The sequence below is a fragment of the Bombina bombina genome, chromosome 3 (assembly GCF_027579735.1).
Source record: "Bombina bombina isolate aBomBom1 chromosome 3, aBomBom1.pri, whole genome shotgun sequence".
Lineage (NCBI taxonomy): Eukaryota > Metazoa > Chordata > Amphibia > Anura > Bombinatoridae > Bombina > Bombina bombina.
In genome coordinates, this window is record NC_069501.1 from 173,040,681 (window position 1) to 173,112,769 (window position 72,089).

At 35.0% G+C, this 72,089-nt stretch overlaps 1 protein-coding gene across 1 annotated transcript; it reads right to left on the reverse strand.

The window, feature by feature from the left end:
- Positions 1 to 527: 527 nt before the first annotated feature.
- Positions 528 to 30,359, reverse strand: VGLL3 (vestigial like family member 3). The gene is made up of 4 exons (XM_053704561.1): positions 30,051 to 30,359; positions 19,624 to 19,879; positions 11,060 to 11,569; positions 528 to 1,430 (listed from the first exon to the last, which is right to left on the reverse strand). Exons 1-4 carry the CDS (start codon positions 30,159 to 30,161, stop codon positions 1,390 to 1,392), a joined length of 918 nt encoding a protein of 305 aa, XP_053560536.1. The 5' UTR covers positions 30,162 to 30,359; the 3' UTR covers positions 528 to 1,389.
- Between the last annotated feature and the right edge of the window lie 41,730 nt (positions 30,360 to 72,089).

Sequence of the window (72,089 nt, forward strand, 5' to 3'; positions counted from 1 at the left end):
ATATATATCCTAAAGACTCAAATTGAACTACCAAGTTCTTTATTTTATATTTTTTATTTTATTTTTCATATATATATATATTTTATGGTTTATTTTTATTTTTTACCCACTTTGCTGTACATACTCTATGCTTTAGTGGATATATAGGCGCTGTTATAACCCTTGTACCCACATTTACTCCTACTGCCTGGGGTACACACCTCATCCAGTATCTGCCTTATATAGCTGCATGTATACCCTACACCACCTGACTAGCGCCTACTATAGAGTAACGCTTGTATCCACTCAGCTTACTGAGTGGACACATTCTACTTGCACCTTCATATATATATATATATATATATATATATATATATATATATATATATATATATTATTATTTTTTCATTTGCAGTTTCAGTTCAGCTTGATTAAAATACTGTATCCATAAATACAGTAAAAATACATGAAGAATAATTCTAAAATGCAAACCCCAAATTGTTTTTTTTTATCAACCAACAATTTTAGCCTAAATAAAACTGAAACCATTATCAAAAGAACATTAATAGAAATATCTTTATTTTATCTAACAAAAAAAAATCAGAAAACATCTACGAAGTAAAACAAATAGTTAAAAGAACTTACAGTGTGTTGTTTGGTCTTTTGTTTAAATAGTATGTAATATTCATGTTAACATTTGGTCCATTTTGTACATTAAAGTTTGTTGCAAAACTAGTAACAAAATATTTTGTAAACATAATGACAATTGCATTTAGTATGAAAATATTTATTGTTTTTTTATATAGCTGAAGGAAATACTGGGGTAAACAATACTATGACTTAAAGCTTTGATAAAATTTATATTTCAGGCAATATTTTTTCTAGCAAGAAAATATTGTTTGGGCACATTTATCAATGCTGAGGTATCAATGAAACAATAATATTCAAAAGGGCACAATCACTTCACAAACATTTAAAAATATATTTTTTTTTATACAAAAAGTTGTGTTTGCCAGTGCTTCTCCGAGACACAGTTCTTGAAACAGAACTTTACAATTTAACAAACTTTTTTTAAAAAAAATAAGTCCATCGAAAATAGCGCTTTGCTGCTACACAAAAGCTTTCTGTAGTTTTAAAAAAATAGATACACAAGATAAACAGGTGTAAAACCAGTCTTAAAAGATGATGAGAAATATAATTGCTTCAGGACAAATGACGATAATAAAAAAAATACTGGTGAATAATTGCAGAAGGCTCAGAGGAGCAATCACATTGTTTAACAACTGTATAAAATGTCTTCCTTCAATAAGAAGAATTGCTTGGCATCATTTCATATTTATTTTATTTTATTTCAAAAACTCGTAACCACAGTAGAATCCATCTTCAGAGCACAGCTTTAGTAAATATTCTTCAGAACCAAGGAGACTCCTTTCCTTTATCTTGCTGCAAACCTGTTAAAAAAAAATAAACATGTTAATAAAATATATTAACATATCCTCAAAAATCAAGTATAGCAAGTTTTCTATCCATTAATCAGACTTGTGGTAAACTTGTCATAGTCCAAAATACAGTAAAGTGATAAACAGATTAAAACTAAACTTTTATTTCAACAATTTAACCAGTTATGCATGAAGGAACACCTCAACAATCTGATGCTTTTCATGCTGATAGAGCATTTACTCATAGATATTATATCAGTTTGAGTGTTATTTAAAGGCCATAGAAGCCAATCACAATACATGCTTAATCATAGGCACACATGGTTTTTAATGTGTACAACTTTAATCACAGTATTCAAAACAATTGCCCATATTTTACTATGACAACAAATATAAATAAGAAAAAGCGGAGGCAGAGGAAAAGCTAGCAAATGCGAAATCTGTTCCATTTAAACTTGCCATATTACTATAGTTAGGACTTAACAAACTAACTATAGAAATTCAACATTAATTAAGAAATGTTCCATGGAAGGAGAAAATTAAAATGCAAACATACACTAAGCATATATAGTTACAGTTTAAATTTAGTTAAAAAAGGTTAAAAAATAAATAAATAAAAAAGACAATCATATTGAAGTTATAGAAATCTTTTATTGAGAGTTTGTTGTTCCAAGTTGGACAAAGCTGGCTATTTTCTTAAACAAGTTGGTTTGCTGACAATAATCTGACTTGAAACCAGCTTGAAGCAGTAACAAACTTCGGGCAAATGTTTTTTTTATTCAATCTTTCCTCCTCTGATTTCTGAAAACGCAGCCAGTCACAAATCTACCCCAACTTGTTAATGCTCTATTTAAATGATCTATTTAAACTATATAAAAACTTGGTAATAATCATAAGATGTTCAGTCCAGTGTAGGTAACATAAAATGCAAATAGAAATGAAGACACTAGATAGCTGGATGGAAAATATTGTTAAATACAACCTTCTTTTATATAAGTGTTAACAGCTCTTAGATGAGTAGTATTACATAATAAATAGCATTAATTACTATGAGCTGTACATTTTTTAATTATCACAGGAGGCAATTTTAATTCATAAAGAACATATGAGATAGAAGACACATTACAATACTATTATATTTGATAATTAAAGAGACATACAACTGGTCAGTACAAGTGCAGTTGCCTCGTTATTGCTCATTGGGCTATTATTTTTCCTCCTGTACTTGCAGCTCTCTTTAAAACCATTCTCATATTTTAAATCATTACAGAAATCAGTTGGTAAAGTTCTGCATATTAATACTGGTCACTGCCATCTTGGTATTCACGTATTGTCGCATCCTGTGACAAAAGCATTGCCCTTTCACAGATCAGTTACTGGCTTTTTTACAGTTTCACCTTTCACTTTGGATTAGCTTGCACAATAGAAAGCAGAGGAGTTTTATACAAAATGTAAAAGTTACATAACAAATATATAAAATCCCTCAAAAATAATATTGAGAAGTGCAAAAACTGTAAAGTTCCCACTCTGTATTATGCACAATTAACTAAAGTGCATGATACAGTTTGTCAGAAAGATAATGTCTCTGATCTGTGAGCGTGCACCATTTCTGCCCCAGGATACAAGAACCAGTGTGAAAATGCAGAACTTCACTAACCAGAAATTTTGAACAGAGTTTGGAGAGAGCTGTAGGTCAAGGAGAAAAAAATATATCATAGAGTAATAACCATATTGTAGTTGTTGTACACAACAGTTTAATGTCCCACTAAATGAATATGTACTACCAAATACATTGTATCTGTCACTATATTGACTAGTAACTTGTTTATCCTTAAATTTAAGGGACACTGCAAGATTAAAATTCCTATTACAGGACACTTTTATTTAAAGGGACACTGAACCCAAAAATTTTGTTTTGTAATTCAGAAAGAGCATGCAATTTTAAGCAACTTTCTAATTTACTCCAATTATCAATTTTTCTTTGTTCTCTTGCTGTCATTATTTGAAAAAGAAGGCATCTAAACTTTTTTTTGGTTTCAGTACTCTGGACAGCACTTTTTTATTGGTGGATGAATTTATCCACCAATCAGCAAGGACAACCCAGGTTGTTCACAAAAAATGGGCCGGCATCTAAACTTACATTCTTGCATTTCAAATAAAGATACCAAGAGAATTAAGAAAATTTGATAATAGGAGTAAATTAGAAAGTTGCTTAAAATGTCATGCTCAATCTGAATCACGAAAGAAAATTTTTGGGTACAGTGTCCCTTTAAATGCTGCAATGAGACTATACTGTAGCTGTAATCATATTTTAGTTGGTGAATACCTTATGTCTCTGGGGCTCAATAGCATGTGCTAATTAGCTTAATCTTCTAAAGACATAGCACAGCAGACAATTATATTGCAAATCTGGGTATTCATGGTGCAAGCAGAGTATTACAATGAGATATATATATGTAAGATCCTGTGCAGGGAAAGTAGTAATTGCTGAGCATAATAATAATTAGACGCATGCACAGACAAAAAAAATGTTCCTATTGGGTACAACTTTAGGACAGCAGAAAATAGATTCAGAAGGTCTTGTAGCATATTGGAATGCACTGATCCCCATACAAACTAATGGAGGAGATTATATGGTGCAAAGGCTCAGAAAAAAAATCATAATAACCAGGGATAAATAAAAAAATACAAAAAGAAAAGTTTTGGAGGAATTGTTTAGTTTTGTTTAATATTTACTCATATGGATGTTCAGAATTCTGCTCACTTGCTATCTCCTATGGGAAACATCAGAGGGGCAGCTGGAAAGCAGCTTAAAGTTAAAGTTACAACGTTTACAAACCAGCAGCAGCATAAAATATATACTTTAATTGGGTCATGACTTGTCAAGAACAAGTGAAGATCACATGCTTACTGACTGACACAGGAATCAACCCATTGCATAGGACATTTCTAAAACATTACTGAATAATGTAAATTGGAACTTTTTAAGCCTTGCCCAACCTTTCCTGCTGACAGAAAATGCCATTCCACCTTTAGAGCAATGCTTTAACTGCTCCAACAAATCAATTACATTTTTTATATTTTTTTTTTTTTTGCAAAATGTATTCGTTAATTTTTTTATTTTATTTTTTTAAACGGGATGCTGGTCTATCATTTTCAAACAAATACAATGGATATGGAACAACTTGTCATTTTTTTTACATTAATTAATTAATAATGTATTTATTTATTTTCCAGCCTGGGGGAGCGAAACACTACAATTTGCAGATTTGAATAACAGGAAAAGCAAGCAAAAAATAATAATAAAGTGGTTTGCAAAGTTTTATAGGAACTGTTTAACTAAAAATGACAGCATTAGAATAAATATAGGAAAAGAAAATAACTACCAAAGTAAATTAATTCTGATTTTAGGGGTAGAAAAGAAAATAACTAGCAAAGTAAATTAATTCTGATTCCAGGGATATGTATGTTAATTCACTCCAAAAGTTGCAGACACACATATTTATAGTCGTGGTTTGATTAAACCATCTGCTCATTACTATAATGTTCAATAAATTGTGCTAAATATTTTGCTGTACTTTTTCCTGTTGAGAGACATCTTGCAGACTGTAATTATTACAGAATGTGAATTTCATGAGGTGCTAAAAAATAAATGCAATGCTCAGCAAATCTTTGCTGTAAGCGGATAACTTGATTATACCACAATACTGCTGAGATTTCTATATTTTAATATTGCTTATTTTGGAATCTTTCTTTTTGTGTGTGTTTTTTTTTTTAAACATTATGCAATAATTACTTCATTCTCAGAGTTATAAATACACAGAGGTTCCCTTAGTCTTAAAGAAAGACAAATAAATCTGAATTTAAATCAAGTGTCAAATTCTACGGAAAGGATTGAAAAAATAAAGGTAGTTGATGCTTGTATCAAAATTGTGTGATGTTCTGGCACTTTCTAATTTTTATATTAAAGCTATGAATGTTTTAATTGCATGTATTCGACATACTGTAGTAAATGACTGTCTGACTATTAAAATAAAAATATGGAATGCTTAGAGGGATATGAAACAGTTTTCCTTTAGTGAAAAAAACTTTAACTTAAATCAAAGTAAACATAAAAAAGATGTGTGTTAAAACAGCAAACAACTTACTTGTTTTCTTCCAAAATGAGCACTTAGAAATTGTCAGTGTTGCCTATGCCTTTAGTGCACTGGTTTTCAAACCTGTCCACAGGCCTCCCCAACAGGCTAGGTTTTCAGGATTACCTTGGATATGAGCAGGTAAAATAACCATGTTTACTAATCAGCTGATTATTTCACCTATGCTCCAGTTCAGATATCCTCAAAATGTGGCCTGTTAGGGAGGCCTAAGCACAGGTTTGAAAATCAGTGCTTTAGTGTAATTAGGGATCTACTATTATAAAACCTAAGTGCTACAAAGTACTACATTATTTTTTCAGTTAAAGTTCTAAACTGAGCATGGGCAAGAAACTGACTGGAGTTAGTGCAGTTGTCTCCTAGCAACCAATTCAAATGTTAAGTTTCTCCTTTGCCCCCTTGTGGGGCTGTGAAAGGAATATATTAGCCCTGCACAAATGAAGTTAAAAAAAACATACAAAGTAAAATCATTTTAATATAATGAATAATACATTTTGCAATGATTTCTATTCCATATAACCCACTGTTAAATGTTTTTTTTTATTACAATGAGGAAGCTGTTTTATATATCTTTAATATACTGAACAAACTACTTCATTAGTCTCCTAAGTTACAATGAATGACAATCAGATATATTAAGAGATTTTTTAGCATCTGTATGTTTTTTGCTATATGCTTTTTTAGAATTAAGATGATATTATCATACATTTCCATTGTAATGTTTTCCCTCATTTAAATGAGTACTAATCTACTTTTGACATTTTATGGACTTTGTTCTATAGTTCACTGTTATTAACATTGGAAAATGTTAAAATACTTTAATCTAAATGCTGCAATAAAACAACTCACTACAGCTATAGTAATATTATTTAGTTAGTGAGTTCCCTCTGCCTCCCGGGCTCAGTTGCCTGAGCTAATTAGATTCCTCTTCCAAGCACATGAATAACCCAGCAGACGATAATATTGCAAACTTGGGTATTCATGTGAAAGGTGGCAGCAGGTTATTGCAATGATGTACATATGTAAGATCCCATGGAGGGGAAGCATTAATTGCTGAGCAAAATAACAATAAAAATTAGACACATGCACAGACAAAAAAATGGGTTTGGACGAATCATTCGTCAAAATAAATAAATCAATAAATAAAGTGTAGCAGAGTGAGTTATTTACTGTTCTGTCCATATAAAGTAATACAGACTTGCTCAGTATACTCTGCTATTGTTATATTTACTACTACTATTATTATTACTATTATTTTTATTATTATTATATTTTTATTTTAATAATATTTGTAAAGTGCTAAGTCTGACACACAAGTTAAAGTAAAACAGTAAGGTTGTTGTCATCTTTGAAACTGAAGTTAAGAGCATAGATCTGAGCTGATAGTTCAAGCGCAAGAGTAAAATGAAGAATAAAACTTTCCTGCTTTAATGTGACTAAAGGTACATTAAACTCCTGGTTACAACTTCAGTAACTTGGTAACCACTCCCCATGCTAGTGTTTTTCTTCCTGTACCCTCCGCTCTCTTTAAAGCTTTTCCCTTATTTTTGAGCCATTACAAAAGCCTGTTGGAAAGCTTTGCATCTTTACACTGGATGCCGCCATTTTGTAAAAATGTGCAGCTCCTGGTCTATATTGTGTATCATAAGCCGAAGAGAACAATAAGGCTTGTCAAGAAGACCACTTATGTTACAGTGTGTGAGTACACTTAAATTCCAAGATGGCAGCACCCAGTGTGAAGATGCAGAACATATATATATATAACAGAATGGCTTTAAAGAGAGCTGCAGGCACAAGATGAAAAATAATAGCATGATAACTGTACTAATGTAGTTATACCAAGCAGTTTAATGTCCCTTTAAGCTCTGGGAACTATAATCCAATGGCTCATCTTCAGCAAACCTGGTCAACAAGATCAAATCAGCTCTTTTAATTCAGAAATTTGCAATAATGTTCTTTTTTATTTGCATTTTGGATAAAGACTTTTTAAAGCGTGAAGATATAATAAAGGCATATGTTTGATTAAGGAGATGTTTAGCCTGAAAGAATATATTTCAGTAATTACCTAACCTTTCTTTTGGTTTAAATTCAATTTACTTTAAATTAGACTTGTGCAGCAGCGAACAATTCGGTTTGTCTAAAAAATTTTAAACAAATATTTTAAAATGTTTTTCAGAATATTTGTGTGCTTCACTTTTCGTTAAACATTCCTTTGCTATAGGTGAAAAAGTTCACGTTGAGTCTTATATTTACCACTAGCATTCTGGAGAGCCACGCTATTGCCGTTTCTTCTTCACAGAGCCCCGGGCTGTGCTAACAGCAGGATTAGCGTTAGTTTCCTGGGCCTGCGTTAAATTATCCTCCTTTAATGCAGGCTCTAGGATCCGCCGTGCTGTCTCTGTGTTGGGATTAGAGGAGCTTTCTAGTGTACTAGAGGTAAGTATTTAACCCCTAAAGGTAATTTAAAGGAAACAAATGAATAGTGATGAATTCTGTCAGTATTTCTTTGTTTTCTTTAAATTTAGATGGAACATTCTTTTGTATATTCATTTTGTAAAAATGAATTGAATATCCATGTTTTCGGTACAAATTCCCATTAATTCAAATGCACAAGCCTACTTTAAGCCTAAACATGGGTTATGATTTGTAAAAATATAATTATACCCTAGGTTAAAGAGAGAATAGATGTTACACATATGGACTATGGAATGTATTATCCATCAGTTTTAATATAATTATAAAGAAGTTGAGCTATTCCACAAAGAATAATGTATAATGCCTAAAAATATGTTAGATCAAATAATGCTATATGACCTTGTTAAATAAGTATTACAGATGACAACTTCAAAACAGTATATTTTTAAACATCTGGTAACTTAAATACATTCCTAGTAAAGTTCATAGTTTGGCTACTTTTGTTTCAGTAAATATGTATGAAATGTCATTATCTTGGAAACATTCATTTGTGCAAGCCTGAATGAACTGTATACCTACTTAAAGGGACATTATACTCCAAATTTCTCTCTTTCTCTGTTATATTAAAAAGAAAATGTTTCAACGTTTTTTTTTTAATTATAGTTTCAGTGCTAAACAAACCTACTTTTTTCTATGGGACTTGACCCTATCAGCCATTGAGTAATAAAGCTCCAGGATACACTCATTAAATTCTTGTTAGTTTCACTTTAAATGTAAAGAGTTTTAACATGTTAAATTATTGATTTTTCATGCATGTTATAGAAAACGTTTGAGTACCATGCTCTAGGCTAAGGTGTTTTGGTGGCAAAGTTGTCTTTTACACCTGGCTTTCACAGCACAACTTGTTCCAAGTTGATTCAAGTTGACTTTGTCAGAATATCAGCTGACTTTCCAGTAGTCAAAGGATTAATTTGTAATCAACTTTAGACCCGTTTTGTGAAATTCAGACAAACTTATGACTAAATTTGGTGAAATCAAGTCATAAGGTCTTTACTTATCAGCTTGTTCTAATTATGACATACTTAGATATAATAAGCTTCATATATGCTGATATTGATCAAATACACTTCACTTGGTATTAGAGTAATTTAACAAGTTACAGTTAATTTAATCCAATTAACAAAACTTTAACACGCTGTTAATGTAATTGTTGTATATCTGTTCAGTATTAAATAAAATACAATAAAAACAATAACAAAAACAAAAGCAATAAGTTAAATATTTAATATTAAATCAAAATGTCAACGTAATGACATTTTAGTTAAAAAAAAATAAAAAAAACATAACATTAAAATAAGGTTAAAGCTGTTTTATTTGCATTTCATTTATGCGCTGGCTACTAAGTCAGCTTTGCAAAGTTGAAAAGTTGTTTGAAACAAAGCAAATAATTTAATTATATAGTTAATGAAAGGTAAGACATTTCAAATTTGATTTAGGTCATTTTTTTAATGCTATATCTTGTAGAATAAATTAAAGGGACACTGTACCCAAAAATTTTCTTTCGTGATTCAGATTGAGCATGAAATTTTAAGCGACTTTCTAATTTACTCCTATTATCAAATTGTCTTCATTCTCTTGGTATCTTTATTTGAAATGCAAGAATGTAAGTTTAAATGCCGGCCCATTTTTGGTGAACAACCTGGGTTGTCCTTGCTGATTGGTGGATAAATTCATCTACCAATAAAAAGTGCTGTCCAGAGTACTGAAACCAAAAAAAAAGCTTAGATGCCTTCTTTTTCAAATAATGATAGCAAGAGAACAAAGAAAAAATGATAATAGGAGTAAATTAGAAAGTTGCTTAAAATTTCATGCTCAATCTGAATCACAAAATAAATATTTTGGGTACAGTGTCCCTTTAACTTTGGCCCAAATTTACCTGACTGAATTTAGCCAACCTCATCCTACTGTTATTTAGCATGGTGATATTATATACAACTGTTACAGTAGATTGAAACATATGCTGAACATCATACATTGCACATATGGAATTTATTAGATTTTAATTTTAGTTGAAAGTATCCACTAAAGAAAATAAAAAGTTTCCCCTGTTGATGGTCTCCTGTTAAAAATGAAACATATTTTATAGGAAGTCAATTAATTTTCTGGAAGAAAAAAAAAAAAACACAAAGAAAAGAGTGAACCCTTCATAATATTCAAACAAAAGCCCTGAAACCTGTCAAGGAAAGTGAACTTGTTCCGCTGATCCTCGAAATCAATAAAGGTTGAATGTATTTACACCATTATTTTCTTTTCTGGTGTACAGACTGCATTATAGAAAATAAGTAAGCATATGCATTTCATAAAACCTATGCTTTTGATAGTCAGGAGTAATATGTATAAATTAAGATAGTGTATTTCACAAAACTCTATATGGCTTTTGCACAGAGGTCTAAGGACCTGTTATTACACAACATTGCATATTTTACTAGCTATTCCTATATCAATCTTTCTATGCCAACCATGGTAGCCATGTGATCATATCAGTTTACAATATATTAAAAATATTTTTTGAATTGTCTTAGGGTCCCTAAATGTTTGTTATGTTTTACATTTTTTGACTGAATGAATAAACATACCTTATAGTATTTGACACATATTAATTTGCTATCTTGGATGTATTTCCTTGCACTGAAAGATACAAATAGCTACTTCAGTTGTTTTTATCTTCAGTCCGTTCATTGAAAGGCCATGTTACATTGTCAGTGTGAATACTTACTTCCATACACTAATCTTTGATTTTGCTTTAAATGTACCATTCAAATGTTGATTCTCCCAAACCTTCTATAAACCCAGAATAGCAAAATGAACCTATCCTGCTTTTCAATAAAGATCTGAAACATTTCTTTAAACAAAGAACGTTAAGTCAATTTGAACAAACAAATGTGGTATACAATTCAGTTTTACACACATGTTCTGGAACATTACGTCATTCTTACTTTATATCTGTTGCCTGTAAACACAGAAATGGTAAAATGTTTGACATACGGGGCATATAGTAAAATAATAGCTTACCTGCTTCAAATCCAAAGCTAGGAATAATATCAACAGTGCCGTGAAAAGTTCCAGCCAATGCTGTGGTACCAGTAATGGCAGTGGCGGGATCACTTTTTGTACCATCACATTGTGGTGCAGATATTCTTGTTGCACGCACAGAAGGCATTAGCAGTGGTCCATATCGTGGACCTAGATGTGTACTTGGGTGACGATGATGGTGGTGATGATGGTGCATATGTGGATGAGCATGATGATGATACATATAAACATCATGCATGTGGGCATAAGGTGAGCTTGTTTGTGCTGCCAGTGGGTAATGCCAAGACTCCGCAGAATGAGGAGGTGGTACAGTCTGATGCACACTATCCCCAGGCCAGCTGTTATGCTCTGTACTTGAGAATGTTCCAGTGGCTGTTGTAGGAAAGTCTGGATGGACTCCACTCAGACATGTTGGGGCAGGTGGCTGGTATGAGTTTGTCCAAAGTGATGGAGGAAAACCAGTCATTTGGCATGATATTGAAGAACTGTCTGAAAAGAGAAACATATTTTTAAAAATGTTTCTTTTATTACAACATAAAAAAATGATTTGATAGGACCTTCCTGACATTTGTTGCAGGGACATACAGTGGAAAGTTCTGCAAAACTCATTTTTGTTAAGAGGTTCTAAGAGGCCAAAGCCCCTACTGTGTACAGATAAAGCCCCAAATCTGGTTTATAATATATAACCACAAATCTCTTTGGTGCTGAATAAGACATGGGCCCATAAAATAAAAAATCAAACTCATTACTGGAGCAGGGTAGTAATACATACACTGAGTAAAGGAGAAAGATAAAGGATTGGTTCTCTATGTATTAATAAAATACAATTAGTGTAGGAGGAATATGGAATTGTGTGTGTACTTGCATGTGTAAATATAAGTGCATATACAGATGTGTAAATCTATGTCTAGGTATATGAAAGCAATGTGTAAGGACATATCTTTGTGTGTTCATCTATCCCTGTGAATATATATAAATATTTATACATCTGTTACATGTAAAAAATTATATATATAAGCTGTTTAGAACATACAATAAGTATGTGTATATATATATATATATATATATATATATATATATATATATATATATATATATATATATACAATGATGGGTAGAGATATTACAAAATATTGTAATGAAAACCCCATTTTAAAAGATGTTATTTTTTTGCATTACTCAAAGCTAGTAACAAGCTATAATGTAATGTTTGTCCCTTTTGTGCCTTTATTATTAAAATGCCTATTCAGTTAACCTCCTAGTAAGAGTAGGCAGGATTTGTAAAGGGTATTGATAGGATAAAATATTTTATGGAGCGATACAATAAGTTATTATATTAGTTATGATTGGTTATTAATAAAGAATCCCCTTAAGCCAAACCAACGTAGATATACGTCATGTGGTGCAAAGACCAGCATACCGCACAATGTAGATCTACTTTAGAGCTTTAGGAAGCCCAAGCAGTCTCAGTTGTCAAGTGACGCCAGATTGCCAGATCATTACAGACAGTGACACTGTCTGTATAACTGTCTGTAATGATCATCTGTTGGTGCCGGTGTGAGGTGTGCTAGGGAAGGGGGGAGGTGGGTGGGCTGCCCAGTGTGGGGAGGGAGGGTTGGGACTCTATACACTACAGGAAAAGAGGAAATTAGAGGAGAGGATAGCCCAACATAATGATCATATGGAGGGGGACGGTGGGGAAGGGGGTTCCCTATACAACAGAAAAAAATATTAATAAATAAAATAAACTTAAAAATATCTATATACTGGGTACTGGCAGACAGCTACCAGTACCTAAGATGGCTGCTACTAGTTGGAGAGGAAAGGGTCAGAGAGCTGTTTGGTAGGGATCAGAGAGATGGAAGGGTTGAGGATGGATCATCAACACTGCAGAATTTTTTTTTTAAAAAGAAGAAGCTGTAAACTGTATACTGGCAGACTGTCTTATAGGGCCTAAGATTGTGGTGGAGAAAGTGGGGGTAAGAAAAAAAAAAACAGTTTGGGAGGGAACAGGTAGGGATCAGGGAGGTGGAATAAGTCAGGTAGGATGGTAATTCATACACTAAAATAATATGGGTCTCCCTAAGAGTAAAAGGGGAAAACAGACGTGGACTCCTTGCACACATGCCCTTAGAGAGATGCAACTGCACCTCACTGACGAGGCCCACAGAAGGCCGAAACAATCGTCTGGGGTTGTTGTTTCTCTTGTTCAGAGAGGAATTGCCTGGTATTTCGGTGCTGGACTGTCATTGGGCAGGGTCAGACTGATATGCTACAGGATATTTTTTCTCTGTGAAGGGGCATAGTGTTCTAAAAGAGTAGGCACCCTGAGTGGCACCCTAAAATGAACAAGCATGGAAGTTTTTCTAGCTTTTGTTCTGTCTCAGCTGAGTGCATCTCTCTCTCTCTTTTTATATTTATGTAAATTGCTCTTGGGTCTCCCTAAGAGTAAAAGGGGAAACCAGACGTGGACTCCTTGCACATATGCCCTTAGAGAGATGTGACTGCACCTCACTGACGAGGCCCACAGAAGGCCGAAACGATAATCTGGGGTTGTTGTTTCTCTTATTCAGAGAAGAATTGCCTGGTATTTCGGTGCTGGACTGTCATTGGGCAGGGTCACCCTAATATACTACATTATATTTTTTCTCTGTGAAGGGGCATAGTGTGCTAAAAGAGTATGCACCCTGAGTGGCACCCTAAAATGAACAGGCACGGAAGTTTTTCTAGCTTTTGTTCTGTCTCAGATGAGTGCATCTCTCTCTCTTTTTATATTTATGCAAATTGCTCTTGGGTCTCCCTAAGAGTAAAAGGGGAAACCAGACGTGGACTCCTTCCACACATGCCCTTAGAGAGATGCGACTGCACCTCACTGACGAGGCCCACAGAAGGCCGAAACAATCGTCTGGGGTTGTTGTTTCTCTTGTTCAGAGAGGAATTGCCTGGTATTTTCGGTGCTGGACTGTCATTAGGCAGGGTCAGACTGATATGCTATAGGATATTTTTTCTCTGTGAAGGGGCATAGTTTGCTAAAATAGTATGCACCCTGAGTGGCACCCTAAAATGAACAGGCACCGAACCCTAGCTTTTGTTCTGTCTCAGCTGAGTGCATCTCTCTCTCTTTTTATATTTATGAAAATTGCTCTTGGGTGTCCCTTAAGAGTAAAAGGGGAAACCAGACGTGGACTCCTTGCACACATGCCCTTAGAGAGATGCGACTGCACCTCACTGACGAGGCCCACAGAAGGCCAAAACGATCATCTGGGGTTGTTGTTTCTCTTGTTCAGAGAGGAATTGCCTGGTATTTCGGTGCTGGACTGTCATTGGGAAGGGTCAGACTTATATGCTACATGATATTTTTTCTCTGTGAAGGGGCATAGTGTGCTAAAAGATTATGCACCCTGAGTGGAACCCTAAAATGAACAGGCACAGAAGTTTTTCTAGCTTTTGTTCTGTCTCAGCTGAGTGCATCTCTCTCTCTCTTTTTATATTTACTAAAATAATATTACCGTTACCAGCTAATTCACTGCCGGGAATTTAAGAAGTGTTGCACGCAGCTGCAATTAGCAGATTTCTAATTAGCAATTTCTGCTATTTCTGAACAAAAAGGATCTCAGAGAAGTGTTTACAACCATTTGTGTTATGACTGCTCAAGCGGTATGTAAATCATTTCAGTGAGAAACCCAAAATTTGTGAAATAGTTAACAATTTTTTATGATCGCATTTGGCAGGGAAATGGTGGCACTAAACATACCAAAATGAGCCTAGATAAATACCTTGGGTTGTCTTTTTAAATATATATATACAGGTATATGAAATTTTGATTGGTAAATAAAAAAACAAGTCTCTCTGAAATTCCTGCTAGAGAATGGGTAAAACCTCAATATTTAGTGTGTGCTAATTAAAGAGGGGTTCATGAGCTTATTGACACATGTTAGGGTCATTGTATTTTGATTACATACATTTCACTGTTGCACCGGCCCCAATTAGAGTTAGGATATAACTAAAGGTAGAGTTTTGAGGGAGAAGCAATTCTATTTACTCATGGGCTGAAGCGCTTAGTGCTTTCACAAACTAACAAAACTGAACTGTTACTTATTTTAAAGCAATTTAACAAATTAAATAAAAACTTTTCAAAAGGAAATCTTAATTTAACTATAATATAAATTCAAACAATATTAAATTCAATAAATATATTGCTCCTCATGTTTTTAAGAAGTTAATATTACAATAAGTGTTATCAGATGTAACAGAATTGCATACTCGTGAGGATGTTTATATGTAAAATATGATACAATGAAGTACAATATAGAAACATAAAAAGATATGGAAGTCGATAGTATGAGGGTGTTCGGTACCAGCGTATTACTGCAGGACACTTTGCATTAAAAAGTTCTTCCCTAACCTTTTTGACATTTGATCAGCACCACATGCAAACACCTGGTGCACTGACAGGGATTGGTTGGTATCCACTGGGCCCACGACTTACTTACAAGCAAGTGCATGTTGCAGTGACCTAATAAAGGCTAAAAATACCTAATTTTGTAAAGCTGCTTTGTAGCAGTCACAGCATAGCAGTGTTCTGGGTATGACTGATGATTATATCCTTTTAAAAGACTTAACAGTTTATATAAAAGACCAAAAAGAAAATTCTCTAATGTGTTAGAGTATTTTATTATAGTACTATTGCTTTCTTAGTACCCTGCAATGGGGTTAAACACATCAGTTCCAGAGCAGCAGTGCACTACTGGGACATAGCTGATTACATGTGGCGAACGAATGACAAAATGTGTATGTTCATAGCCACCAATTAATAGATATCTCCCAATTAGTGCATTGCTTCCTCAGCTACCTAAATTATGTTTTTCAACAAAGGAGACTAAGAGAACAAAGTGCGTGTTTTACAATTTAAATATAATGATTTTAAAGCAGCATTAATGGCCACATAATTTTTAATGGCTCTTATATGTCATCAAAATATATGTTTATGAATTTACATAGTTTTATTAAGCTGATCAAAACTTGTATAGAAATGTCAGCTGTTTCCTACTTGTACAAGCAAGCATGGACGAAACTACAGGGGGTGCAGAGGTCGCAATTGCTTCACTAGTGTCTCTGACTACAGGGTTTAGTGTTTCTGTTTTACACATTGTTGTTTATGTGTGTGTGTGTGTGTGTGTGTGTATGTGTGCATGTATGTATGTGACTGTGTGTGTATTTATGCATGTATGTGTGTGTGTGTATGTTTGTGGAACCAGCAAATTACAGATCTTGTTACTACAGCATGGGGGGCTGGGGGGTAAACAGTGTCACTATAGAGTACCACTATATACAGTACGGGGGGCTGGACCATGTCACAGACTACTGTGGTCACTTTATAAAGTACTGTGGTGGGTAGGGTCAGGCCAGCCATCTAACCGGCAGATTACAGACTGTGTCACTGACTCACTATATACAGTACTGGTGGGTTAAACAGTGTCACTATATACAGTAATAGGGGTCAGACCATCTCACAGACTGTGGGCACATGATACCTCCTTTTGCAGACATGTAATCTGATTCACATTTTTTTTCCTGTGTTAAATATAAAAAAAAGAAAGAAAAAAAATATATGTATCAAATTCACTTTTTTTGGGGTGGTGGGGGGGCTTCTTAAATTCTTGCACCTGGGCCCTGTGGTTTCTAGTTACGCCTCTGCAAGCAAGCCTAAACATTTAATATTCCCAAGTTTTAATAAAAGCTTAAAACAATGAGCATGCCTTTTATAGTCAAGTATGAGGGAAAATATTTGAGAATAAACAAAATCTATTGAATAACAGTTTTCTGAAATATATTTCCCCTCAGCTCAGTCATTTTTCTAATTATAAGGGAAGCGTTAGCTATTTTGAGGAATACTGTCCCTGGAGACGAGCAGTTGATGTCTAGTGTAGCATTTCAGGAATGGCAGTGAAAGTAGGGGTCACTTATGAGCACATCTACATGTCTACAACAAATCAATTGTTAGTAGAGATTTCATTACAGGCACACAAAAGTCATGTTAAAATGTCATGATTCAGATAGCGCATACATTTAAAAAAATATAATTCAATGTACTTCTATTATCAAATGTTTTTTGTTTTTTTTTCCCCAACAGTCTTCTATATCTCTTAAAGGGAAAATCAAGTCAGAATTAAACTTTCATGATTCAGATAGGACATGCAATTTTAAAGAACTTTCTAATCTACTTTTATCATCAATTTTTTTGTTCTCTTTATATTCTTTGTCTAAAGCTAAACCTAGGCTTATATGCTAACTTTTAAGCCCTTGAAGGCCGCCACTTATCTCAGAGTATGTTGTCAGTTTTTCACAGCTAGACAGCTTTAGTTCATTTGTGTCTTATAGCTAACATTGTGCTCACCCCCCATGAAGTTATTTATGAGTCAGCTCTGATTGGCTAAAATGCAAGTCTGTCAAAAGAACTGTATTAAGGGGCAGTCTGCAGAGGCTTAGACACAAAGTAATCACAGAGGTAAAAAGTATATTAATATGACATTGTTGGTTCTGCAAAACTGTGGAATGAGTAATAAAGGGATTATCAATCTTGTTAAACAATTAGAATTCTGGAGTAGACTGTCCTTTTAAGGTATTATTAAAGCCATTTTATAAGCATAATATATTAACAATTAAGAACTGCATTCAGACAATCAATTAAGAACTGCATTCAGACAATAAATTAAGAACTGCATTCTGACAATCTGTGTAAAAAAATAAATATTTTATTATAAGCATTTAAAAAAAAATTCTTAGAAGAAATTTGTAGGGTTTTCTATCCGGGAAGCACTCATTGAAAAGCTCTTTGAGTATGTATAGCTTATCTGGGGTAAGCATAAGTCTATCCTACAAACTAGATACGTTTATATCGGCCAGAATTGCTGGGCCTATGGATCTTATCTGCCTCCATCATCTATGTTTCTATGTTTCTATCTATTTGCTGTTCCAGTTAGGGCCAGATAAACATTTGAGCTCCTATCCTGGTCTATTCAATAAATGTTGAAGGGTCACATAAACTGAATAAGACTACAGTAAGCAATGGTGACCTTTATTTTGCAAAAGCAGTTAATGGGCTATTAAATAGAAATTATAGTATAATTAAAAATATATATGTTTTGCAGATGTTTGGTATGGCTTTAGCAGATGCTAATGCAAAAAGCACAAAGTGTTAGATTTAGTCTAACAGAAATGGAAATCTTATGCTAAAAACTGTACTTTGATATAAGGATAGGTCAGGTTATTTATTAGATGGTCTATGTAAATACTTTACCTATGTTAATTTATTTTTAAATGTTGTTAGATGTGTAACAGCACAGTTCTTAATTCCTGGCTTTCTATGCTTTTTAAATATAGGTTTACATCAGTAGCTAAACTCCCTAAATCTCAGAATAACTATTAGTACATTTGAATTGTGCTCTGATATGTCAAAGGGGCATTCAAGTCAAAATTACACTTTCATGATTCAGATAGAATATGCAATTTTAAACATTTTTCCAATTTACTTCCATTAACAAAAGTGCACATATATTTACAATTTTTAAGTCACCAGCTCCTACTGAGCATGTGCAAGAATTCACAGAATATACAAAATATGCATTTGTGATTGGCTGATAACTGTCATGTGATACTGGAGGAGTGGAAATAGACATACCTTTGATTTTTTTCAGAAAAAGTCTACTAATTTGAAGTTCAGACTAAGGGGTGGATTTAACAAAGTGCGAGCGGACATGATCCGTTGCTGTATAAGCCGTCGGCATTTATCATTGCACAAACATTTCACTAGAAATGCTTGTGCAATGCCACCCCCTGCACATTTGTGCAGGGGGTGTCAATCAACCCGATCTTATGCGATTGGGCGTATTGCTGTCCGCTGCCTCAGAGGTAGCGGATGAGTTAAGGAGCAGCGGTCTTAAGACTGCTGCTTCTTAACTCCTGTTTCCGGTGAGCCTGAAGGCTTGCGCGGAAACAGCTGCATAAGGCAGAATATTGGCCTTAATAAATCGGCCCCTAAGTGCTATTGCATTGTCTTTTTATCATGCATTTGTTGATTATGTAAATCTACTATATTTACTGGTCCATTAAGAATCTAAAGTTATTGGATACAGTAGGTAGATACTTTCCTACTTGAAAAGAAAATGCACACTGTTCTGTCTCAGAGGTGTTTAACATCAAAACTAGATATGGGTAAATAATGGAATTTTGACATTTTAATGGTAACATGAATATTCACCTTGACAGTTCTAATAGAATGTTTTTATAAAAGAAATTTTAACATGCAAATATTGATTGCAACAAATAAACACTCAAATCTATCATAAACTCTACATGTGATAAGGAAATGTTATTCTTGACGAAAAGTAAAAGAACCATTTTTATAAACATTCTCTAAAATAATATGCATATAACTGGTACCCAAATCAATACGGATCCTGAATATTTTGTTGTGATTACAGTTAAAATAAATCTTTAGAAATCTTTAGATTATTAAATGTTAACAAAGATGATCTACATACCTCTCCATAAAGAATTTGTTGCTATTTTGGTCTTCGACGTTGTATTCTGTGGATTGATGGAACTGATCTGACTCAATGCTCTTGAAAAATGTTCATCTACTACAGCTCCAATATCTCCCTGAAAATATGTAAAAAGGACACAACGAGAATTCAGGTACTCCATCTCGGCAGGCTGGTCTTTCTCATCGTCTTCTTGCTTAGTTGGTGAACTAACTTCTACTGCTTCCTGCATCTTACTGCATGCAGTGATTTTCTTCTGTAAGAGAATAAAGGTTTATTAAAGATTTCTTTCCGCCATCCAATTTTGATCTAATTAACATTATAACACGAATGGTATTATTCTGTAATTAATTATAACAATCACAAGTTACCTAAAGGGAGGCAGGCATGCTGCAAAAACGTCTTTATTTTGAAGTTTTTGAAGTTCACTTGACTTGGTTCTAGAACAGGAAGTACAATCTACACAAAGGACTGATTGCCCACTATCTGACACCCAAAGCAATAATTAGATTCTTACATGCTTCAGAAGCATAAACACACACACAAAAATTCTCAGTTCAGGAACTTCCATTTGAAATTGAGTCTCTTAAATAAAACATAAAAAAACTCTAATATCCTTTTAAAGGAAAATGGCACACAGGACATAATGTGCGCTATGGTATTAAAGTGCTGCATATTCTTTTAAAAATATCTTTGTATGAAGTAAATATATATTACTAGGTAGAATGTTGCAGGGTCAGTTAAGTTTCATGATAAGTATGATGGAGGCAATCTAGCCTGTGCAAAGTTTTAAACCTTTTTTTCTTCAGTTGTGTACATTAGAGGCTATTGATCTTGGTCAAGGCCACCCCCAAATAGCACGTTTGTTTGAACCTATTGTGTGGGCGTAATGGCTTGTGGCTGTACAACCCACTCTATCAAAACAGGGGGGGGGGGGGGGACTCACAACCAGGGACAGGGGGTTTACAATGAGGGTGTCAAATAAACAGTGGTCAGGGTGCTAAATACATCTTTAGATAGTTATAAAATGTCTAATTGTGATTATTGAGATACTAAATGCATTGCTAATAATTGTAACATTTACTGTCCCTTTAAATAGGGAAACAATTAAATAAATCCCAAATGATGTTGGCTTAATAAGTTAGGTCATTTTTACAGCATCTATCATGCATATTTATTGTTACACTTGGAATACATACCCAAGGTAGATCAAATATTTTGTTATGTGACAAAAAAGCAGGAGAGCAATCCCAAAATAAAATTCAAGAGCTAACATCAAAAATAAAGAGATGCAGACATAACACAAGATTTTGGCAGAACTTGCTAGATAAATAGTTTCAATTCCATTCTAGCACATCAAACTAAAATGCTGTGTGAAAGTATAATAATAAGCATGGAACATTTTTTTATAACTTAACTTCTTCCAGTCTTATAACTGACATCACAATTTTACCAAGCAGGACATGAAGGCACGCAACTAAAAATTATTGTGTATTATTACATTACATGTAAGAGCTAAACGGCAACAGAGTGCAATTAAAATGTTTCTCTTTATTTCTCAACTGACAGAGAAGTCTGGTACATATTACTGTGTCAGACCTGAGTTCTGCATAATGAGAAACTTCTTTCTATTGCTGAGTTTAGTTGCATTAAAATGTGAAAAAACAATTAATGGGCACTGTATGGTATCGCAAAATTGTTGGCTCAAATAGAAAAAGGTGTATTTTTATTTTAGGGTATGTTAACCCTCACTTCATTAAGCATTAAGCATCATTCTTTTGACACTGTTGCCCAATTCATGAAAGTATATGTGGACAATGTTCCCAGACAGGGAACCTGTCCATCCATGTTTAAGACCTCAATGTTGAATCTTCTATTATAATTTAATACTGCACACATATTTTCTTATGTGGCCCTCCCAGATTCTCACATGCAACAAACTGCACAAGCAGAGCTAGTCAATCATCTTGGATGAAAGAGTCTGAGATATTTGACATGCTTAAAGGACCAGTCAACACAGTAGATTTGCATAATCAACAAATGCAAGATAACAAGGCAGTACAATAGCACTTAGTCTGAACTTCAAATGAGTAGTGGATTTTTTTTCTGACAATTTTAAAAGTTATGTTTTTTTCCACTCCCCCTGTACCATGTGACAGACATCAGCCAATCACAAATGCATACACGTACCATGTGACAGCCATCAGCCATTCACAAATGCATACTCACTTATTCTTGCACATGCTCAGTAGGAGCTGGTGACTCAAAAAGTTTAAATATAAAAAGACTGTGCACATTTTGTTAATGGAAGTAAATTGGAAAATTGTTTAAAATGGCATGCTCTATATGAATAAGGAAAATTTAATTTTGATTGAGTGTCCCTTTAACCTCTGAGGTTGTGGACAGGTTAAGAAGCAGTGGTGACAATGGCGCTCATCTGAGACTCGATTTGTAGCTTCATAAATAGGCCCTGTGTGTGAGTTTCTTGCAGATAGACTCATGTTTCCCACATGTCCTTAGATGAACTATTCCTCTTTAAACCCCTTGATTAACCAAGATGGCTGCAACACATCCTGAGTGTAACAGCCTTTTATGTCTCCACACGTAAAGAGCTGTGAAAGTAAAAATTGAACTTTCATAATTCAGACAGAGCATAATACTGAAAAAAAATCAAAGTTGGCATTGTAGTGTGCAGACCCTCATACTGCCTGAGGGAAATCAGTCAGTTCTGCAATACAACATATATACAGTATCGCTCCCTATAATTCTCTTGCTAAATATTAACCTTTGACTTGATATGTAAACAAAAATGCAAGCACTTTGGATCGTACACTAGCGATTTGAATGCACCATGCCTCTTGCATTTTTGCTTTCACATTACATGTCAAAGGTTAAAATGTATCATGAGTATTATTGAGCGCCCTTGTAAACTAGGCTTAATGTATATTGCAGAAAACTGCATTAAGCAGGTTTTCAAGTATACTTTGGAATCTTTCCAGACTCAACACTTATTCTGTGCAATATTTTTAACTAAGAAATGTGACAACTCATAATTGTTCAGATTTCACCCCTTTCCTTTGTATGTGTGTAATTCTGTGAACGCATATTTAGTGTCTGGAGCAGGTATAAATGATAAAATATCTCTTTCTTTCTTTCTCATATAATGTATGTTTATAATTTACCAGTTTAAATACTTTACTAAACATTGTCATGTCTATGAATTCTTAGCACAAAGCATATTTTGATACATAATACATGAGCAATAGAGATCACACTGTTCTAGCAGTTGGAAATTTAACAAGGTAGGTATTACATTCCTACTCTGGCTCTTATTGTTCCAATCTTTACTACCCAAAGCATTTTCTTTTCTTTCACATGTTAATTAATATAGCAGATGTAAGTATTGGTAAGCTAAGTATACTGTTACTATACAACTAGTGTAATATCTATGTGGATGGGGATTCATGTTAAGCGTATAGGGTTTGCACTGAATGTTTTATTTGATTCATATATAATATTTATTAAAATCTATTACAGCTTTTTATTTATTTATTTTTTTTAATTGATTTTCATGTGTTGATTGAACCAGGTTTTTTTTTTCCTTTTGCGTTTTCAAAGTTTTTTTCTGTGCAAGGGACAAAACAATGAATTCCTTGGTTCAATGCTGGTTTAATGTCTGACAATGCATGTGAAAAAATATGCATTCCCTGCAAGTTTCAGATTAAATGTAAACATATTTAATTTTTTCTATTCTATTTCTATATGATCTAACGCAATAATATCCTATTTATCTAGTATGGTGATGGCTTCACCATCTGTCTGTGGCCTTATCAAATATGTGCTACCAGTGTTGGGTGTGTGTTGGGGTTGGCAGTAAACTTCACTGTGCCTAGGGCAGCAGCAAAGAAATATTTTATTTACAGACAATGTAAGTATAACTGTTATACTGACACCAGGTCTCCAGTCCCTCTCAAGGGAGATGGAAACGTTTCTCATGGTTAATTATGAGTAGAAATCCATAAATTTATTATTTTTTTTACCTCCTTAAAACAGTTTGGAAGAATTTAGGTTTATTTTAATTATCCCATTACAATCATTTTTCAATAAACTTTTCAGCTGGTATACAATTAACTCCAGTATGTTATCAATATGATATGGTATAATTCAAATGTGGTTAGAAAGGAAACTGTTAACAAAGTAAGTGGAATTCAGGGTCTATTTTTTAAGGTCCAGTTTTCAAGCTGACAAGGACAAAAAAGTGTTTCAAGTCATCTAAAAGTCATTGTAAAACATTTTCTCAGTTTCAACTGATTTGAAATGACTTTATAGTATTCCGTTCTTAGTAAGTGAAATCACAGACTTGAAACATAAAGTCAGCAGAATTACACAATTCGGTGCACCGGTATAGCTGACTTTCTATACTTGTACTAGCAATTTGGCTGTTTCTCTTACAAAACCAACTTATATCAACGTTGACAGTGTGAAATGTTTGTAAAATATGATTTTATTATCATCTTTCTTTTAGTTAAAAGCCAGTTTGGAGATTTTTCTTTAAATCGACTATTTCACCATAGTTAAACATGTCGCTCTCAAGGACCTTTATGAATAGACCACTAAACATATATAGGATTTTAAAAGGGGTAGCAACACACAATGAAATTGACTACGGTAAACAAGAGAAAATAGTGAATTGTTCAACATAAAATAATTCAAGTATAAGTACTGTGAAGGTACTAAATGCTTGAAATGCAATAATAAAATAGTGGGATATGTTGTTATTATTTATTTCTAAAGGACCTGCATAGTTTAAAGTACCTAATATGAGGGCACAATAAAATGCAAGTCATGGATATATATATATATACTTTGAGGAAACAAAAGCGTTGGTATGTATATATATATATATATATATATATATATATATATATATATATATATATTTGTTTCCCCAAGTATCAATATATATATATATATATATATATATATATATATAGATAGATAGATTGATAGATAGATAGATAGATAGATAGATAGATAGATACTTTGAGGAACCAGCGTTGGTATATATATATATATATATATATATATATATATATATATATATATATATATATATATATATATATATATATATATATATATATATTGATACTTTGAGGAAACAAAAGGTTAGATATATATATATTGATACTTGGGGAAACAAAAGCCTTTCTCTAGTAAAAACTAAAGGTAAAGCTGATATGTAAACTAGAGAGGTTGCTTGGATGAAGAACCAGAAGGGCCACATTAGAAGCTGTGTTCATTGTGCATTGGAGATGTTATTTGGGTAAGTATAAGCATATCTGAATAGATGAGCTCTTCAGGTTTTGAAAATTAATGAGAAAGTGCAGAATCACTTTGCCTGGAATAAGAATGTGCATAATTTTCACAAAGCTAAAGGAAAAACACTTCAAAAAGATATTCTAAAAACTATGAAGAAAAATAAATGTATCTTGTGTAGAACCCCTAATGCTGAAATTAACTAAAAATAAATGTATCTTGTGTAGAACCCCTAATGCTGAAATTAACTAAAAATAAATGTAACTTGTGTAGAACCCCTAATGCTGAAATTAACTAAAAATAAATGTATCTTGTGTAGAACCCCTAATGCTGAAATTAACTAAAAATAAATGTAACTTGTGTAGAACCCCTAATGCTGAAATTAACTAAAAATAAATGTATCTTGTGTAGAACCCCTAATGCTGACATTAACTAAAAATAAATGTATCTTGTGTAGAACCCCTAATGCTGACATTAACTAAAAATAAATGTATCTTGTGTAGAACCCCTAATGCTGAAATTAACTAAAAATAAATGTATCTTGTGTAGAACCCCTAATGTTGAAATTAACTAAAAATAAATGTATCTTGTGTAGAACCCCTAATGCTGACATTAACTAAAAATAAATGGTTAATCATATTTTTTTATAAGTGCTTGAAGAATATAATGAATGTGTTTTGCAAAATAAAGCAAATTATTAACCAACCTTTTATATTTCCACTTTGTAGCAAGCAAAGGTTTTACCATAAAATACAATAAAATGACAATATTGCATAGGGAAAGAATCCAGTTTATACTGAATCGTAATTTAGTGAACTAGGACAGTTATTTTTTTTTTTTTACTTTGAGATCTTGTCAGCTAAGTTGAACTAAATTTGCACAACTTAGAAGATGATCGCCTACAGAACGCATCAAAAGAGACGAGGACGACAGGAGATTGACAGAAGTCCACAGGAGATCAATAGAGGCAGCACAGCTTTTGAAGAAGTCAGCTGACACAAACTGTAAACAGTTGAGACTTATTAACAGAATAAAAGTGATCCTGTGATTACTGTAAATTATTTATGATACATACTGGATATAAACCAATGACACAATGAGAAAATATATATCAAGACAATTAGTGAAATTAATAAATATATATATATATATATATATATATATATATATATATATATATATATATATATATATATATATAAAAGTAACCATATTAGTCCAGTAGTTAAATATCAAAATAACAAGAGTATTTCAGTATACAGTAATACCTTTTTACTGGACTAACATTTCATAGTAAAAGACAAGCTTTCAAGAGAGTGTCCTCTCTTGCATGCTTCAGACCTGGGAAAGAGGACACTCTTTCGATAGCTTGTCTTTTGCTATGTAATATTAGTCCACAAAAAATGTATCACTGAAATACTGAAATACTCTTGCATATATATATATATATGGCTTTTTCATTGCAAAGCATTTTAAATAATTTGTTTAAAAAACTAATTATGTACCTATGAATGTAACAAATATGCTCAAAATGTACTCAAATATTTGTGAGGTGTTTTATGTTGATAAGATAACAACTGATGTACTGCTATAAACCATTTATATGAAGTTTTACTGATAACACATTTTTTTCAGTCATTTATCAAGTTAGTGTTTTAGCAAATACATAAAGTAGTGTATTAAAATAAATAAATAAAAAAAATGTATCGGTATTCTGGGTGGGGTTATATTTATACAGGGATTTTGGTGCCAATGGGAAAATAATTATACAAAAAAAATCTCTGTTTTGCTAATAATTAATTTGTTTCTAAATCTTAATTAGTAAATGCTTATTATGTTACAGTTTGTGTATATCTACTGTATATACTTTTTGGTTGGTATTTCTGCGTGTCTAGATTTTTCGCATTATCCTAGCGGTGTACAACCTTCCATCCGTATGTTTACCCCCAATTATAGGGGAATATAAAAATATAATAATTTATGTTTACTCTGATACATGTCAGATTGTATATTAGTATCTTATAGTATGCACTAGTATCTTACATAACTGAAAAAATCTAGAAGAAGCCTTATTGATAGTATTTTTTACCAGCTACTACTCTTTTTACCCCATGAAATATTACAGTAAATGAGTATTGTAATCCTTAATACTATAATATTGACCTATGTAAATTTGTTCCTAAAGTATTATATGGCCTTTAAAATGACCAAATGTTGCAGTAATTATTTGAAAAATGCCAACTCACTCTGAACTTTTGAATGCATTTTACCCAGGAACAATTGGTGTAACATAACAGAAAGTAGAAAGATGGATTGTTATACAATTTAAATTGTTGCCTTCTAATGAATTCACTCATACAGCACCAAGACCAAAGTTTATGCTGAGAATGTCAAAAGGAAAATATCTTCTCCCACACACATACTGTGAATACTAGGCATGCACACATAACCGTTAACGATTGTACTTCAATAAACAAAGATTCATTTGTCATTCTATAATCCATTTAAACATGCATTGGCATTTAGTCAGTAATTTAATGTGCGGTCAAACAATCATGTTACAAGGTTATTTTGGCCTGTTGAATTCTTTACTGAAAACAATCCCTTTAAGACATGATTTAACTCCAACCAGGAGAAAAAAATTACTAGCAAAGAAAGGAAATATTACTAGCCAGGGGAAAGAGAGTCCACTTAATAGTCTACTATATTAAGTCCAGTAGGAATTTTCAGTAAGAATTCCTTACTCATCTATTTGCACATATTACTAATAGGTGACCAGTGATAATCATCTTTGGTTCTGGATAATATGTTTAAAATCACATATCTTTTATGGACTATGATGGTCTATATTTTTTTAACCTTTGTACAGTTTTTCTTAAGCATTTTAATTATATTGATTTAATTTATATTTATACATTTAATATTGTATTAAAATTTAGTGATGCTTATTTTCTCTGGGTATTATTTAACTGTTTTTGTAGCATTAATGACTTATTAAAGCGTACTTAAAAATTCAGAGAAATATAACTTTTAACTAATATAGGGCTTGATAAACATCCTTCATAGCCTTTAATGGTGATTTTCTGTTAAAAATAATATTTTTTCTAAAGGATTGGGATCAACCCCATACTGATGGGATCTACTTAAAAAATGTTGGTGAGTTATTGCATTTTTAATACAAGTTGTAAAATGTGCTGCAGTTTTCTCCATTACATATTACTGATTGATTGAATATATTTAGCATATAAAGAGATACATATCTAACTACTCAGTTCTGAATGTGAATTTATTGCATTTCTGAAACAAACGCACTAAATGTTTTGAAATGACACTGTTGTTTTCTGTCCCACTGCCAGGAGGTTTTAAGGGACACTTCCCATGTAAAGATGATCTACTTGTACAATAATGATAAAACTTTGTGGAATGCAACAACACAAAATGTATTCTCCAATGACTTTCTGTGAGCCAAGTAAGGGTTAGCCCCTCCTTACACCCACTTAAACTCCATGCTCAAAATGAATGCTGTCAGCTGTGTTACATTTATTCATTTACATTAATTAGTTATTTTTCTTTTGTTTGTTAAATTTACCATATATAAGAGAGAAAGTTAGACAGACAGATATATAAATAGATAGCGAAAGAATAGATAGATACATAGATAGATAGATAATAGATAGATAGATAGATAGATAGATAGATAGATAGAAAGAAAGATAGATAAAAAGATAGATAGATAAATAGATGATAATAGATAGATAGATAGATAGATAGATAGATAGATAGATAGATAGATAGATAGATAGATAGATAGATGAGAGAGAGAGAGAGAGAGAGAGAAAGAGAGAAAGAGAGATAGATAGAGAGATAGATAGAGATAGATGTAATACATTGCTTCCCATAAGCAAATATATAAAAAAAAAATTGATACAATAAGTGTGTTAAACACATTTAATCATATCATCATATGTATAAATAACATTAGACACTTAGGAGATATATTATACTACTTTATAATGGTTTCTTTTTATTTTCAATAACTGATATTTTTCACCCACAAGTTTTAAATATTATTACTGGCAAACTAATTGAATATTTGTAAACATAAATATGCAACAATTACATGTTGCATTGGCTACATTTAGCAAGTTATTTTTAGATTACCAGGCTGTGTCTGAGATACATTACTTCATCAGCAAGGTCATCCCTGGTCACCAATATATAAATAAACCTGTTATTTTATTTTAATAGCAATAAATCCAATAATGCTAAGTCCAAACTTTTATATATTTATTTGTAGCTGTTGCTGACTAAATTATAATGCTTACATCAATAATTAAATACTTCTCACTTTCTTTACATTTGTAAGCACTTTGGAAGATATGTTGTAGATCAGCTTGCAGTAAAGTGCTATCTATCTATCTAAATATATGTATATATATATATATATATATATATATATATATATATATATATATATATATATATATATATATACACCTGCATGTCTGTCTATCTAACTATCTTTCTAGACTCTAGGACTAGCAGGTGTTTCCATCCTATAATATTGTTGAAGCTGCTATTCTCTGTAAATTAGATATATGGTTTCCTCACCTTATCAAAATGTTTTTAAAATCCCTGTTTGCTGCATATCAAGTTGCAGATATTGGCAGTAGGCTTGATACACTGATATAATGTTCAAGTGTAAGTAAAATAAGAATAACATTTAAGGATGAAGTATGAGAAAGTGTCAAAAATGCTAACCCTGTTTGCTCAAGTGGCATTGCTAGTGATAAAAAAATAAATAGAATATGTACATATTAAAAGTTCTAATTCTAATTGCTATTCCTAACTGATGGAAAATATATACATTTGGAAACTTAGATTACACTTCCACAATACACTGTTACAGTCATTTAAAAAAATAAAAATACATTTCTTCAAATAGACAATATATTAAGCTGCAATTACTATAAAACTGAATGAGTTACATAATATTAAGCCTTAGATTTTCTGTATAACATCCCTTGCAGTAATCATAATAATAACAACTGATAATACAAAAAGTTCAATGAAAATATGACATAAACCAATAAACACCAAGAACTCACCTGTTGATTATGGTGATGGTAATATGCTGTGGTGCAAGCTGCTGCTGTGCTGGGCAAATACTGGTGCATTCCATAAACTTGGTGATGACACATAACATCCAGACAACTCATTGCAGAACTCCCTGTACAACAGTTTAGGTCTTGATGTGGTTGATAGATTATAGTAACTGGGTGTTTTCTTCTTGACTTGCTAAGAAATGCTGCTGCTCTAGCTGCATATTTCCTGTGCTTGCTCCGGGTTGTGATACTTATAGGTTCCTGTGCTGTCCTTTCAGATGAAGAAGTGGGCTGTGGATACAAGAATCCAGACTGTACATTAGCATGAACACAAAAGGAATGTCCTGGGTCGGCCAATAGACAGCTGCGCTTCATGTAGAGAGGTGTGTCCTGCTCAAGTGTACTTCATATAAATATCATTAACAAGGCAGCTCTGGAGCATCACACAGTGAAACATCCACCCCCCCCTCCTCTGCCTGGATGTGAACGTCCCGACAGACTTTTAGCTTTGGAGAGATGCAGTGCAGTCTGAGTACTCTAAGTAAACCAAACTCATTTATATCTGAAAATACAGTCAGCAGGTAGACACTGCGATGTGTTATGTACATAGTATGTACTACTATGTTATAAAGATCTTAACCTTTATTATTAAGAAGTCTATACAATCCAACAAATAATATTTCCCAGGAAAAAAATAAAAGTTTTTATTTAGCAATAGCTTGGCATTTTCAATGCAGCAGAAAGATACATTTGGAAATATTTCTAAGAGCTATCGCGAAATCAATTACTATCTGTAAAGCTACCTGATCAAGTAAATAGATAGATTATAGATGATAGATAGATATAGATGATAGATAGATTGATAGATGACAGATAGATCGATAGATAGAGATACAGATAGATATATAGATAGATGACAGATGATAGATAGATGATAGATAGATCGATATATATATATATATATATAGATAGATATATAGATAGATAGATAAATAGATAGATTATAGATAGATAGATAGATAGATAGATAGATAGATGATAGATAGATAGATATAGATGACAAATAGATAGATAGACAGACAGATAGATAGATATAGATAGATAGATAGATAGATGTTAGATTGATAGATGACAGATAGATCAATAGATAGATATATAGATAGATAGATGACAGATGATAGATGATAGATAGATAGATGATAAACACACACATTAAAACACAAACACACACTAGTTGTTAAAACTCTATATTAGGAGGGATAATTACAGTTGAGGGGGCAGTGAGGGGCACCTATGGAGAATAGGCATTACATGTGAGAGGCTAGTGTCCCTCCTGCCCCTCAGAGACAATTATGTGCAAGCAACCTATATGTATATGTTTAGTGGGTTTCATGCACAATAACTGTGATCTTTCTGTGAATGCATGTGAATTGCAAATATAAATCTATTAAAGTTTCCACTGATGTGCAGCACTCAAATTGTAATACAAATTGGTGTGGACTATATAGTTTTGTCAGCTAGTTAATAAGTTAGGTTATTTTCTCAGTTAAAGGGAAAGTCGACACCAAAATTGTTATTGTATAAAAATATATATAACACCTTTACTACCTTTTCCCCAGTTTGCTTGTCCAACATTGTTATATTAATCTACTTTATAACTTTTAAACCTCTAAATTTCTGTCTGTTTCTAAGCCACTACAGACAGCCTCTTATCACATGCTTTTTTATTTGCTTTTCACAACAGTAGACTGCTAGTTCATGTAGGCCATACAGATAACATTGTGCTCACGCCCGGGAAGTTATTTAAGAGTCAGCACAACACAGCACTAATTGGCAAAAATGCAAGTCAATAGATAATAAATAAAAAGTAATGTGATCAGAGGGCTGTCATAAGATGCTTAGATAAGGCAATCACAGACCTAAAAATGATGTTAATATAACTGGGTTGGTTATGCAAAACTGGGGAATGGGTAATAAATGGATTATCTGTCTTTTAAAACAATAAAAAATTCTGATGTAGACTGTCCCTTTAAAGTGGCCAAAGGTAACTGCTTCATTTGCTTGATAATTTATATGTGCCTGTGGTTTCTGGCTATATGTTTTTTCAAGGACCAACTCTAAAGAAACATGAGAAAATATATTTGAACCTTGGGCCAACTAAAATCTATAAAATGTAAGCATGTTGTTCCATTTACTGTCATCTAACAAAAGTACATATGAAAATATAATACTTTTATATACATAGTACCATCAGAAATATAGTACAGTACTGTAATCACAAAGGTAATAGCTATTTTTTTAAATAAATATAAAATGGAAAAAGCTATACAGATATATAGTGATAGAGTGCGCCAAAAAGGTCAAAATCCCAATAAAATAATAATTTAGACAATATAGCTAATTGAGTCTCTATAATATAGGACAACTGCAATATTGTGAAATAATACAAAAGAAAAACAGCAAAATAAGAAAAAATAAATGGTTAAAAAACAAGATTTTGCTCAAACTTGTGATAATAACACTCAAAATCTATATCTATATAAAAAAGAAAAAGTTTATCATGATTATCATAGAAAGTCTCAAAGATGATTGTGATCAATGTCTCAAAAGGTGAATGTAGTCTCCGGTGCAAAGGTGCAGGATAGGTGCAATAGGCTGCTGGTCTTGAAACTGCGTGATCAGTCAGTATAACTAAAAAAGTGAACAAAGAAAGACAGCGCCTCATAGTGCAGATAAATTTCATACGCTGGGGTCACAGAGAAGACAAAGAGTTGTAGATATACTCACAAGAGTATTGGCACTCTTATAAAAAGAAGTGCGAATGGGCAGACTGACATTCAGCAGCAGTCAGTACGCTGGAACAGATGTCATCCAAACTTCAAGGACACAGCCGTGGACTCTCCTCCGCAAACAGGCAGGGGATCTTCTGGATAGGCACTATGTTGAAAAGTGCAACTTCCACTGCGTGCGGCTTCCACTATATATTAAAAGGTATCAGCGATGTCCAAATGATAATAAAGGACGCGTTTCTCGGCCACAAGCTACTGGCCATTTCCTCAGATTAGTTAAAACTAATTTTTTAACTAATCTGGGGAAACGGCCAGGAGCTTGCGGCCAAGAAACGCGTCCTTTATTATCATTTGGACATCGCTGTTTAAAAAAGTAATTTATTTTAACATTAAGCACCATATACACAAGTACAAATATACACTGGAGTTAAATTGTACAAATAAATAAAATGAAATTAATAAAATATCTAAAAACCACTTCAGTGTTTGCTGGCATGAGTCAATCTATTGCTGTAAACAGAAACTTAACCGAAAACAGCTTTTTGACTATGTTGCCAGTATACTGGAGCGTGTGAGTTGGGGACGGAGCATGACGCTTTTCGCGACTCGATTGGTCACTTCTTCAGAGGTAGGTATACGCGCCCCTACTTTCCTGTTATATGCATCACTGCTCTAACATGATTGAATGCCCGTTCTCCATTTTGTTTAAGGGCAAAAACGTTCCCATCCAGGTACTAATAAAAATCCTCTGTTATTGCTGCCTTTAATTTATAGCAAGTTCTAGAGACATGTTTGAACAGAAAGTATGAAAAGCTCTACATTGGTTCTTATATCAATATATTCAAACTTATATAGCCGAATATTATGAAACCTAACCTGTCAGGGGGATTATAGTTCAAAACGAGTGTTACTTCTTTATATAAATAAGTATGAATGAAACCCTATAGTAAGTTCTCATGAACTAACTGCATTGATAAAAGGTGAGGAGATAATACTTAAAAAAAAACCTGTAAATAAATATAATTGTTTTTTTGCACCAATTAAAAAATACAATTTGTATCAATCTTGAATAAACTGAAGGCAGATTCAATCAGATAAAGTATATATCAAGCCCTCTGTGTTATGCCATTATTATATGTCAACCTATAGATATCATAACATTTCAATAAAAATCCTATATAAAACTCTTATTTAAAACCTGTACAGTATAGTATAATAATTATATCAGACAATTCACAGCAGTCTAGAGGAAGGCAGCTAGATCTATGTCCCTATTTAGACCTAGTGGACCCAGGCTCCCTAAAGCGTGGATCCTGAAAGTCTCTCTTTTCCTTAGGGCTAGCAATCTACTGCCCCATCTAGGACCTACCTCTACCTGTTCTATAGCTTTAAAACAAAATTGAGAGGGGTCACTATTGTGATAATCTTTAAAATGTTTAATGAGGGGATTTTTTTAGTATTCCTGCTTCAATGTTTTTGATGTGTTCCAGGCATCTTGTTTTCAATGTACGTTATGTCCTACCAATATATTTTAAAGGGGTCCTACATTTGCATTCTAACACGTAGACAACGTATTTCGACTTGCAATTCAGTCTACCTTTTATTTCATGATTTCTCCCACTTGCATCTTTATCAATGTATTTATTGTAGTCTTTTGAACTATGGGTATGTTCACAACAATTCTTTCTAAAACATTTGAAAAATCCATTTAGGGTTGTAGTATGTATAAACCCATGATTCTTCTCCTCCTTCCTTTGTTTTACTATACTAGGAGCTATAATATTTTTTATATATTTGTTCTTTCTAAAAACAACTTCTGGTTTATTCCCTATTGCTCCCTTTAACAAGGGGTCCTTCATTAGGATCCCCCAGTGTTTACGCAGAATATTTTTTATTTTTTAATGTCCGTCATTAAAGGTTGTTATTAAGCTTATACCCTTTTTATTCTTTTTAAAATTACACTGTGTGTCCCTGTTAATCAACTATATCTACTATAAGCTTTCTCAATGGTCTCAGAAGGAAAGTGTTTAGCCCTAAAGCGCCTTTTTAAAGTATTGGATTCTTTTTCAAAATCTTGGGGAAGGGTACAATTTCGTTTTACTCTCAAAAATTGACCATATGGGATATTATCAATCCAGCCCTGGTAGTGTCCACTTTTAGCATCAAGATACCCATTTGTATCTGTATCTTTACGGTAGATTTTTGTACACATATTATCCCTATGCTTTGTATCATTATATATCATGGTGTCCTCAAAATGGCCCATGTACAAATTCGCAAAATTAGGTGCAAATTTTGTCCCCATGGCGGTGCCACTAATCTGCAAATAACATTTGTCCTGGAAGAAAAAATATTTTTTCTCCCTGACAAATTTGATGGAATCAAGGATAAAAGAATTTTGCACTTCATTAAATTGTGCATATCCCTTTAAAAATATTCTACTGATTCTATACCACCGCCATGGGGAATTGAAGAATAAAATGGCGAAACATCTAAGGTTGCCCATCTATATGTGGGTTTCCACGTGATATCCTTTATTATTTCTAATAAATGAGGTGTGTCTCTTAAATATGATTTCAGGCTAGTCACCATTGGTTTTAAAAATGTATCGACATACTCAGATAGATGTGCCATTAGGGAGTTTATACCCGATATAATGGGTCTATCCTTATGGATTTTTGGCAAGTGATAGAATACAGCTTAACTGGGTTCCTCACTTGCCAAAAACCTCCATTCCTTCATATTTAATACCCCATCCTGTTTGCCCCCATTTATAAGTTCTGAGTATTCAGACAAAAACGTTACGGTTGGATTCCCATTCAGGACCCTGCATATATCTCTATCCAATAATAAATTGAGGGCTTCTTGCACATATTCTCCTCTATCCTGAATGACGATCCCCCCGCCCTTGTCCACCTCTTTAATGATAATACCTTCATTATTTTTGAGTTTTAAAAGGGCATCTTTTTCTTTGAGGCTTAAATTATGATACCTAATTTTAAAATCATTGCACATATCAGTGCATTCTTGCAACAGTACATCTTTGAAATTAGTAATAAATTTGCCCTGTGACTGTACAGGGAAAAAGATGGATTTCAGCCTTAAATGTGAATCCCCCAACATAGGGGCGCCCTCAATTTCCTCCAGACAATTTATAGAGTATTGTGATGAATGGCTTTGATTTTCTTGTTCTAGATAATAGAGTGCTTGTATCCTCATTTGTTAAGCTATTAACATCCCTACAATTGTTTTCTTTCTCAAAGTGACAGATTAATGTCAATTTTCTTGTGAATTTGTTAACATCAATGAACAAATCAAACGGATTGGGTGCTTTTACAGGTGCAAATGATAGTCCCTTCCCTAAAAGGGACTCCTCTATTGGGTTTAGTACATATGATGAGATATTGAATTTTTTTTTATAGTTTCCAGTGTCTCATCATCAGCTATGACCTCCTTCTTTTGGAATTGAAGTCTCCTCCCTGCTCTGCATCCTCTTCTACATCTATAGTTCTTTTTCTGCCCTTCGTTCGAGTCTGTCCTAATGGGTGGTGGGGTTGTGGTGGTCTCCATTCCCACTCTGCATGTTTTAGATATATGTCTATATATGTCTACATATGTATTTATGGAACAAATTTACAAACGTCCCACAGCACTACCCCAGTAATTATCTAAGAAGTACCAATAAAAAACTTTCCCCAAAGGCTTTCAAATATATCAGTAGAACAAAGGGTGGGTAAGGACAGCTCTAAAAAAAGCTGAAAGATAACTACAACCACTGTATGGGTAAAAATATATGTTTAATTAATAAATATGTTGAGGTAAACAACAACTACAAGATGCCATATACTAGTGGCTAAATTTAAAATGTCTAAAATATATATTAGTGACCGGCCCCTTAATACTAAATTAGTGTAGTCCTAAATATACAGTCTTCTAAAATTGCTACAAATAGCTAAATGCAAATATTCTAAAACAGCTACAGACAATGAAAATCCTGAAACAGGCTAAAAATAGCATAAAAAATAAAAGTACATATGAACATTAACAAGAGCGGATATCAACGGTGAGATTGTATGATAGCAATATACCCGCAAAGTGGGGGGCCTGACTGTCAAGTTATATCGTCATACCCGTTGTAAGGGAATCACTAAAACGTTTCTAAGGCTGATCTCTGAAGTTTCAATACAGTTTCAAAAGACGCTGTTATTGTATATTACGGACCACCAAAGTGCCTCAAGTTCTATAACTTTGTTATGATTGTTTTTACACATTACTGCTATCATACAATCTCACTGTTGATATCCGCTCTTGTTAATGTTCATATGTACTTTTATTTTTTATGCTATTTTTAGCCTGTTTCAGGATTTTCATAGTCTGTAGCTATTTTAGAATATTTGCATTTAGCTATTTGTAGCAATTTTAGAAGACTGTATATTTAGGACTACACTAATTTAGTATTAAGGGGCCGGTCACTTATATATATTTTATACATTTTAAATTTAGCCACTAGTATATGGCATCTTGTAGTTGTTGTTTGCCTCAACATATTTATTAATTAAACTTATATATTTTTACCCATACAGTGGTTGTAGTTATCTTTCAGCTTTTTTAGCGCTGTCCTTACCCACCCTTTGTTCTATACATATGTATTTATGTTTTTATATGTGTATATATTTCTGTATATACACCCATATAAATATATAAACATATGTATACATATATAGACATATAAATAAACATACACATACACCTTTAGTAATGTATATGTATGTATCTCTATGTTAAAGCCATTTGCCTGCCTTTTTTAATACCTGAGACCTCAAATGTTTGAGCCCATATAACTTTTGTGTGCAATTTTTTGTTCCAATAATTTTTATTAGATAGTGTTATCATGAGTGTAACATATTTTTGTAATGTATTTTTGATGTATTTTGTGCAACTTTTTAGTTTTGCAAAACAGATAACAAGAGCTCTAAAGTCACGGTAAGCACTCTAGTGTAGATCACAATTGTGCTCAAGTGATCACATTTTCTTTCAACTTGTAATACTAGCGGGAAGCCTGATGCACACAAAGACCCGCTATAAACCCCTTATCGCTTGTTTGCAATAGTTTGCGCTCTACTCATAATCTGGCCGATTGTGTAGACTGAGGGCAAAGACATTGACCCTAGGGAAGTCTCCCTAAGAGTAATGGGGAAACCAGATGTGGACTCATTGCCAAATGTGCTTAGAGGAATATGACTGCACCTTACTGACAAGGGCCAAGGCTGCAACAATCATCTGATGTTGCCATGTTCCTTGTTCAAGTGAAGGATTGTCTGGTATTTCTGGACTAGACTGACCATGCAAGGTTGAATCAGACTAATATACTTCAGAAAGGTTCTCATCTGTGAAAAGCGCAATTGGGCCAAAAGAGGCTGCACCTAGTGCTTCTCTTTTTGGATGTATCATCTGTTTTAACTGAAACCGCTACTCCAACATTAGTGAACCTTATTGTACCTAGCAACCTGTGATCATTAGCAGAAAGTACCTGTTATCCATATGTAGGAAATGCACAAGTGATACTGCTGCATTAATTTCTATTTAAATTTAACCTGTTATTGTGAAATTAAGATATAAATTAACTTGTAATTTACAAATGCCTCCTCACTAGGGAAGGCTAGTTAACTCATCCTGAAAGTTTAATAAATATAAATACATGCATAAATATATAATTTGTATCTAATTTCCATGATAAAAGCAGGTACAATCTAAAGACTTTATTACTGATTTATATCAAATGTGGTTCATCCCAGGGCAAGTTCTAACCAGGCATAACCCAGTTAAGAGATTAACCAGATTTTTCTTTATGTTTCTAAATGATACACTATATGGACAAAAGTATATGGACACCATCACACATATATGAGCTTGTTGTTCCAAACTAGGGCCTTTAAAAGGGAGTCCCCCCTCCTTCCTTTCCAACTATTGAAACCACAACTCTTCTTGGAAGATTTTCTACAAGATTTTGAAGTGTAGCTATGGGAGTGTGTGCCCATTCAGCAAAAAGAGCATTTGTGAGGTCAGGCACTGATGTTGGATTAGAAGACCTGAATTGAAATCTGCATTTTCCAATTTATCTCAAATGTGTCCAATGTGGTTAAGTTCAAGGCTCTGTGCAGGCCACTAAAGTGCCTCTACATCAAACTCCTCAAACCACGTCTTAATGGAACTCACTTTATGCACAAGGGCACAGTCATGATGGACTTCTATAAAGTACGTTATTCCTTTCTATAAAGATATCAATGCCACATGTTTAATGCTAGGTTTCCCTTATCTTATGATAAACAGATGTCCTGTTTTTGACTGGATCATAACATTTTTTAACACACTGTCCTGGTGTCCCCAGAACTGTTTGAAGGGATATCTGTTGTGAATATTATATTTATATCACCAGTGTGTTAGGGTGTGTGAGAGGCAGAAGAAACACTTTCACAATATAAAATAAAAAAGGGTCCTACATAGATGGAGTCTTCTGCCTAACCAACTTAAAATAATCACTATTTATGGTACATATGATGTTGTTTTTTTAATAACAACAATACTATTGGCAATTATTATTTGAATTCATTATGTAATTTAAAATAACTTGTTTGAAATGCTACAACCAAGATCTAGTCTAATAATTCATCCATTGGCTTTGAATGTGTTGTATGTCCTCAATGAAGCGTCCCTTTTTTTTACTTAGATCTGGTCAACCTACCTTATCTAATCTCTTCCACTGAGGACAATTAGCAACAGATAGATGGTAAACAATGCCTGTGTGGAATATACCTATGTTAAAAATAAAATTGTATTTATCATGGCTTTAAAGGGACAGTATACACCTATTTTCATATAAATGCATGTAATACCATAAAGAAGAATTTGCACTGATACTGATCTAAAAGTCCAGTATAAAACATTTAAAACAATTACTTAGAAGCTTCCAGTTTAGCACTGTTGATGAGGTTAGGTTGGGACACCGAGTGAAAGGGGCTTGGAACGTACGAAGAGCAGATAGTCTCTCCTCCCCCCTTCCCTGCATATGAAAAGATATTGTACAAACAGGTGCCACAGGAATCTGTAGACATCAGTATACATATAAAAATGTGGGGCTTGGTTAGGAGAAAATCAGTACAATGATATTAAAGAATAAGCAAAACCATACATTTTTATAAAAATGCTCCCAGATGGGCTATATAAATAGATAATATACAAAACATTTATGCAAAGAAAAATCGAGTGTACAATGTCACATTAAGTCCCTTTAACATTGCTATATTCGACAAAGCCTCAAAATAGCTATCGTTTACACACTTTGGGCCAGATTATGAGTGGAGCGCACATGTTTGCACGCAAACTATATCAGGTTTTCGATTTCGTTTGCACGCAAGTTAAATTTCACTCATATTACAAGTTGAAAGTAAACGCAATCACATGAGCGCAATTGAAGTTAATGCTCATCGGATTAGCGTGTCCTCAGACCTCTGGATAATTTTTTTGCAAAACAAAAAAGTGTCACAAAACACATCAAAAATACGTTAAACAACACAGTTACACCATCTAATAAAAATTATTAAAAAAAAATATTGCAAGAGGCGGCCATGATCAGTTGCATTTCATGAAGCTTCTGGAAATATTCTCTTAATTCATAAATTGCCTTGGGATATAGCTTTCATTTTACCCTATACTTATAGGATCCCACTACTACTCATCCGGTAGAGCTGAAATTTGCCGAGATTCCCTCACCAGACCACCCAGGAGCTGAATTAGCCTATTAAGATTTTAGGCCGTCACCTTTGGTTGAAGCCTACAACAGCCTGCATCAATTATTAAAGCTACACAGTTTTCCCACTGGGCTCCAGGATTGTGCTATACTAATATTCCTTACCTGAGGACTGTGGCCCTAACAGGATTATCACACCCAGAACTCTATGCGGAATAATCACACAAATTATTAGACGGCCTACATACTTTTACTTCTCTATCTTTTCAATCCCCTCCGGTAATCCGGGTTCTACAGGCCTATTTGATTGCTGGCTATATATAGCAGGATGGAGGAGTCTTGCCACACTAGCCTTATTCTGGGACCTTGACCGTAAGATGGAGGTACAGTTTACGGATCTTAAAGCTAACGTCAGAGGCCTACACGGAAGATGGCGCCCGGCTGCCACTTTCACTTAAGTTTGTTCCCTCTGTAACACCAGAAATACACCCTACAACAGATCAGATCTTAAAGTATAGCTCCAGAGAGCCTAAGGAGACCTCGGAATCAGTTGAGGCTCAGAGGGAAGTCCAGAAATAAGTCATTTACTCACCTAACATGCTCCAACTGCAACACTGCAGCAAATCTGGAAATTGAGCACGGCTCTGTTGTGTGACTGCGAGCAACCCACAAACGGGGAGCGTATATCGGGCCCCCAGCTACCTTCTCCAATTATAGATAGAAGCCAGAAATTTACCCCCTCACCTTCGGTGCCCTGTTCTTGGGATGTGGCCGGCTCCTGGACGGGATACTGGGGACTTTCTCAGACTCACTTCGCAATAAAGCATTCCTATGATTGGGTCACGATCCTGACAACTGCTCCTCCAAGACAACTCACCACAAGGGACTATCGTGATCTTCCCTTGGTTTTAGACAACTATCTCCATACAGAATGGGACTTCTCATACAGCAGGTTGGACTTGAGCAGAGCCGGTATAGGCTAGATATAAACTTGTTTTTGTGGCGCATATTAGGTCTGCAATTATGTGTGTGCTGAGTGTGGACCCAATTAATGCACATACCTCTCTTTTTTATTTTTAGCACCCAGCTAATAGTTGAATTTTCTTTGTTTAATATGCAACCTTCATATTCTATCATTTTACCTTTCTATATTGTACTGTGTTCTCCCTAGTGCCCTGATTCAGTTTCATTAGGTCACAACTATGTAGTGGACACATGCGCAGCCCCCTAACACATATCTCAGACTTAACTTTCCCTACTTATAGCCCCCTAGTGGACATAGCATTTGCCACATGCTTAGAGATCTAAATAAATATTACTATCATTAACTAAATTATTCCTATTTAAAACTAAATACTTACCTATAAAATAAACCCTAAGCTAGCTACAATATAACTAATAGTTACATTGTATCTAGCTTAGGGTTTATTTTTATTTTACAGGCAAGTTTGCATTTGTGGAACCGGAAGGGGAGGAGCTAGCAGCAAGATGGATGCTGGCACGCTGCTCTAAACTGAAGGGCAATTTCGATCACCCCCCCACCTGCGCTCTGCTTCTTAGCAAAGAGATCAAACTACAAAAGGATTAAATACATAAGGATATTTGAGTTATTTCAGGAGTTATTCAGGGTTATTCAGTAGAAAATAATACTTATATTTTTCTTATTGTTAAAGTGTTGCATAGTTTAAAATGTCTCAGATACAGTGCAATGGGTGTTTTGCACTTTTTAATCGTTCTACTTTTTGGAGATTTAGGGGCTGTCCTGTTTGTAAGCAGTTTTCCCTGTTAAGGGAGGAAATAGCTAAACTTCAAGCTAAGGTAAGTAACATACCTGTTACCTCTACAAAGCTGCCTCAGAAAGAAGCCCCTCTACCCCAGAGATCAGCAAGGAGAGGCAGATGGATCACTGTAGGCTCTGGAAGAATTAGAACAGTAGACCAAAAGCATTGCCCACAACCTCTGCCATTGCAAAACTCCTATGCTGCTCTTGCCGAATACACTTGTGATGAGGAGATTGCTGTTTCTGAGCCCTCTGAAGCTGTAACAGGTAATTTAAATCTATTGGCACCTGATTCTCCAGGTAACATAACACAGGAAAGAACTGCAGATGTGTTTTTGAGAAAAAGACTGTTAGTGGGTGACTCTATTTTGAGGAATGTGTATTTAGGTGAAAGTAAAGGAGAAACAAGGGAGGTTAGATGTCTTCCAGGAGCTACTGCTCACAGGGATAGGAATCGTATTTTGAGAATTGTTAAGGCAGCAGGAAAGGGAAGTGAGTTGGATGTGATTGTTCATTTAGGAACAAATGATCTGGCTAGTAATCATGTTGCTGCTGTTCAGAAAGAGTTTTGTGACCTAGGTAATCATTTAGAGACTGTGGCATCAACTCTATCATTTTCTGCTATTTTACCTGTGTATGACCAGGAAGCAGGAAAGATGGAGCGGATAACAACATTTAATTCTTGGTTAGATAAGTGGTGCAGGGAACGAGGATTTGGTTTTATTGGCCATTATAGCTCTGTTTGGAAAGATACTAGGTTATTTAGGAGAGATGGCTTGCATTTGGATGCTAAAGGAACAGAGTATCTGGGAGAGGAGTTCAAATACTTTATTAGAAATCATTTAAACTAATAAAGGGGGGTAGCATTAATATATCCACCTGCCCCCCACAGCATGCCAAAACTGTTAGTCCAAGTAACAATTCTAGAAATTCTAGTAGAAAAATTCTTCGTGCCATGAGCACAAATGCTCGCAGCTTAGGAAATAAATTACCTGAACTCATTTCAATAATGACTAGGGACAACTTGGATTTAGTAGCTATAACAGAAACATGGTACAATGATTTGCATGACTGGGACATAGTCATACCTGGATACAGGTTATTTAAAAAGAACAGAGTAGGAAAGAAAGGTGGAGGAGTTGCTTTGTATGTAAATGAAAATATAAAGGTTACTGAAATTGTAGGAACAAATGATGAGGTGGAAAGTATTTGGGTGACTTTGGAAATTGGAGATAAAAATGTTTTTAGAATAGGGGTTGTATATAGGCCTCCATTGCAGGATGAAAAACTGGACAATCTGTTATTAGATGAAATAACCAAAATGACCATGAAGGGTAAGGTTATAGTACTGGGGGACTTTAATTTGCCAGATATAGACTGGAAGATTCCTTCTGCTAGATCGGCTAGAAGCAGGTATATTCTTGAATCTCTGCTAGGGGAATCACTTGAACAATTAGTCAAGGAACCAACTCGTAAGGAAGCTATATTAGATCTAATACTTACAAACAGTGATACAGTTTCAGATGTGTCTGTAGGTGAGAACTTAGGATCCAGTGATCATCAATCTGTTTGGTTTAGTATTCATGTTCAGGAACTGTACACCCAGACTAAAACAAAAGTTTTAGACTTTAGGACGGCAGATTTTTCATTAATGGGAGAATACCTAAAAAACTATTTAAAGGGGAAAAATCTTATTACAGGGGTTCAAGAACAGTGGGAATTTGTGAAAGGTGCCATTTTAGATGCAACCGCACACTGTATTAGACATGTCTGTAAAAGTAAAAGAAAGCGGAAACCAATTTGGTTTTCCAAAGAAGTAGCACATGCTGTAAAGACAAAAAAGATAGCTTATAAAAATTACAGACACACACAAGCAGATGATGATATGAAAATATGGAGACTCCAACAAAAAAAGACTAAGCAGTTAATTAGGAAGGTTAAAGCTGATGCAGAAGAGAAGATAGCACAGTCAGTAAAACATGGGGACAAAACATTCTTTAGATATATCAGTGAAAGAAGAAAAAATAAGGTAGGAATAGTAAAATTGAAATCAGTTGATGGTAGAATAATAGAAGGAGATAAGCAGATTGCAGACTGTCTCAATGATTACTTCTGTTCTGTTTTCACTAAAGATTGTGAAGATACAATGTCTACATTAAGGGATGCTATGCAAAATAGAAACAAGCTTAACAGTAATCTTTTTACAGAGGATGAGGTTTTGTTAGCATTATCAAAAATAAATGTTACAAAGGCAGTGGGTCCTGATAATATTCATCCAAGGGTTTTAAAAGAACTTCGTTCAGTGCTAACTGTCCCATTAACTGATCTGTTTAATCAGTCACTATTAACAGGAGCTGTCCCAGATGATTGGAGAATAGCAAATGTAATACCTCTTCATAAAAAGGGCAGTAGAGAAGAATCTGGCAACTACAGGCCAGTTAGTTTAACTTCAGTAGTAGGGAAATTAATGGAAAGCCTCTTAAAGGAAAGAATTATGACTTACATAAAGACAAACAATTTAGAGGACCAAAATCAGCATGGTTTTACTTCAGGGAGATCATGTCAGACTAATCTAATTGACTTCTTTGATTATGTAACAACAGTATTAGACAAGGGAGGAGCAGTTGATGTAGCATATCTAGATTTCAGCAAAGCATTTGACACCGTCCCACACAATAAACTTATTCACAAACTATATCTCCTTGGTCTAGATTCAAAAATTGTGAACTGGGTGGAATGCTGGCTTAAGGACAGAAAACAAAGTGTCTTAGTAAATGGAGTTCATTCAGCAGAGGGGGCTGTTACTAGTGGTGTTCCTCAGGGGTCAGTTCTGGGGCCTGTTTTGTTTAACATATTTATCTGCGATATCAGCAAAGGGCTACAGGGGAAAGTATGTCTCTTTGCAGATGATACAAAAATTTGCAACAGAGTGGATGTTCCAGGGGGGGTAGACAAAATGAGAAGTGATATACAACAATTGGAGGATTGGACAAACGACTGGGATCTAAAGTTTAACACAGCAAAGTGTAAAATAATGCATTTAGGGAAGAAAAATCCAAATGTTAATTACAGACTCAATGACACTTTACTGACTGTTACAGACGAGGAACAGGACTTGGGAATTATTATTTCAGATGATTTAAAACTTAGTAAACAATGTAGTAAGGCAGCGAGTAAGGCTAGCAGAATGCTTGGATGTATTGGTAGAGGTATTTGCAGCAGAAATAGTAAGGTTCTTATGCCACTTTATAGATCATTAGTTAGGCCTCATCTTGAGTATTGTGTGCAGTTCTGGAGGCCATATCTTCAGAAGGATATTAACAAACTTGAATCTGTGCAAAGGAGGGCTACCAAAATGGTACATGGTCTAAAAAATAAAACTTACCAGGATAGGCTCAATGACCTAAATATGTATAGCTTAGAGGAGAGAAGGGAAAGAGGTGATATGATAGCAACTTTCAAGTACATTAAAGGGTTTAGTAAAACTGAGGCTGTGGGTATTTTACATAAAATGGAAAATTCAAGAACAAGGGGTCATGAGCTCAAGCTAAAGGGTAGTAGATTCAGGAGTAATTTGAGGAAGCACTTCTTTACAGAAAGAGTGATTGATTTATGGAATAAACTTCCTCAAGAGGTAGTAGCAACAAACACTGTGGGGGACTTTAAAAATGCATGGGACAAGCATAGGGCTATCCTACGAACTAGATAAGTTTATACTGTTAGGTAAGGTGGGGCAGACTTGCTGGGCCTATGGCTCTTATCTGCCGTCAATATCTATGTTTCTATGTTTCTATGCGCTAATCCTTGGCCAGAGAGAACCTATCTGGTCTGGATACCTTTTTGCAGAAGCCGGCTCCTCAATTGCAGACGGACTCAGGAGCAGAGTCATTACGCCGGGTGGCGTTCTCGCACATACCTACCGGGCCTAAAGACATACAAGTAGTGTGGTGGAACCAGCCTAAAGATAACGGCTAAAGGAAGGGGGACAGAGTTGCTGTTGTGGAGGCACAGATCACGGAGGTGTCCGAGTTCAGTGGCCTCGTTACTTACTGTGACCGGTAATCCCTTTCGCCAGAAGAGCTAGGCGCACCCCACTATCCCAGTCAGGATACTCCCGCATGCTGGAGGCGTACAACCGCATAGCCGTAAGCCTGAACACCCAACGACCAAAGTGAGGCTTGGCAGCGTGAGGACGCTGAGACCCGATTGGTTGTACGGCGAAACTCTCTTGCAGGAAGCGCTGTATGCGGGAGGCAGGTACCAGCGGAACTGAGAGTCGGAACAACTGAGAACACAGGAGACTCGAAGGAGAGAGGACGCATGAGTGGAGCTGGTAACAGGGGCAAGGTCTCTACTGCTCCGGCTTGGTAAGACTGTCTCTATATCATCCCAAGGTTGGTCAAGCTAAGAACTGCTCCCTTAAAACTTGCTATAAAAGCTACATGTAGCGAGGTTAAAGGGGCCTTAATCCACTTTAAAAAAGCAAAAGGCAATTATTATTGTTATACATTTTGTTCTACGAACTTGGACTGTTTTAATTTTGGCCCTTGGGGACACTTAATATCTGGGTCACACTAGAGAGACACTCTCCGGTCTTATAATCCGGAAAGGGAAAGAGGCCTTTCTCAAATAAAAACGGACTGTGGAGACTCATAAAGTAATAACCACCATCCTAACACCTAATATATAGAATCAAGTGATTTGGTGGGTCCAAGGTGGTTAAAAGATAACTGGAAAACTAAGGCTAAGGGTCCCAGAAGCTACTGACTCTGATAAGCTTGGAATATACTCACACCTTTTAGAGTATTAGATAAATTGTATCTCACATTGTGTCCATTCTATACAAAAAGTACCTAAAGCTGATTATGTATGTAACAAGTTTTCTTGGTACATGTTTAGATAATAATCCCTATGGTTTCTATTTGATCTGTTAACTTTGTACAACAGCTACTGTTTGTTTAAGAAAAGTTTCTTTGTTAAGCGTTCTGGGGCTTTTTTATGATATAAATCCTTTTGCAGGGAAAGGAGTCTGATAAGTTCACAAAGGCTGGTTTAAAGATCTTTGCATCTGGTCTTGAGTACAATAACCTTTTATAGATGGTATTCTAGACTGTTTTTCTATAGCAAATAATAATTTTTTCAGACAATATAACTTTTTTGTTATTTAGATTGGGAATTAGCAGACTGAGATCAATATAATCTTCTGTAGGTGGCATTCACATATTCACTCGTTTTTTTATTTATATAGTAAAACGTTAGAGGTTTTCCTTTTCACAATAATTGTTTTTTAGGTTAAGTAGACTATGTATACAGAATGTTCTTATTGATGCATGTCTTGCTGTCTCTTTTTCTTTTTCACCCTTTTTCCTTCTACACACACATTTTGAGATAAAGAAAGACACACTTACACATTGAGTGAATTGTTCTAGCTTGTTGATATTGCTAGACTGTGTGGCTTTTTTAGCACAAATACACTTTTTTTGTAATATATCCTAACCAGATAGAGACCTTAAACTCACTTAAAAGGATCCAAGATCAAGACAGAGTAGTATATTCTAACTTTAGATATTTTATGCAGGATCTAGTCTAATTTCTGACACTTATTCACTTAATACATGGAAAGATTTATTTCACATACTAAATCCACCCCACCCAATATGCCACCCAAATCAAGAGAAAAAAAACTCAAACCTAATGAGAGTAGCTCTGAGATACTTAATCTAAATGATATAGGGGCGAGTGGTTCAGATAATGTGCTACTAATTCAACAGATCTCAGATCTGGTGATGCCACAATTTGAAGCTTTAAAATCAGAAATGGCAACTCTCACAAATGAAATTAAACAGTTTTCGATCCGTATGAATGATGTAGAGACGAGAGTATCTGATGTAGAAGACAGATTTATAGTACAAGACCAGATGGTTAATGCACACGATGTCAAACTTTCAGTGATGCAAGGTAAAATTGAGGAATTAGAGGATAGGGCGAGGCGCAACAACTTAAGGGTTGTAGGACTACCGGAAACTCCGGAGTACCAAGATCTGATTAATTTTGCTGCCATCCAGCTTCCAAAACTAGTAGGTAGCAATATAGAGAATGTAAGGATACCGATAGAGAGAGCCCATAGACTAGGCCAGCCCAGAAGAAACTTAGAGGGACACTTAAGACCTAGAGTTGTGATCATTAAATTTTTAAATTTCCAAGACAAATTCCATATCCTTAGACTATACCGTAAGAACAATAACATCATGATAGGACCCAACAAAATTTTATTATTTCAAGATTTTTCTTTAGAGACCCAAAGCAAGCGCAAGGAAATGGCTCCATACTGTTCTCGTTTAATTAAAGCCAATCTCAAGGCAAGATTAGTTTACCCAGCTAAGGTGATCTTAGAGAAAGATGGTGAAACTTATAATTTTACAAAGCCTGAAGAGATTAAGTCATTCTGTCAGAGTATAGGAGTTTAATTAATGGATATATTTCGACTAAATGAATCAAAAAAGAGAGGAAAAATGGAAACAATGGTGATCTCTATAGAGACGGAGATAAATATGACACAGGTAGTTGACTTTGTCAATGGGAATTTAATCACAGATGACTTAGAGGTGTGGAAAGGTGGAATAGTAGTTTCGCTGGCAGGGCGAGAGGGGGGGGGACCCCTTTCTTACCCTTCCCCTTTTATTTTATAAACACTTACTTTCTTATTCTCTGTGTATACTTTTAAAGCCCTTTTTTTTTTTTTTTTCTCTTTGCCTCCCTCTCCCTTTTTCTCACTACCCAGATGGCTTAAATGGTTAAGTTAAAACTTCTATCTTGGAACATTGGAGGGATTTCATCCCCAAGTAAAAGGAAATTATTAGACATCTAGGACTCCAAAATCCTGATATAGTTTTCATGCAAGAAACCCATCTTAGACCTAAGGAGGCTATCAAACTTAAAAGCAAATGGGTTGGGGAGGTATTATTCACACCATATGACAAATCTAAGAGAGGTTTAGCCATATTAATTCGTAAACAACTGGACTATCAAATTATAACGATAGAAAATGATCAGAACGGGAGGTACCAAATTTTGGAAATAGTAGTAAATGGTGTTAAATTTATTTTTTGTAATGTTTATGGCCCCAATCTGCTAGATAAAAGTTTCTGGGAAGAACTAAGATTAAAATTGTTTCTGTACTCGGGGAAAAATCTAATAGTTATCGGTGATTTCAATATGGCCTTCTCCCAGGTATTGGACAGATCCAAGACCAGGAGGGTGTTGAGGAAAGCTAGGGGAGCAGATATTCTTCAAAGATTTACTAATAGTTTAGTTTTACAAGATATTTGGCGAGTACAGAACCCGGACTGTCGGGAGTATACTTGTGCCTCTTGGGCACATGCCTCGTTTTCGAGGATCGATTACTTTCTAGTTGCAAAGCATATGCTGAAATTCAAAATGCGGGCAGAAATTCAGGACATCGTGATCTCCGACCACGCTATCATCTCCTTAGAGCTGGGTTTAAGTGGTAAAGCCTCGGCAGCAAACAAGTTTTCCTTTCCCCTATATCTTTATAACAATCCCCATTTTAAAAAATGGATTCAAAAGAGATGGTATCAATTTGTGAGTGATAACTCAGACTATATTGATAACCCAGAAATCCTCTGGGAAACCGCGAAAGCGGTTTTCAGAGGGGAGATTAAGGCGTATACAGCGAAAATGAGGGCAATATGGGGGAAAAGGGAGGAGCAGTTAGCAAACACTTTAACCAACAATTACAGGAGATATTTGGTCAATCCCTCGCCTGAACAATGGCAAAAATATAAAGATAGTAAAGCTATGTATGATCTCTTTCTCAAACAACATTCTGTATCAGAAGATCTAAAGTTGAAGGCCTTATACTCTGGCGTACATGGGGTCTCAGCTAAATACTTAGCAAGGATAGTCAAGATCAGACAGCAGAAGAATTATATTTCAGCAATTAATCATAGAAATAGAAGAGTCACTGACCCCGTATCAATTAGAGAAGCTTTCTTTCAGACTTACCAAGAACTATATGCAGAGAAACAGATTAATTTTGTCTCAAAACAGCAGTTCTGGCAAGGGTTATCCTTGCCCCAAATTAAGAAAGAGGACCTTTTAGAATTGAACAAACCCTTTACTGTAGAAGAAATTGTAAAGGCTATTCAGAAGTTGAAGTTAGGGAAAACCCCGGGGCCAGATTCTCTGCCAGCAGAATTTTATAAACTACTTCCAGATCAGATCCCATTGGTCCTAGTTAAGTTATTTAACGATTATTTTATCAGGAACAAACCACAATCTACTCTATTTGCGGCTTCCAATGTAGTTTTAATTCCCAAAAAAGGCAAAGATCTAGAGCTAACTACATCATACAGGCCCATATCGCTTCTGAACCAGGACTATAAAATCCTAACATATATCCTGGCTAATAGATTGAAACCTTCTTTGGGACACTTGGTTCACCTAGACCAGACGGGTTTCATGACGGGTAGGAATCCCGTTAAAAATCTTAGGAAATTACAATTAGTCCTAGATTTCTTCTGGAATAAAACAGAAAGACAAAGGGCCTTCCCCAAACCAGATCTTGCTATACTTACAATCGACGCTGAAAAAGCTTTCGATTCCATTATATGGGACCACCTGATAACAACATTAGGAAAATTTGGAATAACCGGTTCTTTTCAACAGTTTATCACACAACTATATAAGAGGCCAACCTCTACACTTATAGTTAATGGGGAACAGACTGAGAAAATCACTCTGGGGCGGGGTACTCGGCAGGGGTGCCCTTTGTCCCCATTTCTCTTTAACCTATCTCTTGAACCCCTTGCAATTCTCTTGAGGCGAGAAATTCGGGGTATTCAATTGGGAGGACATAAGCTAGTTCTGTCTCTCTTCGCAGACGATCTTCTGCTATTTCTCAGTAATTCAAGGATAGCTATCCCCCGATTATTGGAACTATGTAATCTTTTTAGCTCCTTCTCAGGATATAAAATCAATTACGATAAATCCGAGATCATGTGGATTCGCAAACCTACAATCCCTTGTATTCATCCATTCTTAGAATCCACCCAGATAACGTATTTAGGTATTATTTTGAGTAGGGACCCCAATAGGTGGTATGAGTTGAACTTTAAGAAGTGCATTAAGGGCTTGGCTCTGAAATTGCAGAACTGGGGTAACCTTCCTTTATCCTTTACTGCTCGAATTATGTTAATTAAAGTGGTGTTATTCCCTAAACTCTTATATTTCTTGCAGAATCTTCCGCTTTTGCTATACAAGAAAGACCTAGATACCCTTAACAGGGCATTCAACCAGTTTATTTGGCAGGGCAAGAAATCACGGATCTCATTATTTAAATTAACACTCCCTAAAGCTTTTGGAGGTATGGCGTGCCCCAATATAAAATTCTACAACTATGCTACAGTAGTTAAATTTGCTCTGGATTGGATCACTGAAAAGGGCCTGATCTCGTTTTACGAGATAGAATCTGCATTGATAAAACCCTTCAGCCTAAAGTCGATCCTTCATCACACGGCAAATAAACTTCCAGAACAAGTATATCAGATGTTTACTTTTAAATATACTGTATATGCATGGCAGAAGGTCTGTAGGGAAGTGGGAGTAGATTTCAGAAAATCAGAATTTCTTCCTTTAATTGGTAACCCGAGTTTCCCAATTGCTTGTGAACCTTCGGTTTTTGAGCTATGGGCTAAATGTGGAATTAATTATGTAATACAGATATGTGAAGGTGAAAACCTTAGGCTCCGTTCGTTTGAGAACATTGTTCAGCAATTTCATCTCCCTAGGTCGAGTTTCTTTGCATATTTGCAAATTAGGCACTGGGTGGAGAAACTGAGATCAGATTCAGGACCCGGGATAGATACTAAATACCTAAAACACATAATTTCACAATATCGGGGTGGGGTTAATTCGATTTCCCAAGTATACCACGCTATTATGAAATTGGGGGGCCAGAATAACCTCGCAGATATTTCAATAAAATGGGCAAAAGAAAAACTGAGAGTAGAAAGTGAGGATATTACCCAGAGCATCTCACTGGCAGCTAGGGCAACTTATATGCATACATGGAAAGAATCCCACCTAAAATTAATAAATAGGGCTTATCTTACTCCAGCTAGGCTGGCAAAATGGAACTGGGAAAGTAGGAACTGTCCTAAATGTAGTAAGGAATGCACAGACTATGTTCATGCTTTTTGGGCTTGCCCCAAAATTTTCCAATTTTGGCAGAAGATCAATTTCTGGGCCTCCAAGATAATGGGGACTAAGGTTAAACTGACGTTACCTCAGGTACTGTTTTTATGTAAATACAACATTGCCCTTCCTAATAATAGATTTATCAATGTATTGGTTCTGACAGCCCGTAATCTAATTTTAAGGAATTGGAGGACCCATAAACCACTTAAATTTACAGACTTCTTGAAAGAGGTTCAGTATCAAATGGTGCTGGAGCAATATAATATAAGATCTATTAACCCCAAACAAGTCTCTAGATTTTTCAGTAAATGGAAGATCTACATTATCTCACTTCCTATGGACCTACAAAAACAGGTGGTGGTACACTTTAAATCCTCCCCCTGGCTGCAACACCAAATAGAACGTGGTCTCTGCCCTAGACTATGGTTCTGTAATGATTAAGGGAGTGGTGGGATTTGTAACCTCCCAACTCTTCGCCCTCTCCTCCTTCTCTTTTTCCTCCCCCCCCTCCCTCCCCCCCCCCCCTTTTTTTTTTTTTTTTTTTTTTTTCCCCCCCCCCCCTCTCCTCCCTGCTTGATTCTCATGTCCACCCCCACCTCCCTTATAACATAAGCTTGTGATAATATAAGCTAATCTAAATTATACAAGAGATAATGGGAATTGGTAGACGTTCATACCTTAAAGTAATAGAGGAGACTTAATCGACAGATGTATCTCTCGATATACTAGTCAAGAGTACTTTTTGGTGTAGAATATTTTACCAGTCTAAATTACACTTTAAAAGAGATAAGCGACATATAATAAGGAGTTCGAAGATTTTTGGGATTTAGGTAAAGGTAACAGTTTATATACCATCAGGGCCCTTCTGTGAAGAAGAAGGGCGCTTTCAGCTTTGTTCTTCTTCTTTCTTAAACCTTCTGCCCTTTAAATATTAGTCAATTCCATTTACCTATTCGCCCATTCCTTACTATGTCTGTAGTTGCTGTTTATTAGTTTGACAAGAAGAACACATGTATTGAATATTGTAATAAGGTTATAATTAGGAGAGGAGGCTTTTTCGCTAGCAGATTAACGTAACTAAAGGACAATGGTCTTCCTTCTTATGTCTTGTTTTCTTTTATTTTACTCTCTGCTTTTTTTTTTTTGCTTTCCCTTCTTACTACCTTTCCCTTACTATGGTCAAGATAATGTAAGTAGTAAGAAATTGAAAAACAATTATACAATTAGGATAATTGTCAACTTTATTTGATATGTAATAATGTGAATCTATGACGTAATAGAATTGTATGGTATGGGAGCTGTGTCTCCCAACAATGTTTCTTTTGTTTAAAACGATGAATAAAACTTTTAAAAATTAAAAAAAAAAAAAAAAAAAAAAGTTTGCATTTATTTTAACTAAGTAGAATAGTTATTAAATAGTTATTAACTATTTAATAACTACCTAGCTAAAATAAATACAAATGTTCCTGTAAAATAAAACCTAACCTAAGTTACAGTAACACCTAACCTTACACTATAATTAAATAAATTCCCTACATTAAATACAATTAAATAAATTAAATTAGCTAAATCACAAAAAAACAAACACTAAATTACAGAAAATAAAAAACAAATTACAGATCTTTAAACTAATTACACCTAATCTAATAGCCCTATCAAAATAAAATAAGCCCCCCAAAATAAAAAAAAACCCTAGCCTAAACTAAACTACCAATATCCCTTAAAAGGGCCTTTTGCGGGGCATTGCCTTAAAGAAATCAGTTCTTTTTCCTGTAAAAAAAAAATACAAACACCCCTCCAACAGTAAAACCCACCACCCACACACACAACCCCCCAAATAAAAGCCTAACTAAAAAAAACTAAGCTCCCCATTGCCCTGAAAAGGGCATTTGGATGGGCATTGCCCTTAAAAGGGCATTTAGCTCTATTGCGGCCCAAAGCCCTAACCTAAAAATAAAACCCACCCAATACACCCTTAAAAAATCCTAACACTAACCCCCGAAGATTCACTTACCGGGTGAAGTCTTCATCCAAGCGGCAAGATGTCCTCAATGAAGCCAGCAGAAGTTGTCCTCCAGATGGGCAGAAGTGGTCCTCCAGATGGGCAGAAGTCTTCATCCAGATGGCATCTTCTATCTTCATCCTTCCGGCGCGGTGCGGGTCTATCTTCAAGACATCCGACGCGGAGCATCCTCTTCTTCCGATGGACTAACGATGAATGAAGGTACCTTTAAATGACATCATCCAAGATGGCGTCCCTTAGATTCTGATTGGCTGATAGAATTCTATCAACTAATCGGAATTAAGGTAGAAAAAATCCTATTGGCTGATTGGATCAGCCAATAGGATTAAGCTCGCATTCCATTGGCTGATTGGAACAGCCAATAGAATGCGAGCTCAATCTTATTGGCTGATCCAATCAGCCAATAGCATTTTTTCTACCTTAATTCCGATTGGCTGATAGAATTCTATCAGCCAATCGGAATCTAAGGGACGCCATCTTGGATGACGTCACTTAAAGGAACCTTCATTCATCGTTAGTCCGTCGGAAGAAGAGGATGCTCCGCGTTCGATGTCTTGAAGATAGACCCGCACCGCGCCGGAAGGATGAAGATAGAAGATGCCGTCTGGATGAAGACTTCTGCCCATCTGGAGGACCACTTCTGCCCATCTGGAGAACCACTTCTGCCGGCTTCGTTGAGGACATCTTGCCGTTTGGTTGAAGACTTCTCCCGGTAAGTGAATCTTCAGGGGTTAGTGTTAGGATTTTTTTAAGGGTGTATTGGGTGGGTTTATTTTTTAGGTTAGGGCTTTGGGCAGCAATAGAGCTAAATGCCCTTTTAAGGGCAATGCCCATCCAAATGCCCTTTTCAGGGCAATGGGGAGCATATTTTTTTTTAGCTAGTATTTTATTTGGGGGGTTGGTTGTGTGGGTGGTGGGTTTTACTATTGAAGGGGTTGTTAGTATTTTTTTTTTACAGGTAAAAGAGCCAATTTAAGAGCTATTGATAATTTAGTTTAGGCTAGGGTTTTTTTTTATTTTGGGGAGCTTTTTTTTATTTTGATAGGGCTATTAGATTAGGTGTAATTAGTTTAAATATCTTGTAATTTGTTTTTTATTTTCTGTAATTTAGTGTTTTTTTTGTGATATAGCTAATTTAATTTAATTTATTTAATTGTATTTAATTTAGGGTATTGATTTAATTGTAGTGTAGTGTTAGGTGTTAGTGTAACTTAGGTTAGGCTTTATTTTACAGGTCACTTTGTATTTATTTTAGCTAGGTAGTTAATACTATTAATAACTATTTAGTAACTATTCTACCTAGTTAAAATAAATACAAACTTGCCTGTAAAATAAAAATAAACCCTAATATAGATACAATGTAACTATTAGTTATATTGTAGCTAGCTTAGGGTTTATTTTATAGGTAAGTATTTAGTTTTAAATAGGAAAAATTTAGGAAATTATAGTAATTTTATGTAGATTTATTTAAATTATTTAAATGAAAAAATATTACAACCAGAGGTATTACTAATTTCTTCATATCTAAAAGATATAGGGGATTTTCTAAGTAAGGCAAAAAATATATGCCTAGAGTCAGATAAGTTTTTACTTTACACAATGGACGTTAAGTCCTTATATACAGCTATTAAGCACGAAACAGGTATTGGTGTTATTAGGAAAATCCTTAAGATCAATAAAAAACATACAGAGCAACAAGTAGAATTTATTGAAGACTTACTTAGACTTATTCTGTACTGGAATCACTTCATTTTTCAAGACGACTGGTATGTCCAGATTAAGGGAACAGCCATGGCGACCAACATTGCCCCATCATATGCCAACCTTTACATGAATGAAATTGAGGAAAGAGTCATCTACGAAAATGAAAAGTTTATTACATATGGGGCCACTTGGTGGCGCTACATAGATGACGTGTTTGGCATATGGTGGGGCAACGTTGAGTCCCTAAATGAGTTTGTTAAAGAAATTAATATGGCTGTAAAAGGGCTAGAAATGTCTGTTGTTTACAGTGAAGAATCTGTCTCCTTTCTGGACACAAGGGTTAGTAAGGAGGGGAATAAGCTTACATTTGATCTGTATGTTAAAGAAACCGATAGAAACACACTATTGAGTTACGATAGCTTTCACCCTAAGACCCTTATAAATTCACTACCGAAGAGCCAACTATTGATAGTGGATAGAATAGTTAGTAACAGTGACATTAAGGAGAAGAGATTGAAAGAAATGGAACAAAAATTTGTAAATAGATGATATCCACAGGCATTAGTTAAGGAACATCTAGGTAAATTAAAAGGAGGAAAGGAAACAAAAAATAAAAACACTAATGCAGATAGAATTGTTTTAGTTACACAGTATAACCCAAATAGTGAACAAGTATCACGTATAATAAAAAAAGCACTGGCATATACTTAAAGAATGTAATAAAGATATGGAAGTGTTTAAAAATCCCCCCTTATGGCATATAGGAGGGTGAAAAACCTTAGAGATCAATTAACCAGTACTGATATAGGGTCTAAAAAGAAGGAAACACAGACATTTTTAAGTAAAAAACAATTAGGATTTTACCCGTGCTTAGGGTGTATAAGTTGTAATTCTATGATAAAAGGTAAATATTTTTTTCACCCTAGAAAAGGGAAAAAATATGAAATTATAGAATTCTTTACATGTGAATCTACTTACATTATATACCTTATAAAATGTCCCTGTTCCCTAATTTATATAGGGGAGATGACCCGTAAGGCCCGTGATAGGCTAAGTCAACACAGGTCTAATATAAGATGTAAAAATTATGAAGCGCCTGTATCTAATAATTTCTTAAAATGTGGCCATCACATCAGTCAGCTGAAATGGCAGATAATATATAGTGTCAAAAAACAGAGAAGTGGCCTTGATAGAGAAAAACTCCTTAAACAGAGAGAAATGTATTGGATATATGAGTTGGAAAGTTTGGCACCAAAAGGCCTTAATAGAGAGTTTGACTGGTCTGTATTTTTGTAGATACTTTTGTAAAATTATTGGTAGATATCACTATGTATCACTGTGTCTAGCAATAAGTGAGAATTAGAATAGTGGTTAAATTGTATCCACACAATATATCTATTCAAAAACTGTTCAAGATAAGCAAATGTATTTTATATATGTTTTTAATATATTATGAGACTGCTATGCATATTATTCACCTGTAGGTGGCAGCAGAGCCACATTGTTTGGTGGTTGGCGCGAAAATATGGCTTTAAAAGTATGCAGTTTGATAAGTTGTAAATAGCATGAATAAGAGTCTATAAGGCTCGAAACGTCGCTTGTTTTCTGTATTTTGGAATAAAGATTATATGAGAATTCAAAGTGCTGTGGACAATCGTTGGTTTTGCATTTGTGAAGTTGGGGAACAGGCAGATTCCCGGTCTGCAAGGGCACTTACTCCACAAAGGTTGCTGTATCCAGTGTGTATTGGATGTTAGGGGGTTTTAGGGTTAGGGTTAGACTTAGATTTAGGGGTTAATACATTTAATATAGTGGCAGCAGCGTTGGGGACGGCAGACTAGGGGTTAATAAATATAGGTAGGTTGCGGCGACATTGGGGGCGGGAGATTAGGGCCCGGGTTAATAAATATAATGTAGGTGTCGGCAATGTTGGGGGCAGCAGATTAGGGGTTCATAAGTATAATGTAGGTGGCGGCGGTGTCCGGAGTGGCAGATTAGGGGTTAATAAGTATAATGCAGGTGTCGGCGATTTCGGGGCGGCAGATTAGGTGTTAATAAGTGTAAGATTAGGGGTTTTTAGACTTAGGGTTCATGTTAGGGTGTTAGGTGTAAACATAAAATGTGTTTCCCCATAGGAATCAATGGGGCTGCGTTACTGTTATTAACTAAAAAAAAATGAATTAATTACTTTTCTTGAAATTTTTGTTATTTGTAGGTACTGGTGCTCCCAAATGTAATAAAAAATCTACATAATTTTGGGATCTCATATTAAACAAAATACCTGTTTTTAAATGTGTCTATTTTACTTTCCACCTTAAAATCAAACACAATTATTTACCTACATTTCAGTAGCTGAACTAGTGTTAACCATAAAGGGTTTTTCAACTTGTTTGTAGAAGGAACAAAGGACTAACTAACACTCAAACAAGCTAGTAATGTTGCCATAACAACATCAAATCTCTGATTAGTTAAAAAAAAATCAACATAATATTATATAGAAAAATACTTTAAAAAATGCCTATCATGTCTGAAAATAAACTATGTATAGGTAGCTGCATGATTTGCATGTTTAGCATGGCCATAGTTGGGTTTATGAAATATTTTTTAAGTTCTATAAATGATTTAAATTAAAGTATTTTATTTAGGGCTGTACAATATACATTTTACATTAAAAAATAGGGCTGTTATATTACTGTAATAAAAACAGTTTTTTTCTTTACATATCCCAAAATGTTAAGATTTTATTTGTCTATAAGACCTTATCTTAAATTTTATTTTTCCTTTTTTGTCAAAAAATAATTTGTATTACTTTTAATAGAAGATGCATTAGTGGTTACTGATTTTCTTTCCTGTATAAACTGGTTATTTCATCAAGTGCTTTTTCATTTATTATGTTTTCTATTCATTATATTATCAGCTATCATAACTCGAGTACCCCAATTCTGTTTTGTTCTTTAAAACAAAACATCTTGAGAAAATGTTATTTATTTTAATGACATGAAAAGTAGTTTAAAAACGAGTTTGGTAAAAGAAAGAGCACACCTAAATTAAATATTTTCTTTTTTTCAACAAATATTAATGTTTACCTTTGTAGATTGATAAAATGTACCTTTACAGTTGTTATATAAATCCATTCTACAGTTAATGGTAGTTTTCTGTAAAAAAAAACAAAAACAAAAAAACATCAGATATGTTTTTCAAAGAGATTGTGATCAGGCATATTTGTTCAACCTTTCCCTGACTATACAATGAAAACTTTCCAACCACATGGCACCACACATTGAGGACTTCCCCATCGAGGTGAACACATATGGTGAGTCAATAACAAGAGGCATATATGTGCAGCCACCAATTAGGAGCTAGATCCCAGTAGTGCTTTGCTGTTTCCAAGACTTCCTAGGTATGCTTTTCACCAAAAGATATCAAGAGTACAAAGAAAATTAGATAATAGAAGTATATTGGAAAGGTAGTTAAAATTGCACATTCTATCAAAATCATGATGGTCGCTCCAAACTTTAAATTAATTAAAACTGAATTTATTAAAACAGGATTAAAAAATGGTGCAACACATTTCTAGGCCTTTTGATGAAACAAACATGAGATTTAAAGGGCAAGTAGACTTATCAGCTTAAATGCTAAAGACAGTACATGGGAAACAGACTAAAAAAATTATCTGACAAAAAAATTATTGAAATATGTTAACCCCTTAATGACCGCGACATACCCTGTACATCGTCGGTCGTTAAGGGATTGCCTACTTGCTATAGTGAGAGTTTTCCCGTGAGCGGCAAGACCGCACTATAAGACCCGCTCTCTCTCCTGCAGACTTGTTAGAATAGCTATTAAAAACACATACTTCCATAGAAAGACTAGCGATGTACATTGTACGACACTGGTCTTTAAGGGGTTAATGTAGGTTGTAATCATGCCTGAACATGCGTTTGCTAAGGTCAGCATGGGTGCTGTTCTAAAAAAAAAGTGTTTTAGATGGATTGTGAGGAAGCAAAGAAGATACAGATTTTGGTCAGACTGCAGGGTGAATGGGAGAGTATACTGTATGTAGGGTTGATGGTTTTCTTTCAATTGAAATGTTTTGAATTTTATTCTTGTGTGTCAGAGAGAAAAGGCAGCTTTAATATAGTCAAGAGAAATTGTAATAATCCTTTGTACATAATCATTTCATAAAGTTTTGTGTTCAGGGAGCAGATAGAACAAGAGCTGGAAGGGGAGGCTTGGTTAAAGGGGAGGTTTCTTATGTCTGTTTAGTTTCTTTGTTTTACGGGAGATATTGCGTCTGAAGATTTGGGAACAGGTAGAAGAAATGAACATCATTTGTGATTGTTTATGTTTAAGTAACAACCGGTTGCATTTGCTTTTTATTAACAGATTTTATTTTTTTTATTCACAGGTAATTACATAATACATTACATACACCATGAAAAAAAAAGTTGACAGTCATACTCTTGCAGGAGACTACATTATAGGGGAGAAATGGGACAATATAAAAAAATATTGGAGAAAGATAAGTAGGAAGGCTGACCATTTGTAAGCCTGAATTTTTAGGAGGAGTCTCACACTATGGGGTATATTTATGAAGCAGCGGATGCTGCTTATTCTGGGCGACCTCTGAGGTGGTGGATAGCAATCATCCCGATCAGATACGATCGGGATGATTGACACCCCCTGCTAGTGGCCGATTGGCCGCAAATGTGCAGGGGGCGGCATTGCACAAGCATTTCACTAGAAATACTTGTGCAATGTTAAATGCCGACAATGTAGGCTACAGCTGTTCATGTCCGTCTGACATTTGTTAAATCGGCCTCAATATCTTGTCAGCGTTTCTTTTGCGTTACTTGGTTTCCGCTTCTGGGTTCCTTTTACATTGCTTTTGCTACAGTCTCGAGGTTGGTCGAATAAAATCGAACCACTTCCGATCCTTTACGCATCAGTCGTTTGATTTGAATCAGTCGTTATTTGGCAGTTGGTATGTTACAATTATTTATTTTACTAGTTGTGTTTACCTTTTTCAATTGCTTTCAATATTTTTGCACGCTTCTGTTTTATCTCTGCATTTATTCACGCTTGTTTTGTTATTCTTCAATTACATTGATAATCTCAGTCTGTAGCTGCCTCACTATTGGATCAATGCGTTATACTTTGAATACATACAATGGGCACTTTCTCATATATTTATTATTAAGATTCTTGTTTGGGGGTGAATCTGTCATTTTGCTCTTATTTGAATATTTGATGTTGGTAAGTGTATCTGTATCTCTTGGCTTCCATGTCCCTTATACTATTGGAACCATTTTATAGTTATGCACACTTTGTATGATACAATCCACACTATGTGATTCATTCATCATACTTTGAATACATACGAATTGATCATTGTGATATGACTTTGCTTTTTGTTAACTATAATGTTGTGCTACATTACGGTTATTGTTTTGAATTGTCTGTAAATTAACCTGGACAGGGCACATTCTCAAATACTTGTTATTGAGTTTCTTGTTTGGGGAGGTGTCTGTCATTTTGCTCATATTCAAATACATTTGATGTTGGTTAGTAATATCCGTATCATTTTGTAACCGTGGTCTTATACTATTAGATCCGTTCGATACTTACTAATGCTTTCGAATGACTCATAACTTATATGTTGTTAGCACTTATAGTGACTATCTCTTTTGATGTACAGTGGCTTGAATAGACTAGATTTCAGTTGGTAAGCCTCATTTCATGGTCTTAGGTCTGCATTTAATTTTTGACCAGGTTGTGGTTTTCTCTCTCCTGTTATTTCACTTAGTTGTTTCACTATATATTCTCAGGCCATATAAGTCCAAATTATGGTTCAGTTACAATACGTTGGTATTCCCCTCAGCATAAGTTCATTTTCTTATTTCACACAAGCCATCACCTTGCATGGTTTCCTTTGATTACGTTATCATTACCACATTCATGTTACATCATGTGCACATCACGTTCATTTCACATACAGCAGTATACCTATCACTATTGGCGTTATACCATAGCATTTTGTCACCCGTCATGTTTACAGGTGCTATGGACTGAGGTATTGTTTGTAATTAACTGGTTGGGTGGCACGTCACCTCGTCCGTAGATACATACATCATAACAAAATATCACAACACTCCTCTTACCTGACACGCTTTCAGGCAACGCAAGGCCTGAGTTTACATTTTTAATTTGCCTGGGTAACTTGGCCTCACTTACAGACAGGGGCTGACACATTTTCAGTCCCGTGCAAGTCAAGATTTCGTTTTTTAAATGATTTACTATCACCATTGTGAGTCCATTTGTTTGCACCGCATACCTCAGACTTATACATACATACATACAAAAAAAAAATAGTTACGCTTAGGTAACTTGGCCTCACTTACCAACAGGGATTGACACATTTTTGGTCCCATTTCAGTTTTTTTTTTTTTTTACAATTTTTTTTTTATTGAGGTTTTTGGTATATTGACAAAACAAGAATACAAGGTATTGTCAGGCTGAGTCAGAATAGTGATTAGACAATGAAACAGTGCCTCACTTTAAACATAGTATAAACATGCAAGCTAAGTAAATACATTGAGATATATGTATGAAAATAAACAACCAGGTGTCAATAATAATATGAAGCATGTATAATGAAACCTCATTTTCTACATATTATGATATAGAATGTAATAGTATATAGAAAGTTGGGGGATATCAGCAGACAAGAGCTGCTCTAAATGGAGTTAGGGAGTTCATGTTGAGCACTCATTTAAGTAGACATAATAAGCAGGTGTATGGAAGTATGGTGGGCAGGGAACTACTATAAGGATGATATGAGATATAATTAGTGAAATTGAAGGAGACCCTAGATTCATTTGTTTAACTTACAGAATGTGGGCCATAACAGAGTGTACAATGTCTTCTCTTTCTATAAACCGGTGGAGGGTTCTAAAACTTTAATAAGAGTGTATTTAGCATAAAAATTACTCTTAGAGGTGTAAAAATATCAGGAGAATATGGGCGAAGCAATGAAGGATTAATGGGTGGGGGTTACTAGAAGTCCCAAAAGAGCTCACAATAGTCTCCATTTACTATGAGAAGTGGACTGTGTGTGACTTTAGTAAACTCAGAAGATACTGAATAGCAGGTCACGGGGCTTACTACTGATATCTGAGCAATGACCCTACATTTACTAAATGTAATTTAGAAAAAAGGCATTATACTGAAAGTATTTATAAGTTTGAGAGTTAGTGACTAAGCAAATTGCCATATATAAAGTGAGACAAGTAGGATATGAGTATTTGCATTATATGTGTCTCTTACCACCCTTGTGTAGCGTAGATACAGATGTTAAGGATCAGGATATTCCTACTAGGCTCTCCTAAAGTATTGGTACGTGAGGCTAAAATGTAGATTTAGAGTTCAATATTAGAGGCCATTTAGTGGTGTTAAAACAATACTGAGCTGGTTGTGGAAACGTTTTACTCAGAGCTAATTAGATATAAGTAATAACTTAAGGGGATCGCTATGAGCACCAGTATTATTTTAAAGTGTCTAGGGCCTGCCTTAGGAGTCTGATATATAATCCTAACTAGGTGCATATGCAATTGAGATTAAGTACAGAACAATCGAGAAATATAAGGAGCTATTACTGTACATAATTAATAGCAACATGAACACAAAAGAAATAGATAGTGAAACACAAGTTAATATATATATTGTAATAGTAACATAAGTTATAGTAGCACTGCAGCCTGGAAAGCAAGTATGTAAACATCTCAGCACAGGAAGCATTATGTACATTAAGCTATATAAAAGTCTTCTATGAGTTTTGTCCCATAGGTGTACAGATATCAGGAAAATCTGGACGGAGCAATGAAAGATTAATGTGCAGGGATTACTAGAGGTCCTAAAAGAACTCACAATAGTAAAGAAGGCTATAATAGGGTCTTAGTATAAGAGAGATAGGAGAAACATAAACATAAACAACACATATGCTTAAAAACATCAACAGGTTGGAGTCACCATCATATACAGTTCAAATCCAGAATACAATGGAATGGGGCTGATTGAGATATTCTGGATAAGGTCTACCCCCTAATATAGGGAAAACTAGTAGCTGCGAATGATGCTAATTACTATTTTGTTTTGGGATTGTAATGACCGACCATTACATGGGAGATATAGAGTTTGAAACTATTGTATGGGCATGGGTGTGTATATGTTAAGTGTAGTCATATACAGAATTTGCTAAGGAATTTAGTTTTATGAGGAATATACAAAAGATCCTGGGCCTATGTATGTTGAAGAACTCCTGTATGGAAGTTGGATGTGTGCTATGAGTTTGGCAAAAGAAGGCCATTTATTAGCTTAGAGATCAATAACATAAACAGATAGGGTACATTTAGTAAACAACAACAGTATTGGTTATTAACACAGCAGACAATATAAACTGGATACCTACAAAGAGTTTTACAACAATTGTCACTGAGGGTTATAATTCTTGTAAACTTAATAAATTAGCCTAATGAAAACAGTGCTGTGAATGCTGCATATCAGTACCCTCTTCTTATGGAAATATTAAGGCAGTCTCTGAAATATCATACTTGAATATAATAGTATGAATTGTTTAACTCAAAACTAAGACTAATGTGTAAGCAATGTACTTATTTATGGGGGATATTCCACAACACACACAGACACTAATGGAGCACAATGGTGTTCATCAATATGAGCCATCTCTGTAGCTATCAGACTGTGCTGTCACCATAAGTAAAAGAGACCATCCCTGCCGAAGATATGGCTAATTAAACAATCGATCTACAAAACAGCTACCCAACACCCGTTCTCAGGCAGGGGTGAGAGAGCACAATTTGCCGATAACTATATTGTCTTTCCACCATAACACTGAGGCAGCAGGCTGCAAAAAAAGATAACTAGCCTCAGAGTCCAGAGCTCCTCATTCAAGCCTGTCGCTGTCTCGCTGAGCAAAATGAGGAAACTTCTGGCTGAGTCAGATCTGGAGACCGGAGTTGGAGTATCTGGATGTTCAGCTGGCAGCAAGGTATTTTCCATAGCTCGTAAGGTAGTTGCGCACCAGTTACACTGCTATTTCAGGCTTTGTTGTCTCTAAAGTCTTACAGGCTCCAGGGAGTCAGCCTCACGCAGTCGGGGCCCATTAGGATTGCGGTCTCTGTGTCCTGCGTCTACAGTAGGTGAGGTGATAACTGTCTCGGCTGTCCACATAGTCTCAGGTAGGTCCTCACCCTTCAGTATTTGTTGGTCAGCCAGTTCATGAAAAGCTGAGCGCCGAGAGGTCGCTAAATTGCTACTCCATCTGCCTTTTGAGGTTGTCCAACAGGGTCTGCACCATATCATGGAAGTCAGTAGGTGCCAGTGCCATTTTTATAGATACGGTTGGTTTATGGATGCAATTAATGTGGAGACAGTCAAACCGCCAGACTGTCTCTAAGCTTTTAGAGATTGCGGCTGAACTCTGTGTCCTCGTGGCTGCATTGGTGGATATAGTTCGAGGTTAGATTCATCCCCCCAGCTACCGATTCTGATTTATGACTAAGTTTATGAAATGAGCTTGCAGGGGTCTTTGTTAGGGTGTTTTAAGTATATATATATATATAGTTATCAGTATGCCACTAATAATATGATTAAGAGACGGAGCTCTTACAGTGTGCATACAGTCAGCTTGGTAGTTGGCTCCACCCCCCCCCCATTTAGTTTTTTAAACTATTTATTATCACCATAGTGAGTCCGCTAGTTTGCACCGCATACATACAACCCCCCCCCCCAAAAAAAAACACTTGCACACATTAATTCAAACTGAAAAGAAACTAACACTTATTGCCCGTGCGCTATCCCACCACTGTGTTCAACATACAGCAGTAACCCGAAGGTAGTTATGAATATTTTACATTCCAATATTCTTCATATATAATAAGTTCTATAAATATATATATATACAGTAATATATATATATATGTATATATGAATATATATATATATATATATATATATATATATATATATATATATATAATTAGGTTAATAAGCACTCTCACCAAACTGGTCAGGTAGGCACCAGGGTGCAAAAATAGTAATAATAGACTAGCAAGAAATAAGCACTCTCTGGTTTTGTAAAACAAATAATATATTGAACTAGCGTGACGTTTCGAGGTATTCACTCCTTCCTCAGACAAATACAAAGTGAGCATTGAAAATATTTATACAGATACAAAGTCAAAAACCTATCCCCTCATTAGTGCAAACAAATCACATACAAAGCCACCTGATTGGTGGATAAGAACACACCCTAAATCCCATTCAGGTGTGTAACATCAATTAATTTATACAGAGTCCCAAAACTTATGTAAACAAGTGAAATGATTGGTGGATAACGATACAGCCTAAATCACATTCAGGTGTGTCCCAAAACCTATGTAAGCAAGTGAAATTAACAGCATCATATACAAAACAAAATAAATAAATATATATATATATATATATATATATAGCAGTCTGGAGATATCTATAGCAACAGACCTACAGAATGACACCTCAATCATAAGTTTACGCATTTTTATATATTATAATCATTATCAAGTCAAAGTAAAAAACATGAAAGATGCTGAATCTTCATTAAAAAAGACAAGAAAAACCATAGAAGCATAGCGTGTGTGGGTTAGGAGCATTTTATCCCTAAGTGAATACTGACAGATGAGTCTAGAAGACTAGCCAAATGTAAGGCAATATCTAACTAGTGAAGCATATACAGGACAAATGACTAGTGATATGCCCCTAAATAAACAGTGTAAGGAAGTGTGTTTAAGGTAAAAACATTACCAGAGTAACAGTGTACACATTCAAATTCAACACTGTTTGCAGCAAGCGTATATTCAACATGGCAATCAAATGGGCACATACATGGGCCATAGGGGGCGGGGCCACCAAAACATATAGTCAAATGGCACAATGGGGGGGGGGGGGCTGTGAACCAACCCAGCTGCTGATTGGTTCATAGGCAACCAATAGGTATATGCTAGCAGACAGCTAAATGTGTGTCGCGGTCAGGCTATGAGAAATAACGACTGCAATAAAAATCTAGTACACATAGGATATATATATATATATATATATATATACAGCATATATATATATATATATATATATATGTATATATATATATATAGATTCACAGAAGAAGCGCACTCCAAAGGTCTTATCATATATATTATAGTCACTTTAATGAGTGTAAACGTTTTCGGGTAAAAAAACACATCCTCAGACAAACAGTGAATAAAAAGCACTTACCTGCCACCAAACTTATAACATTCCGTGAAAGCTGCAAGACGCTACGTTCTCCACAGTAGATCCGCCCCCATAATCATCCGGGGCAGCGTGAGCCTACGTATAGTCAATCTATTGTGAGCAATAAAAATAAACATAAATAGTGTCAGCAAAACTTAAATAACATGATTATGAACAGAGACAATGCTGTAAAAAAGTAAATGAGAAAACAAATGAGAAAACAATAACGGAGCAAGAGGTGTGTCCCATTGGTTGCATACGTATCTCAGTAGCTACCATAGTAACGTATACACAAAAACGCCAGTAGGCGGAGAATAAACATATGTGGCCAATGTGAGCAGCCCACAGAATGAACAGATACTGATAATGTCTATACTATCCATAATGTACTTTGTAAGAATGCAGACAGGCTCCAATCCACTCTCTACCGTAAGGAAACTGATTGGAATGCACTTCTACATTTTTCTAGTTATCATCCACCAGCACTCAAAAAAGCCTTACCCAAGTCACAATTTCTAACACCTAGATTTAGAGTTTTGCGGCCGAAGGGGTGCGTTAGCTCCGCGTCTTTTTTTTCTAGAGCTGCTTCTAAACAACGCTGGTATTGAGAGTTCTCTGAAGGGCTGCGTTAGGCTCCAAAAAGGGAGCGTACAGGCTTATTTACCGCCACTTCAACCCTGAATACCAGCGTTGCTTACGGTAGCGGCTAGCTGGAAAAACGTGCTCATGCACGATTCCCCCATAGGAAACAATGGGGCAGTTTAGGCTGAAAAAAACCCTAACACCTGCAAAAAAGCAGCATTCAGCTCCTAACGCAGCCCCATTGTTTCCTATGGGGAAACACTTTCTAAGTCTGCACCTAACACCCTAACATGAACCCCGAGTCTAAACACCCCTAACCTTACACTTATTAACCCCTAATCTGCCGCCCCTGCTATCGCTGACACCTGCATTACACAATTAACCCCTAATCTGCCGACCGCACACCGCCGCCACCTACATTATACTTATGTACCCCTAATCTGCTGCCCCTAACATCGCCGACACCTATATTTATTAAACCCTAATCTGCACCCCCAACGTCTCCGCTACCTTACCTACACTTATTAACCCCTAATCTGCTGACCGGACCTCGCCGCTACTCTAATAAATGTATTAACCCCTAAAGCTAAGTCTGACCCTAGCCCTAACACCCCCCTAAGTAAAATATAATTTTACTTTAACAAAATAAATTAAATCTTATTAACTAAAGTATTCCTATTTAAAACTAAATACTTACCTATAAAATAAACCCTAATATAGCTACAATATAACGAATAATTATATTGTAGTTATTTTAGGATTTATATTTATTTTACAGGCAACTTTGTATTTATTTTAACTAGGTACAATAGCTATTAAATAGTTATTTACTATTTAATAGCTACCTAGTTAAAATAATTACAAAATTACCTGTAAAATAAATCCTAACATAAGTTACAATTAAACCTAACACTACACTATAATTAAATAAATTATCTACAATTACCTACAATTAAATAAACTAAACTAAATTACAAAAAAAACCCCACTAAATTACAAAAAATAAAAAAAGATTACAAGAATTTTAAGCTAATTACACCTACTCTAAGCCCCTAATAAAATAACAAATCCCCCCAAAATAAAAAAAATTCCCTACCCTAATCTAAATTACAAAAGTTAATATTAATGTATACCCCAGCGCCAACTACAACCTTTTGTGCCCAGGGCAGTGATACCTAGCTATCACTCGTAAGAATCAAGGAAAAGGGAATATACCTAGGCGCCAACCAGAGGAGGCTAAGGTTGAATTACTTAAAAGATTTTAATGACATATATGCAAATAACGATATTAACAATATAACAATGGTTAAAAATGCAATGGTAAAAATTCAGTTAAAAAGTAGGTGCAGTGGATCCACGCAGGTACAATAATTATAGTAAATATAGTAGACAATAATATAATAGACAATAATGTAAAATCAGTTTGTAAAAACAATTCTTGAACTAGATGCTTGATAATCCTAAAACAAATACATGCAAAGTGGCTGGCAATGCAAATAACAAATAATGAATTCAGATGTGCACAAAAACAAATAGTGCTGAAAAAGTGTGGATCCTAGAACATAGTGTAGTGGATAACCAAATGTTGAGAACAATGATGATAAAATCCAAAAATATGTGAGAAAAAAGTGCAAAAAAAGGTTAAGTGTGTCTCCAATGTTAGTGCTTCTGTCCGCTGTGGGCCAACCAAATTGCTGACCAAATAAAAACCTGTGGAGAAAAGATATAACAAATGTGTAGATCTATAAACAATAAATGCTCCAAATGAAATAAGGCTTACCAGTGTCTACGCGTTTCGGCCCTCTCTGGGCCTTTCTCAAGACTCAGTCATTTGGAGCATTTATTGTTTATAGATCTACACATTTGTTATATCTTTTCTCCACAGGTTTTTATTTGGTCAGCAATTTGGTTGGCCCACAGCGGACAGAAGCACTAACATTGGAGACACACTTAACCTTTTTCTCACATATTTTTGGATTTTATCATCATTGTTCTCAACATTTGGTTACTTTGTTCTAGGATCCACACTTTTTAGTGCCATTTAATTTTTGGACACCTTATTTTTCTACAGGTTATCACCTTGGACTAAATTTTTGCACTCATTTAAGTTGATTTTCCAAGTTGTGACTTTGAACTATTTTTTGGAATTTTTCAGCACTATTTGTTTTTGTGCACATCTGAATTCATTATTTGTTATTTGCATTGCCAGCCACTTTGCATGTATTTGTTTTAGGATTATCAAGCATCTAGTTCAAGAATTGTTTTTACAAACTGATTTTACATTATTGTCTATTATATTATTGTCTACTATATTTACTATAATTATTGTACCTGCGTGGATCCACTGCACCTACTTTTTAACTGAATTTTTACCATTGCATTTTTAACCATTGTTATATTGTTAATATCGTTATTTGCATATATGTCATTAAAATCTTTTAAGTAATTCAACCTTAGCCTCCTCTGGTTGGCGCCTAGGTATATTCCCTTTTCCTAAATTACAAAAGTTAACAGCTCTATTACTAGCCCTTAAAAGGGCTTTTTGCGGGGCATGCCCCAAAAGTAATCAGCTCTTTTGCCTGTAAAAAAAAACACAATACCACCCCCCAACATTAAAACCCACCACCCACATACCCCTACTCTAACCCAACCCCCCTTAAATAAACCTAACACTACCCCCCTGAAGATCTCCCTACCTTGAGTCGTCTTCATCACCCAACCGGGCCAAAGTCTTCATCTGAAGGGGCAGAAGAGGACATCCAGACTGGCAGAATTCTTCATCCTATTTGGGCAGAAGAGGACATCTGGACCGGCAGACATCTTCATCCAAGCAGCATCTTCTATCTTCATCCATCCGATGAGGAGCGGCTCCATTTTCAAGACCTCCGGTGCGGAACATCCTCCTTCCCCGACGACTACCCGACGAATGAAGGTTCCTTTAAGTGATGTCATCCAAGATGGCGTCCCTCGAATTCCAATTGGCTGATAGGATTCTATCAGCCAATCGGAATTAAGGTAGGAAAAATCTGATTGGCTGATCCAATCAGCCAATCAGATTGAGCTTGCATTCTATTGGCTGTTCCAATCAGCCAATAGAATGCAAGCTTAATCTGATTGGCTGATTGGATCAGCCAATCGGATTGAACTTGAATCTGATTGGCTGATTCAATCAGCCAATCAGATTTTTCCTACCTTAATTCCGATAGGCTGATAGAATCCTATCAGCCAATCGGAATTTGAGGGACACCATCTTGGATGACGTCACTTAAAGGAACCTTAATTCGTCGGGTAGTCATCGGGGAAGGAGGATGTTCTGCGCCGGAGGTCTTGAAGATGGAGCCGCTCCTCGTCAGAAGGATGAAGATAGAAGATGCCGTTTGGATGAAGATGTCTGCCGGTCCGGATGTCCTCTTCTGCCCGGATAGAATGAAGACTTCTGCCGGTCTGGATGTCCTCTTCTGCCCCATCGGATGAAGACTTCGGCCTGGTTGGGTGAAGACGACTCAAGGTAGGGAGATCTTCAGGGGGGTAGTGTTAGGTTTATTTAAGGGGGTTTGGGTTAGAGTAGGGGTATGTGGGTGGTGGGTTTTAATGTTGGGGGGTGGTATTGTGTTTTTTTTTACAGGCAAAATAGCTGACTACTTTGGGGCATGCCCCGCAAAAAGCCCTTTTAAGGGCTGGTAATAGAGCTGCTAACTTTTGTAATTTAGATTAGGGTAGGGAATTTTTTTTATTTTGGGGGGATTTGTTATTTTATTAGGGGGCTTAGAGTAGGTGTAATTAGATTAAAATTCTTGTAATCTTTTTTTATTTTTTGTAATTTAGTGTAGTTTATTTAATTGTAGGTAATTGTAGGTAATTTATTTAATTTATT

Excerpts from the sequence above, each read along its gene's own strand:
- VGLL3 (XM_053704561.1), bottom strand. The coding sequence starts at position 30,161 with ATGAGTTGTCTGGATGTTATGTGTCATCACCAAGTTTATGGAATGCAC. Across the intron at positions 19,880-30,050 it reads ACCATCACCATAATCAACAG|AAGAAAATCACTGCATGCAG; the intron begins GTGAGTTCTTGG and ends ATTCTCTTACAG. Across the intron at positions 11,570-19,623 it reads AACAAATTCTTTATGGAGAG|ACAGTTCTTCAATATCATGC; the intron begins GTATGTAGATCA and ends TTCTCTTTTCAG.